Source organism: Theobroma cacao, chromosome 7 (assembly GCF_053813885.1).
Source record: "Theobroma cacao isolate CCN51 chromosome 7, ASM5381388v1, whole genome shotgun sequence".
Lineage (NCBI taxonomy): Eukaryota > Viridiplantae > Streptophyta > Magnoliopsida > Malvales > Malvaceae > Theobroma > Theobroma cacao.
Window position 1 is genome coordinate 35635127 of NC_142645.1, and position 60311 is coordinate 35695437.

The 60311-nt window shown below is 34.7% G+C and overlaps 3 protein-coding genes, 1 long non-coding RNA gene and 1 pseudogene across 4 annotated transcripts; 3 read left to right on the plus strand and 2 right to left on the minus strand.

Moving 5' to 3' along the window:
- The first annotated feature begins 14881 nt into the window (after positions 1-14881).
- LOC18594923 (small ribosomal subunit protein eS19x-like) lies at positions 14882-16512 on the plus strand. Its single transcript, XM_007022626.3, has 4 exons — positions 14882-15060; positions 15247-15337; positions 15429-15612; positions 16230-16512. Exons 1-4 carry the CDS (start codon positions 14977-14979, stop codon positions 16300-16302), a joined length of 432 nt encoding a protein of 143 aa, XP_007022688.1. The 5' UTR covers positions 14882-14976; the 3' UTR covers positions 16303-16512.
- Positions 16513-17899: 1387 nt separating this feature from the next.
- LOC148761834 (uncharacterized) lies at positions 17900-19972 on the plus strand. The gene is made up of 2 exons (XR_016027539.1): positions 17900-18605; positions 19719-19972. It is a non-coding gene; the product is annotated as an uncharacterized LOC148761834 (long non-coding RNA).
- A 968-nt stretch (positions 19973-20940) lies between these two features.
- On the plus strand, positions 20941-23961 carry LOC18594926 (proton pump-interactor 1-like). Its single transcript, XM_018124373.2, has 8 exons — positions 20941-20991; positions 21109-21395; positions 21654-21839; positions 21940-22071; positions 22217-22381; positions 22473-22667; positions 23456-23554; positions 23668-23961. Exons 2-8 carry the CDS (start codon positions 21111-21113, stop codon positions 23920-23922), a joined length of 1317 nt encoding a protein of 438 aa, XP_017979862.2. The 5' UTR covers positions 20941-20991; positions 21109-21110; the 3' UTR covers positions 23923-23961.
- Positions 23962-37599: 13638 nt separating this feature from the next.
- On the minus strand, positions 37600-39917 carry LOC18594927 (uncharacterized; annotated as a pseudogene).
- Positions 39918-42271: 2354 nt separating this feature from the next.
- On the minus strand, positions 42272-45372 carry LOC148761835 (uncharacterized). Its single transcript, XM_088808729.1, has 6 exons — positions 45186-45372; positions 45008-45095; positions 44437-44716; positions 43638-44047; positions 42730-42868; positions 42272-42646 (listed from the first exon to the last, which is right to left on the minus strand). Exons 1-6 carry the CDS (start codon positions 45370-45372, stop codon positions 42272-42274), a joined length of 1479 nt encoding a protein of 492 aa, XP_088664855.1.
- Positions 45373-60311: the final 14939 nt, after the last annotated feature.

The following is a 60311-nucleotide window of genomic DNA, read 5'->3' on the forward strand; positions in this document are numbered from 1 at the left end:
CAATTACTTACATCAATTCGCACAATGATCTATTAACATGTCACGTAATGCTAAGAACAACTAAACCAATTACGCACACACTAATTAATGCCATGCCTGAACCATATTCACGTAATGACTTATCAACCACTCTCGCAATGACCTATCAACCATTCATGCAATGACATATTAACCATTCACGTAATGTTAAACCTTAAAAGCAACGCCTAACGCAATCACGCACACCCTAAGTGACACCATGCCAAAATCCAATCATGTATAAAGTGTCAACCACATACGCAAGCCCTCAGATACACAATACCTTAACCCTAAACCTAATTCCTATCAAAGGGTGAAAATGCATACATATCACTTAAGTGATGTGAACATGTACTATTCAAATCTTAGTCAAACATAAAATCTCTCTGTCGAGTTTCAATTAGATTCACAAATCAATTAATTGTTGATCAAGCAATTTAAAGTATGAAGAATAGATTTGAGTAAGTAAAATAATACCCATTCATTATAAATAACAAAAAAACTAATATTTAGACTACATGTTGAAATCCACCATAATCCTAGATAAGCAAATTAGTTCATAATATCTAAATAAAGCATTATTCAAAGAAATTTAGCCATGAATTAAAAACAAGAAAATAATAATAACATAAAACATGAGAAATAAACTAATGTCAAAGTCTTGTTGATCGCGAATCTCTCTAAATTGCTCTTTAATTCTTGATTGATTCGTAACTCCAATTCTCCAAAAAAATTGGTGTTGTCTCTCCCCCTAAATGCTCTCAAAAAGTCCTTTAAATATGTGCAAGATGCCCTACTTTCCAATTTTTCGTCAAGAGTTTATTTTTGGAAATAAGAATGGCATCACAGCCTTGGTTTCTTGGAGTAGCAACTGTGACAACCTTTAATAGTGCCGCAGCATTCCTTTTCTGGTGCTGCGGTGCCGTGCTCTCAACCTTTCGTATGATGCACCCATTCAGCCCAGTGACCGTGGCCACAAGCTTCCATCGCTATGGTAGTGGTTCTTTCAGTGCCACTACCTCAATCACCGTGTTACCTTATGTGCAGTTTAAATCTATCTATCCTTTTTGGTCATGACTTTCACCTCGATCTAGTTTGAGCTTGTAACAACCCCTTCTCGGTCGCTATCGGTGTCCGAGACCTCCGAGAAACCCGCCAAGTCCCAAACAAGCCTTTCTCGCAATGCCCATTAGTTCACTATATACAATCACCATTCCATGTTGGTATTTAAAACATTATTCTATCATATCATAATTTGAATTGTAAACATAATAGTCAATTCAATCTTTAAATCATTTATTCACAAGTATATACATTGAAATCCATAATTTCTAATTATTTACTTATATCAACATCAATATCTGTTTACAACTTAATAAATAAGGTACTACGATTCGACCTCTAATAACGGAGCGACTCGGGATAAAATGCTATGAGATGCCTTTACCTATTTACGGTGGACCGTACACACCGATGATTACACACTATGCTGATCCCTATCTGCAAAAAAGGAAAAAGAGGGGTGTGAGTCTCACAAACTCAGTGATCATCGGCTCTGTGAGTAGGGCGTAGATGGGAAACAAGCAAACAGCAGATCAGTTGAATATTAAAATGCAGGATTATAAAAAAAAATCTATTTCAAACAAGAGTTTGTGCCTGATATGAAAAATCGAGGATTTCTTACTTATTGTAAACACTTCAATTGGTAAATCAACCAAGGTAGATAAAAATTTTTGCTACAAAACATATCAATAACCTTATTCAAGTCAATCATTTAAAATATTGAATTAAAACAATTTTACATAAAGAAAATTTCACCGTCAAGATCAATTGACATTTTACTTAAATCAAATCAATATATTCGGCAAGCTCCCATGAAATTGAATGTTAATCAAACTCATACGTAAATCACAAATTACCTCACACTCGAGGAGTAAAAATTCATTTCACCGTAAAAATAGGAGAGTTGCAGAAAAACTGTTAAATTTCGTTTTCACCATGCAAAGAAATATGAGTTTGAAAACCTAGAGATGTTACTCTCGAGTAGGGAATGAAAATAAACCCGTGGTCCCACTACCACGTAATAACATCCGGGAGCCTCGCTCCACCGGATCCTACATGCCATGGCAATCTCACGATGTTGGCCGACATCAGAGAATCAAGCGGTCACAATCGCGTAATCATTAGTGGCCTAGCCACACATACATATATCATAGGTCGTGGTCTCCACCACGCCTGACCGCCCATCGATGACCCGAAGGTTCTCTAGCTAGAGCTCACTCGTGCACGAGGGTCACACTTAACCAATGTGACATCTGGCCTACTCTCGACGTTCTCGATTTATAAAACCATTTTGAAATTTTGTTATGTCCTTAAAAGCTCGTCTCAAAAATATTTCCATAGCATTCAACATAGGGTATGATAAAATCTATCATTTTCTCAAAATATATTTATGCATAGATTTTTAAACAATAATTTGCATGGTGAATAAGCAATATAATCGTGAATGCACACTGGACAAATATAAGGCACAAATTTCGATGTAAAACAATGTGAAAGGCTTGTTTCTCAATTTTCAAAACACTTTTCATATAATTTATACATATATATATTCAAGACAATTTTTGAAAATAATTTGCATTCACAATTCTCTAAAATGTCTACTAGCACATGTTATCCACAATTTTTGCGTTTAAAATAAATCATACTTATAAGTATATATTTACGAAAATTTTAAAATTTGCACCCCCCTACTCACCTCACAATAGCGAGATTACTACATCGCTATTGATTCGTACGCGGGTATAATTATTCATATTTGCCATTCACATACTTCGTTTGGCACGCTTCCACAACAAACTTTCCTAGCAACAATTTAAACCCAATATGCTTAGTGCATCAATTCCATTTCTCTTTCTCACTCTATCATAAATCCACATTCACCTAACTCACATCTTAATACATTTTTACTAAAATTAATTACATCCTTTGCTCACGTAATTCTTTAGATTATAAACACCGGTAACCTATTTATGATATTAAGTGCCTATTTTAACTTTTCTAAGCAACTTAAATTTATTTCATATCATCAAATAACCAAAGTATAGTTAAATAAGATGGGCTAGCCTCCAAATAGTCCAATTTCACAATAAGCCATAGAGAAGGGTAAAACAATTTTACCAAATTAGGCTAGGTTGGCCCAAGCTCAAGTCTCCACTTTTCTTTTCTTTTGGACTTTTCTTTCTTTGTTGCTGTTGGGCCTTTTTTATGGGCTCTTCCCATTTCTTCCTAATTGGGCCATGCCCATTCTTTTCTTATTGGGCCATGCCCATTTATATGCATATATATATTTTATTTATTTATTTATTTTTCTTTTCTTTTCTTTCTCTTTCTCCTCTCTTTCGCCGATCAGCAGCACCTTGCTTGTCTTTCTTTTTCCTTTCTTATGTGCACAAGCTGGCCACAACTTCCTCCTCTCTCTCCCTCTCAACGCTAGCAACAATTTCTTGCTTCTTTCAACCAATAATTTTCAGCAGCAAAGCTATTCTATTTCTCCTTAAAAATCAGCAGCTAAGCTGCTCTATTCTCCCTCCAAAAATCAACAGCCAAGCTGCTCCTTTCTCCCTCAAAACTCAACAGCCAAAACTTCAAAGATCAGCAGCCAAACCGCACCTTTCAGCCTTCAAAATCAGCAACCAAGATCGCACCTTTCAGCCTTCAAAATTAGCAGCTAAAGCTGCTCCTCTCACCCTTAAATTGACAAAAAAATAGCTCTCTTTTCCTCCCTAAATGGTAGCAAAACTGCCCCCTCAACTCAGCTCATTCTCCTCTCCCTTTCTTTCTCACCGCTCGGCTTTCTCTTCTTTTCTTTTTGCTCTCCTTTTGCTCTCTTATGCCCAACGCCTTCTTCTTGTTTCTTTTTTTTCTCTTCCACTAACCAACTTCTCTCTTTCTTCTTCTTTACTTTATATATATATATTTCCATTTGTTTTTCAATTTGACCGACCCCCTCATCTTTCTTTCCTTCTTCACCTTGTTCCACATGGCCGGCCCCCCTTCCGTCATATCAAATAAAGAGTTTTTGACCCTTTTTATTGACCACATGGGCGGCTGCCCATGTTGGTCTTTATTTATTTTTATATATATACTTGTATTATTATTTTACTATTTGTCTATTTTATTTCTTTCATTTAATTCCACTACATAATCCTTCAACCTTTATATTTTAAATTCGATCCTTTTGATATGTCTAAAAATTTCAATTTTCATCTATCTTCCTTCCTCTGTACGTGTACTACCAAAATATCCAAATTGCACTTCAACACGGTATTACCATAATATTTAAATATTTACTTATCCGCATTGGCTCAACTTAGCAAAACACGCATATTTCACTTTCATCGCTCATCTCCAAAAGTTTATTTGTATTTCTTCAATCTCCCCCACTTGGATCAACCATATGATCCTTCTTCATGACTAATTTCGACATTTGGTTAAATATTAATATTTTAATATTATTTTATAAATAAAATATTATTTTATTTCAAAAAATTTTTCTTGTCTCCTTGGTACTTAAAATACCTTATTATACCTCAATTGACTTCCGATAAGTTTTATTAGTCACCATATCAAAGTATGGGGTATTACAAAGCTGGGCATAGTGGCAAACATAAAAGTTGTAGGCCATTCTCTTAACTTTCCAATGAATCAAAAGTCACATCAATTGAACTTTTACAGCTGAAGTTATCTTTAAAATACCACAGCATGTACGATTGACACTTGCACCATACTTATGCTGTCATAACTCAATTTCACCTTGCTCATCACATATCCTACAAATAACCATGAGGAAAATCAACATTAACTCTTTTTAAAGTAAATTAAACCAAAATAAAGCAAAATTAAACTAAGACAACTTAATTTAACTATTCAACATGTAATCTAACTTAACTTAGAAAAGCAACTAAAATGCTCAAATTTGAACCTAAAACTCAAGGGTTTAGCTACTAAAGTCCCCAAAATGTGTTAAAAATAACTCTATATAATAGAGTTATTAGTAACTAAGGTCTTTTTTGCCATACTTTGTTATCTAACAAATACCTCTATGTAAAAAATGATGTTAATGCATAATCATGAAACTATAAACAACCATAAAACAAAATTCAATAAGTATTTACATGGCAAAAGGCATCCCTTCATGTGTACCTAACATGGGTGTTCTTTTATGGGTTTGGCAGGGCTCTGCTTAGGCTTGGCTTTTTATGGTTTTTTATATGCTGGGCATAGTCTCATGCAAAGCTAAAGGTTCTCAAATTGCTCCTCACTATCATCCACTGGACTAGTGTGGCACCCCAATCCTCACTCATTATAGGCTTCCAACGAAAAAGGTTCAATTTAAATGGAAGTATTATTATGCCCACATAAAGGTTATCACCTCAAGAAAGTAGTGTTTCACTAACTATTGAAATGACGTCGTTTCACTATGGTATAAAATCTTATCTTAAAAAAACCCTAGGCCATTTTCAATTTTTTCTCTCCCTAGTGTTGATGCTATCCTGTTCTCTCTAAAAACCTCTCTTTTACCTTGTTTTTCCAAATACTGATCGTTGGAATCACACTGAGAGTCGCTAGTGCCGGAATCTCACCAAAATTCACCCTCAAAATCTTTTCAAGCCTATTAGCCTTAAGTTACATCATATTTTGATTTGACAAAAATTACATGTTATCTTGAACTTAATATCAAGCATTTAAAATTGTCTCAAATATATTTTTAATCCCTAAGGTCACATAATCGTTTGAAAAGCCATGCATCATTAAAAAAATCATAAAAGCTTTCAAACAATGCATATTCGACTAACAAAACAAAAAACAAAAATGCCTTGAATTATTATTTGATTGTAGGAATAAGGCAAGGAACAAATACTTGAAGAAAGGCACCAAAAAGTTAAGAAAACCTTAAGACACAAGTCAAAAGTCAACCCTAGAGAAGCTTAAGTTGATCTAAAGCAAGAAAGAGTGGAAAACTTGAAGCATACAAAGTCATAGTCGACTTTGGAGTGACTACAGTCAACCTTAAAGCAGAAAGCTAAAAAAATTGGAGAACAATATAACCATAGTTGACCTTGGCCTTTACGTAGTCAACCTTGGCAACTTTGATGTAAGAAAAAGAGGGAAAATGAAAGACATAGTCGACCATAGCAAAGCCATAGTCGACTATATCAGCCCTGACTTGCAAAAATCATGCTCTCAGGAATTAGATTGAGTAGAGAAAGGTTATACTTGACTATGGAACCCTAATTTGAAAGTTTTGAAGAACATTGTCGACTCTAAGAGCATTATAGTTGACCCTCAAGTTTCAACAATGATCATATTTGATTTAAATGTGTGTCTAACAACTCCAAACTTCACACCAGCTATAAAAAGCGACCTTTAAGTCATTTGGAAACTAGAGAAGAATAGAGAAAAAGTTTCTAACCCTAAAAAGACCTCTAAAAGCTTATCGTCACTCTCTAGCTTCATTTTAGTCTTTTACCAAGCTTAGAAAAATTCTACACTTGCTTCACTTGAGTTGATATTTCTTTCACTATACTCAAGATTAAACATTTAGCACCTAGCCTTTGTAGAGGCATTGTTTTGCTTTTCTTTGTACGCCTCTAGTAAAGGTTCTAGCTAAATCTAGAAAGGCTATTTATGGATTGTGGTTAAGTCCATTAAAAACCATTATAGATGGGTTTTAGTTGATCCCATGAAAAAGCATTGTGAGGGTTATTGCTTGATCTCATTAAAAAGCCGTTGTAAAGGTTATTGCTTGATCCCATGAAAAAGCCATTGTGAGGGTTATCACTTGATCCCCGTTAAAAAGCAAGAATTCTTTTAATGGATTGGAAAGTCCTTGGCGAGTTGAGAGAGTGGATATAGGCACTTAAAAAAGATGAACCACTATAAATCTTTGTGTCTTGATTTATTTTTATGTTTTGTGGTTTATTTTTTATATTTGTCTTAGGAAAATTATTTACATTGTTTTACACATAAGTAGAAATATTGTTTTTCAAAAGGTTGGATTTTTACTTTGGGTTTCGCAAAGAAATTTTTTTAATTACCAATTCACCCCCTCTTGGTAATCATTGCTTTGAGTTTACTACACTAATAATTAGTATCAAAATCAAGGCTCAAATTTTTGTAGGTTTAAGAACCTTGAGTGATCCACTGTAGAAGCTCAAATCATAAAAAATAAAGGTTATGACAATCATGCTTCGTGAAAGACAATCAATCCAAAGGCCACCTCTCTTTGTAGGTACTAACTATGTACTAACTACCCTTATTGGAAAAAGCGCATGGAAATATTTATACAATCTATGGACTTAAATGTTTGGAATGTTATATTAGATGGTCCACATCTAAGGAGAATAAATTAATTCAAATTAATTGCAAAACCTATAATACTCCACTTTGCTCCCTCAGTGCTAATGAGTTTAACACAATGTCAATGTATGGAAATGCAAAAGAAATTTGGGAAACTCTAAAGACAACCTATGAAGGAACAAACCAATTAATGAGATGTTTGAGAGATTTACAAACATTATTATAGGTTTAAAGGCTCTAAGGAAAGACTTTTCCAATGCCCAACATGTGAAGAAAATCCTTTAAAGCGTACCAAAATCATGAACACCTAAAATAAAAGCCATAAAGGAAGCTGGGAACCTTAACAACTTTAAGTTAGAAGAGCTAGTGGGATCCCTACTCACTTATGAGATGACATTGAATCTTGAAAGTGAGTTACAAGAGTCTAAGAAAGAGGACACAAAAAAAAAAAGGAAATAACCTTCATCCATAATAAAAGAAGAGGTGAAAAGTACAAAAAGTGAAAATGAAAGTAATGAGGGCATGGCCTTTCTAGCTAGAAAGTTCAATAGGTTTATGAGGAAAAAATTTAAAAGTTATGGACCTACAAGGAGGGATATGCCTAAGGAAGAACATTCAAAAGCTCATTTAATATGTTTTGATTACAAAAAGCCCAGTCACACCAAATATTAATATCCCAACAATAGAAGCACTTCAAGAAACCTTGAGAAGAAAGGGATGATGACAACTTAAAATGATAGTGATGACTCACAAGATGAGAAAAATGATGAAATAACAAATCTTTACTTCATGGCATGAGATGATTACAAGGTATATCTCATTCTTCATAATCTTGACTCATACATGCATGATGAGAATGATTATACCTTTGATGAATTGCAAGATGTTTATGATGATCTTATGTTTGAATTTAAAGAAAGAATATTGAAATACAAAGACATCATAAGAAAACTTAAGGACGAAAATGAAAACATAATTAAGACTAGGATTGAGCTAGAAAACAACGTGAAAAGCATGCAATGTGCACTAAATGACTTGAAAAAGAAAGATGATAAATTGCATGACACATTCTCTAAGTTTCAAAGTAAGCAACAAAAATTGAATGATATGTTGGAGTTACAAAGGGTTTTCTTTGACAAAGAATGGTTAGGTTATGATTTCACACAAAAAGAAACCCATCTTAAAAATTTCTCGATTAAAGAAAATGAGAAATATGATGGTTTCTCTAAATGCATTTGTTGTTTTAAATTTGGATATTCTACTTTATCTTTCCCTTTGAGAGTTTTCTCACAAAGAGACAAAGTTGTAAAATATGTATGGGTTCCAAAAGGAACTAATCCTCCATATGGTAAGGTGATAAAGATTGATAAGGTTCAAAAGGGAACCAAGGTTACTAACTTTAAAGGATCTAAGAAAATTTGGATACCAAAAACAAAAGTTTGAGTTTCTTTGTTGTAAGAGGAGCCTAAATGCTTAAAGTTAAAAGCACAAGAAAGAGATAAATTCTATCATTTGTGGCTCAAGAAGATTATTGAGGTAAAACATGTGCAATATTAATTCTCAATATTCATACATATTTTTAAATTGAGTTTTTATCCTTGTGAAATTAAGAATGTGCATGATAAAAGTGCTTAATGGTGATATTATATTTAATGATAGTGCTTGAACATGCTTTGAAATTTAGAACTAAATTGAAAAGTTCAAAATGGTTAAACTTGAGCATGACAATATTTGACTACTAAAATTGATTTTTTCAAAGCAAAATGAGATTTATATGAGAAAATTATTTGCCATTATTTGAGTTTATATTGACCTTTAGGTTGAACAAGTTTATCACATGATGAAAATGCTTAAACTTGTTAATCGATTAGAATATTCATGTGCTTGCATTGAAATATCTTTTCTTACAAGTTGAGATGTTCAAATACTTAGTCTAGGAACAATTCTTGAAAAATGCTTTATGTTTGTGTTTAAATGATTATTTCAAGATTGACTCCTTAATTAATTATGCATATGAAATAGATTATGATGAACTTTATGAAAAAATTCTTGGTTCATCTATCATTTTGGTCTAGTCACATGCTTACGTGACATCTTATTTTGCTTGACCTTAAGAATTGAAGTCTATAACTTGACTTGAGTTATGCTTTTAAATGTGAATTTAAATTGTCAAGCTTGATCATGATATATACTATGTTGACATAGTTGAAAAATCTTATGAATGTGCTTTTGAATGTTAGCTATGTCTTTCATGAAGCTTAAATGATTACATGATCTAAAGACTTTGTGTACATCTAACTTAGCTTATAGGTTACTATGAATGACTTGAAATTTTAAAATGAAAAATGGCTTATAACTCGAGTTAGCAATGAATGCTTAAAGAGTTTTGATTGAATACTTATTTCTTGAATCTTGGGAATTAGTATTCATTGATGCTTGGATGTTTACTTTAGGGATACTCATGAGTTGAATGCTTTATTTTCATCATTTCATAACAATTGGTATCACTCACGAATTATGGAATATTGAGAAATAGCATGTACCTTGAACTTCATTTCTCATCCTTTTGTATATGCTCATGTTTTTTATTGGAATCATGCATACATTTCGTGGAACAATTGGAATCATGATTAGTGAAGATAGCCAAAATTCTTTTTATAATCATGCTTGTGCTTGCTTGATCATAATATTTTCTTATGTATGATTACAGCAAGTGCAAAATACCTTATTTAAATGATACTATCTTGATGAGAAAACTTCTCCTTGAATTGATAGTCTTATACACAATTAGGAGAACTCTTATTTAAATGCTTGCTTGAAAATATTGTGGAAAATAGATTACTAAAAAGGGCTAAATAATGATATTTTCATGATGACATGCCATTGTTGAGGAAATTCTCTCTTAAATTATTATTCTCATATAATTTAGAGAATTTATTTAAAATGTTTGATTGATAGTGCCTAGACAATGCATGATGAAAATTGAAAAATGTGCTTAAAGCAAAATGATATCTTTAACATGCATTGGAACTATTGTGCATACATGTCTTGAAATTATGAGTGTTTGAAGCATATATTGAATATTTATTTAAATGTTCATATTTTTCTAGTTCTATGAATGTTTTAGCATTTGATTAACATATTGAATATCCATTGTAATACTTATTTATCATTTGCTCTTGATTCATTCCCATATTTATCTCATGGCCCATTGAAGGAAAGGTAAGATTATACTTTAATGTAATTAACCATTTAATCCCTTCTACTTGTTGGAAAGAAATCTAATGATTGTTTAAGGAGGAGTTGATCGTTGATATTGTCCTATGATTATTGAGCACTAGAAATCTTCAACAATGAGCTTGATGGAATCTTAACAAATGTTGTTCTTTTTTATTTAGTAATATCTCTCAAACACCATATTAAACTTGTGCTTAATAATGTTTCACATTTGTACTTGAATGATGATTGCTATGCTTCTTACTAGACTTGGTTGTATATACATTTGTGAATATATTTGCATAATTGATTGTGCATTCAATGTGTTACTTGATTATCTATTCGAATGAATATGTGAACATACTAGTATATAAGTTGCACACATCTTACTCATACACTTCATGTTCACATTATGTGCATACTTATAAATGCTTTATACTTGATTATGGTTGTTTTTATATATATGCATATCCAATTAGAACTTAAAAGATGAAATGTCCACAGTTTGATTATAAATGCATATCTATATGTGACATTCTTGATGATGACATTATTATGCTTTAATTGCAATAGTTGAATATATTTCCTCATGATTTAATTGAATACCTTGAGTAGAAATATATTATGACTTAGTTATACGTATTGCTCCTTGGATATGTTAAATGAATATATTTCCCTATGCTTACTTGAATACATATTGATTGAAAATGTATTTGTTGTTGCCTCTTGACTATGTTAAATGGATACATATATTTCCCTATGCCTTTATTGTACTTATTGATTGGAAATATATCTTAATTTAATGCTTTCAAACTATGATAAATGAATATATTTCTTGATCTTTTCATTGAATATCTTTGTATGGAAATATATCTTATTGTTTTGATTTGATGGTTAGAGATTATTATTGACCTTAGTGCTTATTTACACTCGTAGATTATCACTAACCATTGTTTTTTGAGTTTAAGTGTTTTAAAGCTCACACTTCTCTAATGGAGACCAAACTTCAGACCATCTAAGGATTTTTTTTTTATATAACAAAAAAGGGGGACAAGGTTTATGAGCACATTGAAATGCTTTTATATTAGCTTAATTTTCCTTGAAAACATTTTTAAATTTTATGCATAAATTGAGGAGGAGAATTTTCAAAGTTCATATTCATTTCTTATATCCTTTTCACTTATACTTAATGTTTTCAACAAGGGCACGGAAACTAATTAAGTTAAGATGAGGTTTCAAGAAATTTCAAATGCAATACGTTCATATTTTTGTCATATCAAAAAGGGGGAGATTGTAAGCCTTGAGTTACATCATGTTTTGATTTGATAAAAATTATAAATTATCTTGAACTTAATGTCTAGTATTTGAAATTATCTCAAATATATTTTTAATCCTCTAAGGTCACATAACTGTTTGAAAAGCCATGCATCATTAAAAAATATCATAAAAGCTTTCAAACAATGCATATTCAACTAAGAAAACAAAGTGTAAACATGCTTTGAATTATTATTTGATTGTAGAAACAATGCAAGGAATAAATAGCTGAAGAGAGTTACTAAAAAGCTAAGGAAACCTCAAGACACAAGTCAAGAGTTGACCTTAGAAAAGCTCAAGTCAATCCAAAGGTAGAAAGCGTGACAAAACTTGAAGTATACAAAGTTATAGTTGACCGTAGAGTGGCTATAGTCAACCCTAAAGCAAAAAGTTCAAAAAATTGGAGAACAACATAGCCATAGTCAACCCTAGCCTTTATGTAGTTCATCTTAACAACTTTCATGCATGGAAAAGAGAGAAAATGAAAGACATAGTCGACTCTAGCAAAGACTATATCAACATAGACTTGCAAAAATCATGCTCTCGGGAGTTGGATCAAGTAGAGAAAGGTTACACTCGACTATGGAATCCTAATTTGAGAAATTTGAAGAACATAATCAACCCTAAGAGCGTTGTAGTCGACCCTTAAGCATTAACAACGGTCAGATTTGATTCAAACTTGTGTTTAATGACTCCAAACTTTACACCAATTACAAAAAACAGCTCTTAAGGCATTTGGAAGTAAGAGAATACCAAAGATAAAGTTTCTAACCCTAAAAAGACCTCCAAAAACTTATCTTCACTCTCTAGCTTCATTTTAGTTTTCCACCAAGCTTAGAAAAGCTCTACACTTGCTTTACTTGAACTGATATTTATTTTCACACTTTACTCAAGCTTAAACATCTAGCACCTAGCATTTGTCAAAGCATTTTCTTGCTATACTGTGCACTCTTCTTGTAAAGGTTCTAGCTTAACCTTGAAAAGCTATTTATGGGTTTGTGGTTAAGCCCATTAAAAACCATTGTTGATGGGTTTTGCTTGATCTTATGAAAAAGCATTGTGAGGGTTATCACTTGATCCCCTTAAAAAGCCGTTGTAAGGATTATTGCTTGATCTCGTGAAAAAAATCTTTATAAGGGTTATCACTTGATACCATTAAAAAACAAGAATCTTTTTAGTGGATTGAAAATTTCTTGGTGATCCAAGGGATTGGATGTAGGCACTTGAAAAAACCAAACCACTATAAATGTTTGTCTTAATTTATTTTTATGTTTTGTAGTTTATTGTTGATATTTGCCTTAGGAAAATTATTTACATTGTTTTAGACACAAGTAGAAATATTGTTTTTCAAAAGGTTGGATTTTTACATTGGATTTTGCAAAGAATATTTTTTTTAATTACCAATTCACTCCCTCTTAGTAATTATTGCATTGAGCTTACTGCATTAACAAAGCTGATCTCTCCTTTAATTGGACTCATTTTCTCTAAAACTACCCAAAATTCGTATATCTAAATCCAAAATTTTGTAACCAAAAAACCAATAACACTCTTTTGCTAATTTCTCTTGTGTGATTTTTCTTTTTTTTTTCTCTATGTCTATTGTTGCGTTTTTTGGGGTTTTTATAAGTGTTATCTTAAAATGTTGATTTAATTGCAGATCCTTGACTTTATTTTTCTTGATTTTATTTTATTTCATGAGAGGATTTTTTTGTATAAAAGCTTCAAATTTGAGGAAGGATTTTGGAGATTCCATTGATTTTTTCCTTTTCTAATTGATCATTTTTCTTGTTTATCATCTTTTCCATTTATTTTTCAATTTTTTTGATTTTGATTTACATTCTTCTTTTTTTTTTAGTTTTGTTTGATCTTTAACTGTGTTTTTTTGCCTTATTCTCATTTTTTGTGGATTTACTAGCCCAACACCATTTCCGCATTGGATTTTGACTCTTTTGGGTTATAAATCCATTTAAATTATAAACTCATCATTCTTAAGGTCTAAAGATCAAATTAAAATAAAAATGAAAAATAAAAATAAACAATTAAAAAATACTAGATTAAGTGTCTATTTGGCCTAGCTTTTTTTCAACCTAAAAATTGTTATAAATCTCTTATGAAAAGTAATAGTTTTTAAAATTAAACTAAATCTGTTTGGTAAATTTACTTTTATAATTTTTTATAAATAAGTTGTTTGACAAAATAATATATATCAGTTCTAATTTTCATTAAATTACCACAAAAAATATTTTAAAAATAATTTTCTACTAATCACAAATTCTTTTTTTTCATAATGGAAAAAAGTTAACTTTATTTTTTTATTTATAAAATGTATAAAAAGTATTTTTATATAATAAAAAATTTATAATTAATACTAAATCATATAATAATGAAAATAGATAATGTTGGAATTATTTTTAATAGATGAGGATATTTTTTAAATAAAAGGAAAAATTCTTCTAAAAAAGAGATGTTTAAAAAAAAAAAGAAAGAAAGCTCATCTTTCTAGAGCTTTTTCTAAAGTTTTATTGTTTTTAAAATTTTATTTTAAAAAAAATACTTATTTTTTTAAATTTTTTTTAAATTCTTGTTTGATTTGATTTTTACTTTTAAGATACGAATAAACTAAAAAAAAGTCAATTCAAACAAGCATTAAGTCTTAGACAAATATGGTGTTTACAACCTTAAATTTTTTTTAAATATCATTTACAGTGATATCAAACTCATTTCACTATTTTGCATTGCATTCTCAGAAACCAACTTTTGTTTTCACCGTCCAAAAGCATTTTCTCCAAACAAATAAAATAAATTCCAAAAAATAAAATTAAAAATGAAAATGGAAAACGTTTTTAAAAACAAAGCAAAGCAAAAGATCTTTGAAACTTTTTTTTTTTAAAAAAGTTCTGGGTGGTTAGCAGGGGTATTTAGGTAATTTAAATAAGGCATGTGAGCAGCTTAAAACCCTAGTCCCCTCTGAATCCTATATAGGTTTCTCGTCCTACGCGGCCGCACAAAAAACATCTCGCGACGCAGCCAAGCAACGATCTCTGCCGAAGCAGATAAAGAGTGAAAATGGAGGCAGCGAGAACAGTGAAGGACGTTTCCCCCCACGACTTCGTCAAGGCCTACGCCGCCCATCTCAAGCGCTCCGGCAAGGTTCTTCTTTTCTTTACTTCCTCCCACTTCTCAATTGTTAACAAATTGCTTTTTTACTCCTAAATATTGATTGTTAGAGATGCAACTACTGTCTAGCTGAACTTGTGGAATCCAACATGTCTTTTTTGGTTTACCTAAATGTCAAGTTGTTAATCTGCTTTTTCTTTCTCACAAAAAATAACCCAGATCGAGCTTCCTCCATGGACTGATATTGTGAAGACTGGTAAACTCAAGGAGCTTCCTCCCTATGACCCTGATTGGTACTTTATCAGAGCTGGTATGTAAATTTATTACCTTATTAATCTGCCGAATGAGCCATTGTTTGCATATTTATGTTCTCATGGACGCCATATTCTGTTACTCTGTAGCTTCCATGGCAAGGAAAATATACCTGAGGGGAGGTCTTGGTGTTGGTGCCTTTCGGAGGATTTACGGAGGGGCTAAGAGAAATGGAAGTCGCCCGCGCCATTTCTGCAAGAGCAGTGGATCTGTTGCTCGTCACATTCTTCAGCAATTGCAGAATGTGAACATCATTGATATTGATCCCAAAGGGTGAGTTTTCTCAAGTAATATTGTTTTCCTTCATAATTTCTGATTGCTGCTGGCATTAGTGATTTGTTGGAAAGTAAATGAGAGAACATCTGGCTAGTGTCATTCAAGAATTTGCCTCTTTGTTCAGAAGGAAAATATACATGTAATATGACTGGGTTCTGCTTATGTAATTACCTTATCTAGTTGGGGGCCTGTTGGACTATTTCTTTGCAAAATAGCAATGCTTCAATTGGGTTGGTATCATGGGGAATCATGCATCATGAATGTGTGTGCATAAATTCCCTGTAACAGTCTTGAGGTTTATAGCAATAAATTGCGGTAAAGTATAATGTTTGAACTGCAGACCTAAAAAAGAAGGAACAAAACCTCTGATATAACTTTATCCTACATGACTTTTAATATACAACCTAAACCCTAATCACTTTAAGAAATTTTATGTTACATTCGTAGGATCATAGCAAGACCATGTCAGAATGATTCCAATGTTAGATATCAATGTTTCGTTTTTTTTTTTTTTTTGAAAGAATTTTTTGTGTTTCTTTTTTTCTTAGTTATTATTATTGAATTTTGAGAATAATCTGTCATCTGTTAACATCAACTTAAACACTGTTGATCAGTGGTAGGAGAATCACATCTAATGGCCAACGTGATCTGGACCAAGTAGCTGGAAGGATTGCAGTTGCCCACTGAGAAGTGTCTGTTCCAGAAATTTAGTTGTTTGAATGAGAGCTGTTATAGGAGGCTGTGTTAATCAATTTTCTGTTTGGTCTTCTGGTACTTAGATATGACTTTTTATTTTAAAATCCAATATGCTGGTTGTTTACTGTGACCATCAATTTTGAATTCTTTTTAAAGCTCGGTTCTATAAATGGCTAATCTGCTTGTTTGTTTGTGTTTTAAGTAACGTTGGAACCATCCTAGTTCCCTATCATGAGATGTTCATTTAGTTCGATTATGGGCTAGAACATTATCAATCCTCTTAATATACTAAAACCGCACGAGTCCTTTTTCCTACTCACGGTGCATGCTAGCACTGCGACCAATGCCTTAAGCCTAAATAGGATCCGAACCACTTGTATAAACACAGCATGCACGAATTTATCTGAGGGCTGATCATAACAGCTGCTCTGCATCAAGAAAAACTTAGAGGATACTCATAACCCAAAAAAAATCCTCAATTGTAGTATTCAACATCATCTTTAGGGGGGTCCAGGTTACTCTTCGGTACGTATCGGCAGTACACTGAAGAGGGCAGGAAACCCAACGAAGGGTCAATGAATAGCCCACTTTGCAATCCAGTAGCTAATTTATTTCCCCCTCGTTTGTAAATGGAAGGATATTGTATCTTTCACCACTGATGAAAGATTTTCTCAAATATGTTTGAAAAATACAGTGAGCATGCCTTTACCAGATTACCAGCCATCTTAACTCCTTCCAACAAAGCTTCCACTTCACTCAAACACACTGCTGGTTGCTGCATTCAACTCTCATCCTCTGCCTTCTCCAACCCTTGGTAATCCCTGCAGACAACCTCGATGCTTGCAGGAGAGAGCGAAGCCTTAAAAGGCACATATGTGAGGGACAATGCACAAACAGTTGGAACAAAAGGGATAGTGAACATTTTCGTTTAATGGATGAATATATTGGTGGGGAGATTTCCAGATGTTCCAGCACTTGAAATCTCTCTTAGGCTTGACCTCTGGATTACTGACTTGCACAGTAGCAGCATGGACTAGAAAAGGTCTGAAATATTGAAGTTTCAAGTTTTAGTGCATGTTTGGCCTAGGTTTTTTTCAGCTTATCTACTTTTTAAAAGCAAAAGTCAGGCCAAACATAATCTGTTGAGAAATTTTATTAAAAAAAAACTATTTTTTAAGAACAAATTTTTTTTTAAAAAAAGCTTAAAACAAAGCTCTAGAGAGGAGTTTTTTCTTCTCTTCTTTTAAAAACACATTATTTTTAATAAATACCTCTCTCTCAATTAATCTCCCTCCCTTCTTATTCTTTTTGCAAATTACCATTTTTCAACGTAAATCACGATTTCTCTTTTCTTTATCTCTCCCTACAAAAACTAATAAAAAAACAGAAAACCCAACAACAGAATATAAAAATTTAGATTTTTTTTTATCTTACGAAGATCAAAAGAAAAAAAAATCTAAAATTCAAAACTGCATTCAGATACTATTTAAAAATTTTCTCTTTTTCACCAAAAAAGATTTTAATATTAAATAATCGTTTTTTCTTTTCTCTTTTTTTTTTTTAGAATTGAAGCATATGGTCTGATTGTGTGATGCCGCACTCATAAAAAGACAAAAGAGAAGAGAAGCGAAAGAAGAAAAGAGAAGAAGAAAAAGGGGGGGCCGGCCAAAAAGGATAAGGGAGAAAGGAGAGAGAAAAAGAAAAGTGAACCTGCCAAAAAGGAAGAAAAAGAAAGAAAAATAGAAGAAGAAAAAAAAGAGGAAAGAGAAGGAAGAAAGTAGGGGGCTCGAGGGAGAGAAAAGAGAGAGGAAAAAGAAAGAGAAAGAGAAAAAGAAAGAGAGAGGGAGCATAGCGACGAGGGAGAAGAAAGAGAGGGAAGAAAGAAGAGAAAGAAAAAGAAAGAGAAGAAGAAAGGGAGCAGCGACAAGGAGAAGAAAGAGAGGGAAGAAAGAAGAGAAAGAAAAAGAAGGAGAAGGAGAGAAGGAGCAGGGACAAGGAGAAGAAGGAGAGGAAGGAGATGGAAGAAAGAAAATAAAGAAAAAGAAGAAAAAGGAGAGAAGGAGCAGCGACGAGGAGAAGAAGGAGAGGGAAGAAAGAAGAAAAAAAAGAAGAAGAAAAAAGAGAGAAGGAGCAGCGATGAGGAGAAGAAGGATAGGGAAGAAAGAAGAAAAAAGAAAAAGAAGAAAAAAGAGAGAAAGAGCAGCGACAGAGGAGAAGAAAAAAAAACGAAAAGGAATAGAGAATATCTAAGTAAAGGGTGAAATAATAGCGAAGCAGCGTCTCACTACTGTGAGGTGAGTGGGTGCTAAATTTCAAAACTATGTCCCTATAATATAATATATATGTCATATTTGATAGTTGATCAAATTATGGACAACATGAGTTGGTAGAAAGCCGTATGTTATTTGTATTTGTGACAAAGATTTTAAATTCGTTTTTTTATATAATATATAAAAATATTTATTTACATGGTTTTAAAGATGGGGAAACAAACCTTTGACTGGCTTTCACTTCAAAATCATACCTTGCAAGTTTGTGAGATATTTAGGGCAATGGCCTTTGTTTGATTCATAGAAGTTGATGATAAATTATTTATTTCAATTAGCATGCTGATTTGGTAAATATATCATGTTTTGAGATAGAATATGTACAACATTGATTTAAAATTATATTGTTTACAAACTATGATGTTTTGCTAATGTATTAAATTATAATAATTTTATTTTAACGTGATCGAGATACTCTGGGTAGGATCTGTTACCACACCAGGTCAAGTGTGGTCTTTGTGCACAAAGTAAAAAGTTTCGAATATCGATATTTGTTTGTAAAAAGGGAGACCTGAAGCCTCGATTTATATTTGGTGACATGGGTAGCTCCTACGAGTAGGTAAAAGGGGACTTGAAGCCTCGATTTATCTGGTGGCGTGGGCAGTTCCCACGAGTACGTAAAAAAGGGGACCTGAAGCCCCGATTCATCTTGTGGTGTGGGCAGTTCCCACGAGTAGGTGATAATATCTGAGAGAGTAAGCCTAAGAGCTATAGTAAACCTACCCAAGGAAGATGCTCACTTGTAGATTTTTATTTCACTATGCATGACATTAATATATGAAAATTTTTATTTTTCACTTGCCGTTGAATTAAATGTTGATTGGATGTCGGAGTTGAAATATTTTCTAGCATCCTAAATACAACTGTTTTCATACATGTTTGCTTGGAAATTATTATTTTTAAGAATTGCAAGGTATAAAATAAAATCTCTCATTTTTATGGAATGTATTTTCTACTCTTACTCCTGAGTTTATAAACATTCCACCTTTATGTTTGTTTCCTCTCTTCGCCTGTTCACGGGGTCGATGATTATCACTGAGTCTATAAGACTCACACCCCTCTTATTTTCCCTTTTTGCAGAGAGAGATCAGTTTAACGTGTAACCATCGATGCATACGATCTACCGCAGAGTAGGAAAGGCATCTCTTGGCCCCGCTCTGAGTCACTCCGTTGATTAGTGTTATGTTAAAACGAAATTTGCTATATGTTGAAAAATGTTGTCAACTCATAAACGTGGATTGTTATTATTTTGAATGGAGTAGATAGTAGTTTAATTTTTATATATTTGCTTTCGCATGTGATTATATGTATTTAATGAATCTAGCGAAAGTTTTAAATGAGGCTTGTTCCGGACTTAGCGAAAATTCTTTAAAAGTCTCGGATGCCCGTAGCCACAAAGGAGGGGGTCGTTACAGATTGCTTGTTAGATCAACAAAAATATAATATTATTACTATTATACAAGTTTGAAAGTTATTCCTTTTTTTTGATTGATTTTTTCGATTTTAATATATGAAATTATATATAAACTTAAAGCATAATATTATAACTTATTAGGTAATTGAAGATGGCATGAATACCCTTTATGGTAATCTTAACCGAAATTATAGCTTATATAATTTATTTTATTAAACAGTTTACCAAACAATTTTAACTTAATTCAAAAAGCTATTATTTTTCATAAGAGCTTAATAATAGCTTTTAAGTTAAAAAAAAGCTAAGCCAAACAGGTTATAAGTCTCATCATGAATGAAATTGATCCAATTTTATGTTGAATTTGTTAACTAAATATCGATTAGTTAATTGATTTATATATTTTGTTGATTTCTTATATTATTTAATACTAATTATGATTATTATTTTGTATTTATAAATGTAAGTTCGATAAAGAAAAACCAGTAAACCAAATTGTTAGGCGAAATAATCGGAGTTTAGGAGCTAAACCCGCCGACAGCAGGAGCTGTATCAAAATTAGACAAAGGGTGGTCTAATTTAGAAGACAGAAAGTATAATCTTGTCTTGATACATTGCTTCGTGGCATTAATATTTCATATTTTAAAACTTTGAGAAGAAAAAATAAAAGTCAACATTGTATTTAATTAAATATATTCTGAAGTGCATAATGCTTCTCCGGGTTTGTTTTTTATGTTGTCTCGGGTTCCTATATAATTTGATTTTATTAGTTTAAAATGTAGTAATGCTGATCCGTTGACCAACTTGGCTTGGGGTGCAAGAACGCTTGAAGCGGACCAGTTTATTAATATGATAGTCATCTTATTTAAAGTTGCATTTCATTGTGTCCATCTCAAGAGAAGCCAGAGCCAGAGGGGAAGCCTCCATATCAGTCCATTGAAGGTAAGATTTTGATTTTTGTTTCTACACTTCCATTTTAATTTCTGCTTGCCTTTCAATTGCTATTCAACGTTCCCCAGTGCAGTTGCGTTTCTGTAGCTAAGCATAGGCAATAATTAGGCATGGCTAAAGAACCTGAGAAAGGCAATTGGAGGCCAATTCCTACAGCAGTTGGAGATGAAGGGAGGGTGGATTGCTTGGAATTGCATGAAGGTGGAATTGAGCCTCATGGCATTGTTTTGAATGAAGATGGTGTCTCTAAAAAGGTCCATCAATTCTATTTTGTCAAGTTTTGGCCCTACAAAGACCCAGAAGAACATTCCAAATTCGAATGGGCCAGGAAGCAGTCTGAAGAACTGGATCAACAGAAGAAAATTCTGATCGATGACAAACGTCAGGAAATCGTGGTACGTATCAAGAGACATGTATGCACCACAGACATGTATACTTTTTTTTATTTGTAATTTTACTTTTTATGAATTTTTTCTCTTTGGCATTACACTTCTGTTAGTTAGACAGGCATTAAACATTTTTAAAATCCATATTATGAAAAAATTTAAATTATAAAATATATTAAAGTCGATATTTTTATCCAAAAAGAGAAAACAACTAATTCATATAAATTTATCCATGCACCATGTTGGACATAATTCTCAACTCAACAGTCACGTGGAGAAGCTGTCAATTCACAACTGCAAAGGCTAAGATATCGCAGTGCTGTACTTGAATGCGGCATCGAATGGAAGACAATGATGGTGGATTTTCTGCAGGCGGCTCTGGAGAAGCTTAATGTCCGCGGAGGAGGAGCCACTAGCTCTAGCTCTAACTCTCCAAGAGACTGTGGTATTCATGTAAGAATAAGCAGCGATTGATGGTTAAATTTGAGCTCTACTATTTCAGTTTATGAATTATGATATACATACATTCACTTTTGGGTTTTCTTTTCTCCAGAGTCCACGCGTCTGGGTGACACATGGAAGCAACAATTTGGCTAATGAAGAGCAGCTCTCAACAGATATCCCTAATGTCCAACAGAAAGATATAAATTCAAGTTTTCTGGGGAGAGAGATTAACAATCGTGCTGTAAGCTAAGAGATATTGGAAACTCAGTTACATAGAAATATATATATATATATATATATATACATTCTTGCCTTAATGCTACTTCGGATGGTTTAATTGATTAAATTTTAATTGTTCTTTTGGCTTTTGGGGACTATTGAGGCAGTATTTCTGGTATAGTATGAGCAGAAACAAAGAACAGTTTGTACAGATACTCGAAGGTGTCATGCAGATTGAAGAAAGACAACAGAAAGCTATGGCTGATGCGGCTTCAAAGGGAAACATTTGGAACCCTTTAAGTTCCAAAAAGGCCATAGACGAGCAAGTTAGAGTAAAATAATCTTGACTTGATCCATCCTTTTTCCACAGTATTCTCCTTCTCCAAGTTGCTAATTACGATATTACCATCATCTCCATTGTAGCTTCTCAATAAGATACCAGAGATTTTGAGACCGGAATGTTGTGAAGTGATGGCTGAAATTAAGTGCTTAGAGGACGAACTTAAAGCTGTGGACAAAGAAATGAATGATTTGTCAAAGACATTCCAGGGCCTAATCCAGAGAAAGCAAGAAGCGTACGAGTTCCTTCTCAGTACGATTAACCAATGCGAAGAAGCGGTATGGTATATGTATCTTTTATATATTCAAATTTATAAAAAATAAATTATAATATATATAATTCTAATTATAGTTATTATTATAGTATGATACGCGATACGAATCGTAAGATACGTCATGATATTAGTAGAAAACAATATCATTAAATATCAAAAGCATATCGTATGATATGTTATACGTTTCTTATAATACAAAGTGGATCGTATGATACAATCGATATAATTTTTTATAAATTTAATTTTAATTAATTATTAAAAATTTTATTTTATTTTTAAATGAAATCTGAAAAATTATATTTTATGCGTTTGAATCTTTATATTTTAAATAAGAAAATATTAAGGAAAACTGAATTCCCTTTTAATTTTAACATGATAAATGTTTTTTTAATTAATAAATTAATATAAAAAAATATTTTATTTAAAAATCTATATTGTTAAGAAATACGTTAAAAGTTTAAATTAAAAAAATAATTATCTTTTCAATTTGCATCTTATAATCTTTAGTTCTATTAAAAATTATAATATTTTTTTAATTTTTTTCTTTATTTTACATGTGTAAATATTGTTTATAATTAATTTAAAATCTTTTACCGTATCTTATGATACAATATGATAATTGATACTTAGATACTAAAAAATATGATTTCGATACACAATATGGCGCTCAATTTAAACAAGTATGACTCAAATTAATATTATTCTTTGTTAAATACATAAGAGTTAGATTTAAATTCCCTCTGTGGAAAACAAAATAATATTATCCTTCCTTTTCCTGTCACTTAAATTCAGAAAGCCAACTACTACGAATATCTTTCCTTGCTAAGCAATGCCAGAGACCTTGCTAGAAAGAAAGATGTGGCAGCCCTTGAGGAACTCTCTCGCAGGCAGGTCTGTCGAATCCAAATTAACTTAATTGTCAGTAAATCTGGTTTGAAACTTTAATTAATTCGTGCAGTTTCCAATTATATATCTTTTTTTTTATTTTCCTAACCTTAAATCAGGTTGATAAGTTCATGTCCCGGTGGAACAGTAGCCAAGCCTTCAGAGTGAGTTATGAGAAAGCAATCTTACCTTCACTTGACAATCGTGAATTGGGTAGGGATGGACGGGTTAGGAACGATGACGAAGGACCGATTCTTTTGAAGGATTCAGCACATGTAAATGGAGATACTGAAGCGAATAAATTATTAATTATTCGTTCAGTTTCCAGTCTTTTAGCTTTGTTTATTGTTTTTGATATCAGAAATAATATGTAACGCTTTGGTGTTCTTCCCTTGTGCTTGTAATTCAATTGTTTCTTGTGTTATAAAATATTATTAAATTTTCATATTATTAAGATATATTTTGTTTAGAAGAAAGTTCGATGGGGAGCCATGCGTAGCAAGAAATTCTGTCGATCGGGACCGTTTACAAGGAATGATGTCTGTAATCGGTTAAGGGTACTTCATCATCCTAAATGAACAAATCAATCACAAAGGAATGATGTTTATTAATAATAATAATATTACATGTGAATATTTATCTCATTTTTGACTTGATGTCGGTAAGATCGGTGGGCTTTCTCCTGTTCCTTATAAGGCAACGCATCAACTTAGTTGTGCCCAACATGTGAACCTCTTTCCCTTGGTAGTTTTCCTCTTATGTTTCCTCACTTCTCCTCAAAGGACTCCATGTACATTTGGCTAAGCTTCGGAGTCATTTTGCTCTAGCTTTTGATTAAGTTGGTATACACACTCCATAGTGCTTCTGTCACTCATGTAGCACATATTCAACTAATTATTTTGAAAGTAGACTTCCGATTGCCAATATTCCATGGACAAGCCCTTTGTGGGTTAGTATGAGTAATGCTATTCATAATAAATGTTACACATTGTTCACCCTTCATATTATTATATGTGACCAAAAGGGAACTTTAAACTTTGTATAAGGGAGGTTACCTCTCAACCTATTGTGAAGGAGATTAGTTCAACCCTTTAAATAAGGAAAGAATAAAAGCTACGACTAATTTGTGAATATCAAGCTATGATAAGAAATGAGTGATAAAGTTTACAGCTAATAGCACAACATCTTTGTAGTCAAAATTAGAGTGAAAAAGCTTACGGCTGAAATATGAATTTCTTTTTCTTTTGAAATGTCAGATTTCAATACATAAACTAATTACGAGTCAAAGTTGTAAAAGTATCATACATGAGTGGGAAGTGATAAGTCCTATTTATATTCATATTTTACCCCATATTTTTATAGGACTTATGGAATAATTCTGTCTATTTAATGTGATTTACATACATATTTGATTAATTTTCCTTGCAAGATTAAAACAAAAACAACCATGGTAACTTAGGGAAAATTTATGTGGGCCTAATAAAAGTAAGAGTTGGGCCACGGTGATTAAGAAGTATTGGGCTCAATTAATCTACCAAGCACTATTTTTCCAAAGGAAAAGTTGGGCCATTTGGCCTTTGTTATAAAGAAAGCCACGCGTGGGTCAAAGAAGGCAAGTTGCTTTGGTGTTATTTTTGGCAAGTTCTTCTCTCAAATTTGTTTTAGTAAGTTGTGCATAACTTTCGCTCTAGGGTCCAAACTATTGAGTCCATAAGTTTTTGATGATAACAAAATATTCTCATTCATTAATTTCTAAATATACTACTTGAGTGTGCATGATAAAAGTGTATGTCAATAATAAATTAATTACTATAAAGCAAACATCAAAACTCATCAAAATAAGAAGTTACAAATAAGGTACAAACAGAAGTCTCTTAGTCCGATAACCAAGAGAGTTACTCAATTAAAATCCAAAAGTGAAATTGGCTGTTTCAAAAACAATAAGCTCTTAATCGGTTAAAGACTTACTTAATCGATTAATAGAGTAAAGCAGATTGCGAGATAAATGGTTAGCCAGCTAAAAGTTCACTTTCAGAGAATTTGATTGCAAGACAGAGAAGACTTAATTGATTAAGAAGTATGGTTAGCTAGCTAAAAACACACAGTCTGAGAATTCTTAAGACAAGTTAATGGCTAGAAAGGATTCTAAACTGTTTTCAACGGTCTAAAGCTGTCAACATCCATCAGAGTTGATTTTTCACGTATAAAAGACATCTCCAATGGCTAAGAAGGCTATGAGATGCTTCTAAGAACAAAAAGAGCACAAAAATAATAAAGGTTCTCTTCATTCTTCTTGCATTTCACTCCAATCTTTGTAATAAAGTTTAGCACTTCATCTTGTACCATTCAGATCAGGTTAGTGATCATAGGTACTTCTTCATATTTGTATTCCTTGATTACTTAGAGTGTGCGAGGCACTCTAAGGGGATTAATCAAGCTTAAGTTAGCTTGGTTGCTATTGTAAGTTCTAACTTAGCGTTAGAAAAGTTGGTATACACACTCCGTAGTGCTTTCGGCACTCATGGAGCACATATTCAACAAATTATTTTGAAAGTAGACTTCTGATTGCCAATATTCCATGGACACGCCCTTTGTGGGTTAGTATGAGTAGTGTTATTCATAACAAATGTTACATATTGTTCACCTTTCATATTATTATATGTGACCAAAAAGGAACTTTAAACTTTATATAAGAGAGGTTACCTCTCAATCTATTGTGAAGGAGATTAGTTCAACTCTTTAAATAAGTAAAGAATAAAAGCTGCGATTAATTTATGAATAACAAGTTATGATCAAGAAATGAGTGATAAAGTTAACAGCTAAGTGCATAACATCATTGTTGTCAAAATTTGAGCGAAAAAGCTTACTACTTAAAAATGAATTTCTTGTTCTTTTGAAATGTCAAATTTAATACATAAAATAACTAAGAGTCAACATTGTAAAAGTATCATACATGAGTGGTAATGATAAGTCCTATTTATATTCATATTTTACACCATATTTAATAGAATTTAGAGAATAATTATATCTATTTAATGCGATTTAGATACTTCATTTTCCTTGCCAGATTAAAACAGAAACAACCATGGCAATTTAGGGAAAATTTATGTGGGCCTAATAAAAGTGGGAGTTCGGCCAAGGTGATGGAAAAGTATTGGGCTCAATTAATTTACAAAGCACTATTTTTCCAAAGGAAAATTCAGGCCATTTGGCCTTTGTTATAGAGAAACCATGTGTGGGTCAAAGAAGGTAAGTTGCTTTGGTGTTATTTTTGGCAAATTCTTCTCTCAGATTTGTTTTAGTAATTTGTGCAAAACTTTTTCTTTGAGGTTCAAACAACGTGATTCTAGAGGCATTGGAAAGCTAAGAAATAAGGCTATAATTCTTATGTTTACCATTTTACCCAATTCAAACGGGATCAAGGGGAAATATTTGTCACAAGTTGCTGGACAATGTGAGCCAAATTTGAGAATTACAAGCCAGCTTTATTTTTTGGTATTTAAATACGGTCAAGTTTGAATTTAAATTTTATTTAAAGAGACTTGGTTGAGCTTTTGCTAATTTGCTTTGAATTGATTTTATCCTCATAAAATTATGAGTTTTAAATCCTATGGATTCTAATGGTGCTAGGATTGTGAAAGTGGAAATGTTTAAACTCCATATTTAATTCAATTTGATGAGTGGATTGGTAATGTGATTTGGTGGAATTCAAGTTGAGGTAGAGGTTTACATGAAGGATTTATCACAAGTCATAAGTTAATTTAATTAATTTAAAACTCTTAGTTGGGATACAGTTCATATGGCAATGAACAACTTGGGCTATCTATTTAAGTCGCTGTTAAGTAGGAGAAAAGGGAAAACCGAAATTTAGAGAATGCCCTAAGAAAAAAATAGAGTTTTGAGTTAGGAGGAGGAGCCCTTGCTGTCACTAGGAATGAAAGAAAGAAAGGTAGTCGAAAGCTTGCAGAATTATTTTATCAAGAAAATTTATTCTTCTTTTTCTTTTTCTCAGTTGTAATCGATTATGGTGATGTCTTCCAAAACTCTTTTATGTTTATTATATTCTATTATGGAGTAAATTTTTATTTGTTAGGGGGAGATGTAGCCAAACCTATGCTTGAGAATTTCATTAGGAATAATTCTTGGATCTTTATTTTTCTTAAAGAGCATGTTCTGTTGATTTTAATATCTTTTATTATTTTGATTGAGATTTTATTAAGCAGTTGTAATCAAATAGAAAAGTTGTGTGTGATGGACTTTTGAATGATAAATTGAACCTTAAAAGTTTTGTACATGCCATAAATTGAATAAAAGTAACGGAATAGGGATCTTAAAAGATTTGTGTGGTCAGTTTAAGCTCTAATTGAATAGAGAAACTTAATCGAAAAGGATTCCACAAAACCTAATGCACCTTAAATTGACTTAATCTAGAATAAACCTGAAATATGGTTTTTTGAAGTTAAGGATATTTTAGGTAGTTAATTAGATATGAAATATGGATAATTAAGACATTAGGGAATTCTACCATATCATTAATTATAAAGTTTGAAAGTTATTTTGTTAATTCTCTTGACTGTATAGCTGTAGGTGAAATTGAACACCTAACATTGCTTTTCATAGGAATTCTCTTTATATTTTTCACCCATATTTAATTTTGTTAGTTGCTGATTTTTGTTTAGTCTTTAAGTAGATTTAATTCACCATATCCTCTCATATTTGATTTCTCAAATAACATTTTTAGTTTGATCGTTTTATTTGCATATTTTTATCAATCCTCGTTGGGAACGATATCTTACTTATCTCTTTATTGCTTGAATGATTAGTACACTTGCTAGTGTCATTTAGTCACATCAAGAAGCAAGTGCTAATTAGTACCTCTATTGTTTGTGCCCTTTTATGGAGTATTCTAGACTCATCTCTATATTTATCAAGTAAATGACCAATCGTTTGATAATAGTCACATTATCTTAGGTTGGGTTTTTCTTTTGCTATTGGTTGTTATGAAACGTAGGGTAATTTCACAAGTGCATCCCTAATCTATTAATGGAGAAGCACTCTCACTCCATTTGGTGGGATTGAGAAAGGTGGGGGAGAGTCAACCTCTTCATTTTTTCTTCTTCTAAAGTTATTGATAACTCTATTATAAAGAGTTATCTTGTCATATTTTGATTAATAAAATGGCTAAGTCATTGAGTTTAGGCAAAGTTTTAAGTAGTTTCTTCGTTTTTCTTTAATTAGTTAACACATGATTGACCTAGTTTACTTCAAGTTATTTTAGTTCATTTGTATAGTAAAAATGCCTATTTTTAGCAATGGATGATTTAGTTCCTATGTTTTTAAGGTCCCCAAAAAAAAAGGGGTCAAGTGGTAAGGAATTATACAAGTTAGTTAGGTGCAGACTTCACCAAATATGCTGAGGTATTTCAAACATAACTCAAGCTACAAAAGTCCATTCAACGTGATTCTTGAAAATATTAAAAGAAGGGCTACAATTTTTATGTTTATCACTTTGCTTAGTGCCGATTGGAACATGGTCAAAATCACATTAAAAGTAGCCTGACTGCCGCAGTTCTGCACTAGGCAGCTTGAAGAGCCAGGAAGACATGTCCCCCACTCAAAATAGAGAGCTAGGCACTGTAGTACTAGCCACCCAGCGTCGCAGTGCCAACACGGGGTTTTTAAAATGTGCAATTCTTGATTTTTGACTCCAAGGCTTTAAAGGAGGCATATAGAAGGCATTTTAAATGGGTTTTCAACAGAGGAGGTCACAACAGCCCTTTAGAGGAAAGAAAATTCATAAACAAAAAAAGAAAAGAGAAGAAAGAAATGAAGATCAAGGCTCAAAAAGCTGTTGAGATTTGTTTCTTTCTCTAAATTTGTTCTTTTCTCACTTTCTTTTCATGTATTTATGGTTTTTTTTCTTGTGGATGATGTTTGTTGAAAATACAATGAACTAAATATCGTTTCCTAGGATTATGGTTGAGCTATTCATGTAGTTTGGATATTTTAACTCTCTTTTACTTATTGTTAATAGGTATTGTGTTGTTCATTTCAAATTTATGCTTATTAATTCTAATTGCTTGATCAACAATTAGATTGAGTTGGATCTCTAAATGTAACTTTTACAAAGGGAGTTTAGAATAGATCAAAAGTTTAAATAGCATGTGTTCACTTCATTTAGAGTTTAGGTGATTTGATTAGTATTTAGGATAGAAATATACTTAACTATCATGTATAACCAAATTTAGAGCATAAGCTTAGTGAACTTACCTTAATTAATTTACAAAGGCATATGGAGAATTAATTATAATAGGTATGTTTACAACATCTCGATAGAGACTTGTAGATGATTTTAGGCTCTAAGCTAGCAACCAACCCATTGATATAAGTATAAAGAGGAAGAGTAAATTCAAATGAAAGAGTAATTCCACAATCCTAGGCCCTATTTCACTAATCGTCTATCAATTTTTAACATTAATTTCTTAGTTTAGCCTTGTTACTTTAATTTAATTTAATTTTATTAATTTTCAAGTTAGATTTACTTGGATAAGATTAGGGTGGCCAATTTTAATATTTAGCAAGAATTTAGATATAATTCCCTATGAAGACGATATTTACTTGCTATTATATTACTTGTGCGACACATGCACTTGCATGTGTGTAAAACCTGTAATAGTTATCTTGTATAAGACCCTTATTAAGTTAAAGCTTTTTCTTTATATGCCTCATCCTTGAATTACATTAATTGTCGAGATATTGTTTCTCTCAAAATTACTAGCTCTCTTTTGCCTAAGAATTGTATTATTGGTGCTATCGAAGTAGCAAAATTAGGAAGAGATAGTTTTCCAAATGCATCCTATACTCCTCAAGCATTCCTTGAATGTAAAACTTTACTAGCTTTTTCTCATCATAGGAATTTTGTATGTCTAACACCTTTTCTCTGAAGCATTAGATATACTTCATGAGATCTTCCTTGAACTTATGATCTTTTCTTCCCAAGTCAACAAGGGTAACTCTTTCTTTGACGGAGAAGAACATTTCTTTGAACATCTGCATATTTAGCTCTAAGGCTTCATAGAACTAAAAGTAAGATTAGCATACCAAGTGTATACCTTTTTGATAAAAGACATGGAAAACTCTTTTAACTTCATATCTGTCACGACCCAAATTCCGGGCCATGATCGACGTATGAGCCCAATGGACGTAATCCACTAAGCCCAAGCAAGCCTATTAATCTGACATGTTTATCATTCCATCATAAACTGCTAAGTCACATTTCATAACTTATAATCAAAATAATATTAAATAATGCCAACTCATACTGGCATACCAATTAAATGTACATTGCCTATAAACATGTATCTCAATATTTTACATCAAGTTTGTCTATACATCTCAAAAAGAAGACTTGACTTCCAACGGAGGGACTCGGAAGAATGTACAGCTACTGAATGCCGAGACACCTACCAAAAGATGGATATAAGTCTATAAGGACACCTCGTCCTAGTTACCGGATGCCTCGTGATCTGAAAATTTGAAGTTGAAAACGGTGAGTATAAACCCAGTGAGTGAACAAGGAAGGGAACAAGTGACAATAACAAAGGAGAATTTAAAATCATGATGCACTTGTTTCAAAACAATGCAATTTAGTTCCCTTCATACTAAAAACCCCTCATCAAGCCCTTAAATGATTAATCATTTGAAAATCATGAACCCATACATAGCGAACCATTTGAAGAATGAAAGCTTCAATATTGCACAAGCAAGTCAAATACAACAACGAATCTTCACTGCAGCGAGAATGAATTTTCGTTGCAACAACGTTGGGATTTAGTTATTAACCAAACGAGGGTTTCTCAACTGGACGAGGGTTTCTCACTAAACCTCCCCATTTTAAACTTAACTCATTTAATCCTTAATGTTGGAAGTCCATGCTCCGATATGGTAGCAAAGAAGTGAAAGATGGGGCAGCAATTGGACAAGATAGGAGACCAAAACAGAAGGTTTTTCGCTGCAGTAAGATTAAATCTCACTGTTGCGAAATTGTAACCCATAAACATAAGGTTTCTCGCTGCAGCGAAATTTCGCTGATGAAACAGAGAGTTTTTCGCTGTAGCGAGATTCCTTTTCGCTGCAGCGAGAAGCTACAGTGACTATCTCGCTGCAGTGAGAGCCAGTTCTGGTTAAGGCTCTCAAACCCGAGAGTTTCTCGCTGCAGTGAGATACAGGGCAACAATGAAAATTTCCCTTTCTCGCAAAGAAAAACCACCCTGCTGAAATGTCCAAACCAACATGAAACACATGACAATTTTCCAAAGTTTAACATGTCAAGTTTCACATGCATTACAATCATATACCATTACTCATAAATTTCCTATAACACACATATTTACATATGTATATATGCATACGTATACCCATCATTATCATGCACATCATCCCATCATCATCATACACACCGTCACATCATTATCATTACCAGCTCATGCGCACTCCCTACTCGCACATGGCTGGGTCATCACCGGGTTATGCGCACTCCCTACTCGCACATAACCGGGTCATCCTCAGCTTATGCGCACTCCCTACTCGCACATAGCCGAGTCAATATAATTACACAACACTATATTCAAACATATATGTATATCAACATAATGCAGCCGCATAGAAATCCATAATAACCACATGTCATAACATAAACCATTTCTCAAGAGCTTGTTCCCAAGGCATTCATTTTTGAGAAAAGTTGTATAAAATCATTCAAACACTTTGTACAAAACAGTCATTTTCCCAAAATAATTTTGATAAGCAGTCCATTCACCGATTTGTTATTGAACCTTTAGTTGACTCTAATTCCCCTAATGATCCAATTGGAAAGATGAGACTTCATTAGAACCTAGGATCGCATTAGCATAAATAATAGGTCAATTCACACACTATGAACCCTAAAAGTTATCTCTTAGCTAACTTTCAATTGCCACATTAAATGGCTAACTATGTTCACTATCTTAATCACTAAAAAAGTAATGAACATACTCAACAATAAAACAGCTCATACTTCCAATTAATAGCCATTATTCACAGCTAAAACTAAGCTTAATTCATCACTTACCCTAGGGTTCCTTTGTAGTTGAATTCTCTTCCAATAGCTTCCAAATCAATGGGGTAATTCTCTTTTTCTCTCTTTAGAACGCCCAACTAGTGAGAGAAAGTATGGAAATAAGATTTATCAAGGGTTTTAAAGTGAGAGAGTGAAAGTATACAAGAGTTCTAGTCAAAAGGGCTCAAAGGTATGAAAACTAAAGCTAGAGAAAGAAAATTATGCAAGCTCCATATCAAGCTTCCATGGAGTTTTGAAGAAACGTGAGAGAGGAGAAGAAGAAGAAGACAAGCTACTGGAAAATGGGAGAAGAAGCTATTGGAAGGAAGATATTTATAGCCAATCTTATCCATTCCCTTAAAATTACCAAATTACCCCTCCACAAATTAACTTACTCTCCTCCAACCCTTTATGAAATATTTTTGCTCTTTTGACACTGGGACAAGATCCATAATGGTCCAGACATGCTTGGGTTCATGAAAACTTAAAATTTTAACTTGAGGTGAAAAATGACCATTTTGCCCCTATCATGAAAATCATCAAAATTTTGGTTTTCTTTCCATTTTACCCCAAATTTCACCATCCAGTTATGCCTTAGGCCTACTTAGGCCATAATATTGTTTAAAATCTTACTTTTATGGGCTTACTAAGGAAATGACGAAATTTCTCTTGATTAGGGATATCGTGTATACTTTCCTTTACGAATCTATAAAGGTCAAGGTCTCACAATATCATCATCCAATCCCTCTACTCCCAAAGTCTTTACAAACTTCATAAAATGTTCTTCAACATCCCAAACTTACCATTAAATTGTTTGAACTCAGGACTATGTGTAGGTATGGCTTAACAACTATACTGGTTGGAAATTGTAGTTTAAGGTCAAACTTTGAAAAGTTCATGTTCATTTTCTTTTGATCAACTAACTTTTGAAGCTTTTCTTTAGTCACAAGGCATTGGGTAGTAATTGGAAAAATTATCGAAGTAAAGTTGCCATTGATAGAGGGATTATTCATATTAGCATTTGCAATAACTAGTGCATTAGTTGTGCTCTTTCTACTTCCTTCATTCTTGTTCATATTATGGGTTCCACTAGTTGCATTTTCACTACCATTAGGTTTCATGGGTTGAGCTTGAGAGGTTATTGCATGTAGGAAACAAGTTAGGTGACGGTCTCCATAATCTGCTTATTGTTGTCCTCTAAGACTTGCATCCTTTTTTGGGAAGCTTGGAGCATCTTCATTATGTCTTGGAGGTAGGTTGGAATAAGGGAGTTTTGGTTGTTAGTGGAAACATCCATTTCCTCCAATTGCTTAAGATTTTTCACTTTCATGAAGATTTACTAAATGCAAACACATATCTTTAATAGAGTTGCCAAAATGTAAAGGGGTCTTCTAGTAATGAGGGGGATAATGTTGCAACAAGTAAAGTGAGATATGCGAGAGGTAGTAGAGAGGAAGATTGAAGCAATCCTTGAAGTGTTGAGTGATTACGGCATGAAGTGAGGGATACAAATTAGGGAGAAGTAGAGAAAATGCAGTGGTAGAGCATGGTGGAGTATAAATTGGAAAAAGCTGAGTAAAAGAGAAAGAGTATATGGAAAGCTTAAAGAGAGTTTTTTAGTGAGAATATCTTCAAAAGGGAGTTTATTGAATTTTTAGTCCCCTTGATGAATTGCCAATACTCCTATATATACCAAGTAAAAGTGGTTTCTTAAAAACAGTCAGCAAGAAAGGGTCTATTGAACATCATGGGAAGAACACGTTTAGGAAAAACATGTTTATTAAAGAAAGAACATGTCCTTTATGGAAAAATATGTTCATCAAGGGAAGAACAAGTCCGTTATGGAAGAACACGTTCATCATGGTAATAATATGTTAGCGCACTATGTATACTAGGTAGTGGATAGATTTTTTAGTTTAATGACATAATGGAGTTTAGTGACATTTAATAATGTGTCATGTGTTTCTTGAGAATGAGAGAAAAGATAAAACACTTATATTTTAAGAAAAGGTTAAGAAAAAGACCTTCATATATAAGGCATTAGACCAAACTCTTTAAAACATCCTAATGATGAAACAAACTCTTGAATCTTACCACTTGTTCTTATTTCCTTTCACTATTATCCACATGCTATATCTATTTTACACATGTTAATGTTCTGTAAAATAACTCTTAAAAAAATAATAAGGTAGACAAAATCAAACATCTACATTATTAATTAGCATTTCATTCTTACTTGTTGAGGACAAAAGAAATGAAATGTTAGATTGAAAGATAATAAAAAGTTAAATATTTATTATTTAATTATTAAGTGCAAATTTATGGATAAAGATTTAACGGTTTTATATCAAATATTGAAAATTTATTATTGGTAGCTATATAACCTTAGTAAAGCAATAAATTAAAATTAAATTTGATGTTTTTCCTTTCAATGTGTATAAATGGATGACAGATTGATGGTTAACTATGCAAAAGTTACAGATTTGGATTCTCTTATCTCTTCAATTAATTGTTTTTATGACATTAAAAATTCACATGTCAATTATTCTGATGTGATATTTTAAAAAATTAGTATTTATTGTTATATGTGCTATGCATGAATAATTTTTGTTAATTTTTAAATGACAACTATATCCTAAATACAAGTGTTGTTAAAGTGTAGAGTTAATTTTTAAAAAATGTATACTTCTGAAGCTTTTCTTTAGTCACAAAGCATTGGGTAGTAATTGGAAAAATTATCAAAGTAAAGTTGCCATTGATGGACGGATTATTCAAATTAGCATTTGTGACAACTAGTGCATTAGTTGTGCTTTCTGTATTTCCTTCATTCTCGTTCATATTATTGGTTCCATTAGTTGCATTTTCACTACCATTAGGTTTCATGGGTTGAGCTTGAGAGGTTATGGCATGTAGGATACAAGTTGGGTGATGGTCTCCACAATCTGCTTATTGTTATCCTTTAAGACTTGCATCCTTTCTTGGGAAGCTTGGAGCATCTTCATTATGTCTTAGATGTAAGTTGGAATAGGTGAGTTTTGGTTGCTAGTGGAAACATCCATTTCTTCCAATAACGCAAGATTTTTCATTTTCCTAGGTTTTAATGAATGCAAACACTTTTCTTCAATGGAATTGCCAAAATGTAAAAAAGTCTTCTAGTAATGATAGGGGTAGTGTTGCAACAAGTAAAGTGAGATGCGCTAGAGGTAGTAGAGAGAAAGATTGGAGCAATCCTTGAAGTCTTGAGTGCTTGTGGCATGAGGTGAGGGATACAAATTAGGTTGAAGTAGAGAAAATGTAGTGGTGGAGCATGGTGCAGTATAAGTTGGAAAGAACTGAGTAAAACAGAGAGAGTATTTGGGAAAGCTTAGATAGAGTTTTTTAGTGAGAATATCTTAAAAAGGGAGTTTATTGAATTTTTAGTTCCCTTAATGAATTGCCAAGATTCCTATATATACCAAGTAAAAGTGGTTTCTCAAAAGGGGTTAGCAAGAAAGGGTTTATTGAACGTCATGGGAAGAACATGTTTAGGAAAAACATGTTTATCAAGGGAAGAATACGTCCATTATGGAAGAACATGTTCATCAAGGGAAGGGAAGAACAAGTCCATTATGGAAGAACGTGCATCATGGTAATAATATGTTAACGCACTACGTATACTGGATAGTGGATAGATATTTTGGTTTAATGACATAGTGGAGTTTAGTGACATTTAATATTATGTCATGTGTTTCTTGAGAATGAGAGAAAAGGTAAAACGCTTCTTCAAAAAAATGTTAAGAAAAAGACTTTCATAGCTAAGGCATTAGGCCAAACTCTATAAATCCCAATGATGAAACAAACTTGTGAATCCTACCACTTATTCCAGTTTCCTTTCACTACTATCCACACATTATATCTATTTTATACATGTTGACATTCTGTAAAATAACTTTTTAAAAAATAATAAGTTAGTCAAAATCAAACATCTACATTATTAATTAGCATTTCATTCTTACTTGTTGAGGACAAAAGAAATGAAATGTTGGATTGATAGATAATAAAAAGTAAAAAATTTATTATTTAATTATTAAGTGCAAATTTATGGATAAAGATTTAACGGTTTTATATTAAATATTGCAAAATTTATAATTGGTAGCTATATAACCTTAGTAAAGCATTAAATTAAAATTAAATTTGATGTTTTTCCTTTCAATGTATATAAATGGATGATACATTGATGGTTAACTATGCAAAAGTTACAGATTTGGATTATCTTATCTCTTCAATTAATTGTTTTTATGATATTAAAAATTCACATGTCAATTATTCTGATGTGATATTTTAAAAGATTAGTATTTATTGTTATATGTGTTGTGCGTGAATAATTTTTGTTAATTTTTAAATAACAACTGTATCCTAAACACAAATGTTGTTAAAGTGTAAAGTTAATTTTCTATAAATAAAAGACAATTGTATATATATAAAAGACTATTAATGTTTCAATTATGTATAATTGAAATTTTGTAATAAAAGTTATTCAATGCAATTAGAATTGTTATTTACAAATTGGACAAATCGTATTAATATTTATGATAAAAAATATTTTTTGGTGAAAATCATTCAATGCAATTAAAATTTTTATATGTTATATATTAAATAAGTCTTAATAATATAAATAATAAAAAATTTTAAAATGACAATTTAAAAATATAACAAACAAATAGAACCATTCTTCATCCATTAAAAAAAGGTTTTTTAACATCCATACTTAATATATATAACTTTGCAATAAATTGAAGATACATCGATAACCCAAAAAAAAAAATTATATTATAACTTTGCAACAAATTGACCCATACAAAACATGTAATTAAGCATTTGTCTCAATAGTATCCCTTACTTAAATAGATTCCAAAGTAAAAGAAAAAGGAAAAGAAAAAGAAAAAGAAAAAGTTATTAATATATACAACACATATATCCTGATGTTCAACATTAATGGTAAATATAGCTAGCTCATTCTCATTGCCATTTAGTTTGGATCTCATTGGTGTGCCTGAAATCACAATTAAGCACCAAAGTCCCATCCATTCTTCTCAAAACAAAGCTCTCCACCAATACATAACAACAAAATCTCCTCCACCCAACTCCACTGGCAGTCTCAACCCATCAACCCACCGTGCTGACTGCTCCAACCATCTCATTCTCTCCACAAAGGCCAAACTCAGCCCTACTTTATTAACTTCTCTTCTATGGTCATAGACTCTGAACCAAATAAGCCCATCATTGTCCATTCCACTATCCTTCTCAGCTTCTGTTCCAAACAAGAAATTCACTTCCCTTTGTACGCTTATATTCACAGCTATAGCATTGCCTTTGCTGCCATGATTCTCACATGAATGTATCTTTTGCCAGCGTTTCTCTAATGTTATTGTGTAGAACAAATATTTCTCCATTTGTACTTTAACTGGACCTTCTCCCTTCACAAACACAAATGGAGTGTACCATTTGCCAATGATTATACGTGTGAAGTCGAGTTCTGGAAGGCTCATTCGGAGCGAGTGATCGAGGCCTTGAGCATCATCCAAGTGATATACCTCTGAAGTTTTGACAAAAAGGATGAAATTTGAACCTGAGGAAACTTGGAGGAAAACTATAAGGAACAATGGGCTTGGCATAGAAGCCAGCATCACTATCACTGCAGATTTCATACTGTTGGTATTCATCCCTGTAATCAAAAGCTGTTGGTTCAACATCCTCTGTGATTCTTCTAGAGCAACAGTAACTCATACCTTCTTCTGTTGAACACCGGCTTGCTAACCTGTAAAATTAATTTTCATAAAACTTTTAGGCTTGCAATGACAGAAGCCAAGCAATGCTCAATTTTAATTGATCTGATACTTCATTTGATATAATTTGTTGATGAACTCCGGCAAAATTATCCGATCATACTCGTGCTAAATATAATTTAGTTTTTTTTTCTACTTTCACGGTGTTTATAAAAATTTTTTTTAGTTTTTGTTGTACTTTATATTAAAATTTTATCTATTTATTAATTTATTTTATAAATTGAGTTGATCATGTTCAATGATTCTTAATGAAAAAAAGTTGAAACAATAATTAAAAATAGCAAAATTATTAAATGTTCAAGAAGAAAAGATAACAAAATTTTCAAATATTAAGAATAAAAAAAATAGAGAAAATGAGATACATAAAGTACAACACAAAGCTTTTGATAGACTGCTTGGGGTTGGGGCTGCAATAGTATTATTCTTTCTCTTTTTATTTTTTTTTTATTTTTGCAATTGTAGATCATGTGTTTATTCTCTACAGCGTTTCTATCTAGATGCATCTTGACATTGATTTTTTCGTCCATAGTTAACTTTACACCTGAACATTTGATTTATTAATTGATATATGATCTCTTATTTAAAAAATAGGATTTGAATCCCCTTCCCCAATTTAAAAAAAATTATCATAACTCGTTATATTCTTCTTGTTATTATCCATATTTGTTCTTCAAGATTCTTTAAGACACAAAGTAAATTTGGATTCATATATGGATACATTTTCAATGGCTAATTAAAAATAAAACTTTAAAAATATTTTAGATAATAGAATTGCATGATTTAATTTTTTATATAATAATAAAATTAAAATTGATGTTTTATTTTGATTAATTGATTCCTCTTTAATCTATTATTATTTTATTTGTTATTATCAATTTTTTACAATATAGCTTTTTTTCTCTTAAAAAATGTAAAGTAACAACCAAATCAGCGTCTTAAAAAGGAAAAGAGAAAAAAAAAAAAGAAAAGAGACAAAGTAGTAACAAGTAACAAAAGATCACAATACCCTTTGTGTATCCCATTAGCATGGATGACATAATAGCGGTTTGAAGACAAGGGTTGATCAAGAAGTGGGATGAAAAGGCAGTCATCTCCTGAATCTGAGTATGTGTTATGAAGGACAGCGTTTTGAGGGCGTGTGATCTTTGGAAAGAAACCTTGTGCATACCCACAGCCACTGCTCAAACATCCTCTCCCCTCTTCTTCATCAGCCTCTTCTCCTCTCATCACCATCAAACCTGAGTGAGGACCTCCTGCTGCTGCAGCTGACAGCTCGATGGGATTCCTTCTGTAACTGGATAGAGCCCTTGTCACATACATATCTCTTTATCTCTCTTTTCTGTACTCAATCACTAACAAATAGGATATCGAACGGCTCTTTACAGCTTGCTTCTATAGATAGTAGACACACACACACAGGCACAGTTTAATTTGCAGCTTCGCTGATTTATATTGTATGCAGTGAAAGATAGAATTGAGGGATTCAAAAGGATGGCACCACATATTTGTTTTCAAGTAATTGGCTTATCCTTTCCATTCTCCAACATTTGCACATCAGACAGCAATAGATAAATAAGTTTATGGTGTTCAATTCACCAGACATGTGCTACAAGACATTTAGAAGATAACAAATTTTTGTTTTCCTAATGAAGATGATAAGAAAGGTAACAAGCATCATTATAAAAAAAATAGGCAAGCAAATCACGATGGAGTGAGGACCAAAGAATTTTCTTTGGTTTCGTTCTCCAAACTGTTCTCGACAAGTTTGTTGCACAAGAGATATGGAATCTAATTTGACTATATATGTTATGAATTTTCAATATTGCAATTCTTTTATGATAGAATAAGTTTCTTTTCCAGACAATAGATGCATTCAATTTTTTCTGTAATCGATCCTGATCCTCTATATAATGGCATCTTTTTGTAGATAATATATAGACGCAAAGTATAATCAATGGTTATTTTTTAAAATGAAATCAAGTTAATTGTTATTATCTATTTTATATTGCTATTATTATCATGTTGTTTTCAATATTAAATCTAACATTATCCCCTTTTTTCAACTTGATTCAACTGAAAATATTTGTATCATCTCAAACGACAATCCAACATAAACAAAATACCTTGTCCATAACCCCACAGCGTAGAGCAGTCTACTTTTAGTTTTTTCCTATGTTCTAATTACATGAGCTTTTGTTTTCTTCATTTCATAGTATTTATTATGTTATATATATTTGACTAAATTCAATTTTAATACTCTCTTTTTTTAAAAAAATTAAATGTTCACTTTTAATTTGACACAAAATTTATGAACAATGCTTTAATTTTGGTGTTTTAATTTCAAAAAGTAAAAATATTATTAAAAAATAAATGGGAATATAGAAGCAGTAAGAGAGTTATAGGTGCTTAGAAAGGAAATGGACATAATTGTTAGAGAGACTAAACAATAAATGTGGATATTCAATTTGAAACAAAAAGAGTATTAAATAATTTTTTTGGCTATAAATATTAAATATCCCTTCACAAAGAAAAAAATTTTATTACAAAGAAAAAGGGATTTATTAATTTTAAGATTATGCTCTATAAATATAAAATATTATGAGATAAATAGAAAATTAAATATTTTATTGCACAATATACATTTCACAGTTTGAAGTGGTAAATTTTTTTTTTTTCAAATCGTTAATGATATAGTTTTAAAGACATTGCAGACATTCATTTCATTTCTCATTTGTCGAGCAATCCACGAGTAGGGTGAATTGGATTGTTTCCAATTTTTTTTTGAAATCAAACTCATATTAAATGTGAAAGTAACAATATATGTATATATATTCAAGCATAAATGAACTCAAAATTAAATAGAGGAAAAGGGATAGAGAATTCAAACATAATGATTTATTGAGGTTCAATCATTCCTATAGACACCAACATCTTTTCCCTTTGCTTTCTTTGCTAAAGATTACAATCTACACATTTCTTCAACCTTTACAAATACCTTTTCAAGGTTCACGAGTAGGTTTTACATTTACTGCTCTTTTAAGATTAAGGTATAACCTCTAATCCCGACTTTACAAGAGACTAAGGTATAAATCTTTAAACCTGAAATCGAGTTTCTACAAAAACTCATAAAAACACTCAGGAAGATATCTTACCCCTTGATCCCAAGTAAGCCCTAAGGCTTTTACAAATGATCTTGTAAACTAAAATAACTCTCAATGGTTAGGTGTTTGTCTAATAAGTACAGGGAAGAATTCCTCAAACATTGAAAACAAGAATATTAGACTTTAAGGCACTAAATTTTCTAATTTCTCTGAATTCTTGAGAGTATTAAGTATTTTTCTTTTCTGATAAGCCAATCATTTTATGAATACGTATGACAAACCGTTATAGTAGAGTAGCATCTCTCCTTCAAAGGAGGAACAAAGCACTTCACCCCAACCATAACAAGCACCTTACAGCACCTGAAGAGAAAACGTCAAAGTTTGAACAATAAGAGTTCTAGCTGTTATAAGCTTGATTCTAGGAAGGAATAGATAAAACCAAGTATACTGAAGGAGAACAGAGCATTAAGGAAGCAGAAAACGATAACTTTAAAGCTCTCTGTATCATTACTGCATAAGCATATTGTATAAATACAAGTAGTGTAAGTTAAACACCTGTTACACATAAAGACAGGTGTTAAAACTAGTTACATGCACCACAACACATCATAAACATATACATTAGTCACTTAATGACCAGTATAATAGAGCAAAATGGACATATGCATGTCCACTTAGTAAGCTGATGCATGCTTGATTCCTAGCACTCCTTCTTAAAGCTTGCATCCTGGACACTCATCATGGTTCTGATAGTTTCGAACTTGAGCTTAGGCAAAGTCTTAGTCATGATATTTGCAATCTGATTCTTAGATGAACAATGCTGCTGAACAATTTCACTGTTCCTCTCAGTTTCCCTGATAGCATGAAACTTCACCTTAATGTGTTTAGTTTTGCCATGAAACACAGGATTCTTTGTAATGGCAATGGCAGATTTTTTTTCAACAAATATACTGGTTGAAGTTTCTTGAACAAAGGTCAAATCATTCAAGACTTTTCTTAACCAGATAGCTTGATTTCTTCCTGCATTAGCTGCTATGTACTCTACTTCAGCTGATGATTGAGCAACTACACATTGCTTATGTGAATTCCAGGAAAATACTCCATTTCAAGAGTAAAAATATACCCAGAAGCACTTTTGGAGTTATCAACACTACCTACCCAGTCACTATCTGAGTAACCAACCAATTTTATATCCTGTAATCTGCCATAAAAGATACTAGATTTGAGATTTCCCTTCAAGTATCTAAGAATGTGTTTGGCTGCAGCAAAATGAGCATTAGTGGGATCTTTCATGAACCTGGACAAGAGACTAATTGAGTACATTAATTTTGGATGTGTAGAGCAGACGTACAATAAGCTTCCAACCAAACTTCTGAAAACTAATGCATTTCTCAATTTACAGCCATCATTAATGGAAAATTTTTTATTTACCACAAGAGGAGTAAACATAGAATTGCAATGGCTCAAGTGAAAAACATAGAATTGCAATGGCTCAAGTGAAAAACATAAAATTACAATGGCTCAAGTGAAATTTATTCAGAATTTCTTGAATGCAATTCCCCTGATATATAAAAATGCCTTTGTTAGTTTGGCAAATTTGTACCCCAAGAAAATAGTTCATTGTACCAAGGTCTGACATATTGAAATTCTTCTTCATATCAGACTTGAATTTTCTGATTTCTTCATCATTGCATCCTGTCACCAGAAGATCATCAACATACAAGGAAATAATTACTTGAGTTGTGCCATTATGTTTGAGAATGTACATGGTTACTTCATTGGGGCTCTTTTCAAACCCAAGATTCACCATATATGAATCAAGTTTGCTGTTCCAGGTTCTTGGAGTCTACTTGAGGCCATACAAAGCTTTCTGTAATCTGTAAACTTTGTCAGATTGAAATTCAATTTTAAATCCCTCTAGTTGTTCAACATAGATCTCCTCCTGCAATATACCCTTTAAGAATTTAAATTTCACATCCAAATGATACACTTTCCATCCAAATGCAGCTGATAATGCAAATAATAATCGAATGGTTTCAAAATGAGCTACAGTAGAAAAAGTTTACAGAAAATCAACACCTGAAAGCTGTGAGTACCCTTTAGCAACAAGTCTTGCTTTGAACTTGTTTAAAGTACCATCTGAGTTGAACTTCTTCCTGAAGATCCACTTAACTCCTTTTAAATGGTGTTTTGCTGGTCTATCAACAAGTGACCAAATATTGTTTTTGTTTATTGTGTTGATCTCTTCTTGCATTGCAGCTCTCCATTCTTTAGATTCTTTTGCTTCTTGATATGTATCGGGTTCAGTTGTAGCAATTAAACGCTTATGATAAATATCATCTAGACTTCGAGTGCCTCTAACTATATAGTTTTCATCATCATCTACATTCTGTTTTGGAATATCTAGCTTAGTCTCAATTGGTTGATTAATCTGAATATTGAATGGTGATGCTGAACTCTCTGGTTCACTTGCAGACTAGTCCCAATTTGAGTCCTCATCAAATACAACATTCTTAGTTTCCACAACCTTATCTGACTTTACCAGGTATACTCTATATCCTTTTGACTGCTCACTATAACCAATGAAAATTCCTTCTTCAGACTTGTGTTCAAGTTTGTCTCTGTAATTCTTAGGAATTTGATGATAGCATAGGCTTCCAAATATCTTGAAATGATCAACTTAGGGCTTACTGCCATGCCAAGCTTCATATGAAGTTTTCCCTATCAAATCTCTTATTGGCAATCTATTTAGCAGGTATACAGCAATATTGCAAGCTTTTGCCTAAAACTTCTTTGGAAGTTTTTTTTTTCAAACAAAAGACATCTTGCCATATCAAGGATTGACTTGTTCTTCCTTTCACTTACCCCATTCTGTTGAGGTGAGTAAGGAACAGTAAGTTGATGATGAATCCCCTCAGCCTCAAGATAATTTTCAAATTTTGATAAAGTGAATTCCCCACCATTGTCTGATCTCAAACTCTTCAGTTTTAAACCAGATTCAGTTTCAACTTTTGCCTTGTATTTAACGGATGTCTCAAACACTTCAGACTTGAATTTGAGGAAATAAATCCAGGTCATTCTGCTGAAATCATCAATAAATACTATGAAGTATTTATTCCCACTTAAATATTCTTGGCTCATAGGTCTGCCACATCAGTGTGAATCAAATTGAGCTTACTTTTGCATCTGGATAAGCTTGTAGTAGGATATGGTTTGCTTGTCTGTTTACCATATTTGCAAACATCACACACTAATGTTGTCTGACTTAGTTTAACAGCTCGTCAACTAAACTTTTTATGTACAATTGATTTAGGTAATTAAAGCTGCAATGCCCAAATCTTTTGTGCCATAATGATGACACATCAGAGTTACTACGACTTGCCTACATGCACACTTCAGTTAAATTGACATGAAAGCATCTATTTTTCATTTGTACATCCATAAAAGCAACTCATCAGATGGATCATAAATAGAGCATTTATCATCTTTAAATATGAGAACATAATTGTTTTCCATCATCTGACCTACACTAAGTAGATTTTGTGCTATGTCAGGTACTAAAAGTACTTCATGAACATACCTTTAACCTGATGATGTATGGATACCAACTGTACCTCTTCCCATGGCATTAAGATAAACTCCATTCCCAATTCTAACTCTAAATCTGTAATGATTGTCCAATTCTGTAAACAATGAAGGATTGGATGTCACATGATTAGAGCTGCCACTGTCAAGAAGCCACTGTGAAATATCTGTTGCATCCAGTTGCCATAAACAGCTGTTTCTCTGAAAACTCAGCATTTTTAGCAGCATTTGAGACATTTTCTTTTGCTTTCGATTTTTTTTTTTTTTGCATACTCTTTCTACATGACCTAACTGTTTGCAAGTATTGCACTTCACCCTAAGTCTGTACCGACAGTATGATTCAACATGGTTTCCTTTCTTGCAGTAGGAGCATACTGAAAATTTACTCCTTTTGCCTTGAACTTTTCCAGAACTTGAACTTCCCTTTTCTTGCTCTTTCACTTCATTTAAACTTTTTTCTGTTTGAAGTGTTTGCATGTCCCTTTCCTTTTACCCGAATAGTCATTGCAAGGTTTGTTTTCTCGTTTCTCCTTGCAACTTTTGTTTGCTTATCAGCTTGCAGAGCACTTACTAGTTCAATAATGGTAACTTGTGTAATGTCCTTGGATTGTTCCAGGGAAGAGACTATGGCAGCAAATCTTTTGGGCAAACTGATTAATACCTTCTCTACCACCTAAGCATCCTTCAAAGTTTCTCCTAACAACTGAATTTGGTTAATCAACTTCATCACCATGTCAATATATTCTATTATTGATTGGTTTTCTTTCATTCTTGGCAACTCAAACTCCCTTTTGAAGTGCAGCAATCAAATTTGTTTTGACCTTGCAAACCCCAAAAACTCCTCTTCAAGCTTATCCCAAGCTTGCTTTGTTGTCTCACTTCCCATAATTCTACTAAAAACTAATTTTGACACAGCAAAGTGAATAAAAGACAAAGCTTTATACCATTTGGCTATGTCTTCTTCATACTTGTTAACTTAAGCTAGCGTAGCATTTTCTCTCAACGGTGCAGGTTCAGTATCAGTTTCAACCACATTCCAAAGATTGCAACCTCTCAAGAATGCTTTCATCTTTACAGCCCACACTGGATATGTGAAGCATCAACCTTTATAGACGTGTGATGGAGGTAAACACGATGATGTGGGTTAGGGGTAGTTTTATCATTTTCTCGGTGAGCTCCTAGAAGTGGGTTTTCTAATATTATTAAGGTCTAAGTAGGCCTAAGGAATAAATGAATGATGTATATAATAATAATAAAATAAATGAAGAAAATAGAAATAATGATAATTTCCATAATAGGGGTAAAATAGTCATTTTAGACCTCGAGTCTAAATTTCTAAGTTTTCATGAACTCGAGTACCTTTAACCTATTGTGGACATTTTCTTAGTGTCAAAAGAGTAAAAAGCCTGAACTAAAGGGAAAAAGGCAAAGTCAACTATGCAATGGCATTTTTGTAAATAAGTGAAACTTTAGTCAACTATAGGATAAATATCTCATTTTTCCAGCACTTTCTTCTCACTTCCAGCAGCTTCTTCTTCTTCTTCCCATTTCTCTTCTCCATTTCATGTTTTCCATCTTCCATGGAAGCCCCCCTTGAAACCTCCATGATTTTCTCATGGTAAATCCAAATCTTATGTTTTTATATTCCTTGTCATAGGATTTTTCATTCTCTTTCACTTCTACTCCTCAAGAACCCTCAAAAGTTTTTCCTTAATACTTTCTCTCACTAGTTGGACATTTTAGAGAGAGAAAGAGGTTTTCCAAATAGCTTGAAGAAAACTCTTGAAAAGGAATTCAACTACAAATTCACCAAGGTGAATATTGAGTTAGGGTTGATTTTTAGGTTGTTGATGATGGTCAATAATTAAATTATAGACTATTTTATTTCTGAAGGCTATTTATTCATTTCTAGTGTGACTAGAGTAGTGTGAACAAATAGCTAATCAAATGGCAATTGGAAGCTAGTTAGGAATAACTAGCAAAACTTGATTTAGGAAAATAACTTTTGGAATAATATTCATGTCAATTGAGTTGGTGCGATGCTATTGTGCATGATAGGTTCCAACGAGACCCCACATCTCCACTTGGAGCATTAATGGAAGTTGGAGTCGATTAAAGAACCAACAAAGACAAGTAAGTGAGCTTGCATTAAAATGTTTTAGAATAAATGATTATATGCTTGATTGAACCACTTGAAATATTTTATTATTTTTCTTTAAAATTTGCATGGGAATAAGCCCTTAATGAAACGTTTTTATACTGTGGAATATGAATGTGATGAATTCATGTGTTTCTACATTATGTTGATGTGTATGTTATGCATTGATTGGCATTATTGGGTGACCATTGTAACCGTGCATGTGCGGTGTGGGAGTGCACATGACGGTGATAATGGTGTGCTACGTGATTGCACACATTGATGATATATGCCATGTGCGGTGTGAGAGTGCACATGATGGTGACAGTGGTGTGTTGTGTAAGTGCACACACTGATGATATATGCCATGTGTGGTGTGGGAGTGCACATGACGGTGATAGTGGTGTGCTGTGTGAGTGCACACACTGATGATATATGCCATGTGCGATGTGGGAGTGCGCATGATGATATTGCCTTTTGCGGTGTGGGAGTGCACATGAGCTGGTGAGATGAGAGTTGTATACATGTATATGTCACGCCTCTTTTATGGATGAGGGTGGGACAGCCCGATGGCAAAGGCTTGGGGCTTTAGAAGAGGCGAGCCAGCTCAATGATGGGCGAGCAACGAGGGCTGGAACCCTGACTTGGCGTCGAGGGACTTAGAGGCATCGACACTCGTAAGCGGATGAGTGCGTAGGCCAGCTAGCAGGCTGGGCGTGCAGGCTAGTAGACAGACAGTGTGCGCAGACCTGGTGTGCAGGCGTGCAGAAAAATGGCGCACAGCAGAGCAGGTAAACTGGCACGCAATTGGGCTGCCCGAACTACCCAGGTAAACTGCCAGAAGCACGGGAAACATTGGCTAGCTCGAGACCTGTGGGGCAGCCATTGCCTGCCATTGGCAATAAGACCAGGGGGGCGTCAGGAGGGCCCAACAGAGTTCAAAATAGCCCCTAGTCGTTGGGAACTGTCTTATAACGGCTCCAAGGGGTTCTAGGCTATATAAACCCCCTGAGCCCCCTCATTTGAGACTAATGACTCTTGTATTGAAATTATTATTAATAAAAGCTCTCTTTTTGTTCTCTCAACTCTCTTGTGCTTGCCATAATCGATCCTAACTAACTAACTAACTTGAGAAGACTGTTGTCTTTCTAACCGACCTTGAGCAAGGCAAAGGCTAGGCCACACGAGTCAAGAGAAAACCCCCGTGACATTTGGTATCAGAGTGACGATGGCAAACATTGGGTTTGGAGTGACAACCGAGGGTGTTGCTTCCACCCCCGATACAAGGGAAACTCGTTCGAGTAAGGTGAAGAGGAAGTTCTTTTCAAGAGACCTCCTCGTCGCGGTAGAGTCCAGGCTGACCCACTAAGAGGAACGTGTGGCAGAGCTGGCTGACCGTTGTGAGGCGGGGGAGGCTCGGACGGATGGGTGCGAGGAGCAAATGGTCGAGCTACGAGAGGAGCTATAAGTCGCGCTCAATGAGACCCTCGAGGTACTAACCCAACGCGATGCTAGGCGAGAGGTTGAGGCTTAGCAACTACGACGCGAGATGAGTGAGCTAAGACGCGAGCTCGAAGCGTGCAAGGCACTTCTTGGTGGAGGATTGCTAGCCATGCAGCCGACTAGCAAGGTGAACATCCCCAAACAGAAGCAGTTCAAGGGCCAGCGGAGAGCCCAAGACATTAACAACTTCTTGTGGGGGATGAAGCAATACTTCCGGGCCACCAACATTGTCGATAATGGTAAGAAAATCAATACCGCTTCGATGTATCTTATTGACTTTGCATGTTTGTGGTGGCCCAAGAGGTGTGATAAGAGGCACAATAGAACTGCCATCTCGACGTGGGCTGACTTTGTGCATGAGCTGAAGGCACAATTCTACCTCGAGCATGCGCAAGATGAGGGGCGTGACAAATTGAGGCGCCTAACGCAGCAAGGAGGAGTTCAGGAATACTTGAGGGAGTTCATCGAGCTCATGCTATAAATCAGCGACCTAGGCGAGCAGGAGGCCTTGTTCTACTTCCTCGATGGACTGAGGCCATGGGCGAGAGTCCCTAATAGAGTTTCGTAAAAGGGATGAGGAGAAGGCCGAGGGTAAGGGCAAGGCCAAGGTGCGGGCCATTACCAAGCCACTGTCGAGGAGCATTACCAACAAGCAAGGAAGTACGCAGGGTGCTGACCAAGGCAGTCGTGCAGAGGACAAGGGCAAGAGGGCCCTAAAGTGTTTTTTATGTGATGGGCCACACTTGGTCCGAGATTGCCCTTAGAGGGCCAAGCTGTCTGCCATCACCCGAGAGGATGAAGACGAGGGGCAGCAATAGCGGGATTCCTTGAGATTGGGCACCATGATGCTGACGGAACTGAAACAGCACAAGCCGAGCCACAGCAAGGGTCTGATGTTTACGGACATCATAGTGGCGGGCAAGAAATTGAATGCGCTGGTTGACACGGGAGTAAGCGACCTGTTTGCCTCTGTCAAGACAACCAAGGTGTTGGAGCTGGACACCAAGGCAGGGGCCGCGTGTATAAAAACTGTCAACAGCAAGGAAGTCCCCACCATTGGCATCGCAAACAATGTGGACGTGCAATTAGGTGAGTGGGTCGATAAGGAAACAATCGAAGTCATTCTCTTTGATGATTATGACTTTGTGATTGGGTTAGATTTCCTTGAACGAATAAATGCTATGGTTGTCCCATTCTTGAGTTGCATTGTGATCCTTGACCCTCGAGGTCAATGTCTGGTGTCGGTGAAGCGTGGGCAGCAACCCACAACCAAGATGCTGAGCGCCATACAGCTAACAGATGGTGTGCACAGAGGCGAGAAGACCTTTGTATCCACGCTATCCTTGAACGAGGGCGAGCAGAGCGAGGCTGCACCCGTGCCGAGTGAGGTAGCGGGCGTGCTGGACGAATATGCGAACGTCATGCTAGCCAAGTTGCAGAGCTGCTTGCCACCAGAGCGTGAGGTGGACCATAAGATCGAGCTTGTGCCAAGCGCGCAACCACCCGCGAGGGTGCCATTCCTGAATGGCACCCCCAAAGCTAGCTAAATTACGCGGACAGCTTACGGAGTTGATAGAGGCAAGCTTCATTTGGCCAAGCAAGGCACCCTATGGTGCGCCTGTCCTCTTCCAACGGAAGCACGATGGGACACTACGATTGTACATCAACTACCGAGCACTCAACAAGCTAACCATCCGGAACTGCTATCCGATCCCCAACATCTCCAAGCTATTCGACCAACTAGGCGAGTCTCGGGTCTTTTTCAAACTTGACTCACAGTCCGGTATTACCAGTTGAGGATTACCGAGGGGGACCAAGAAAAGACTGCCTACGTGACGCGCTACGGCAACTTCGAGTTCCTAGTCATGCCCTTCGACCTAACCAATGCCCCCATGACATTCTACACGCTCATGAACAAGGTATTGTCATCGTTCCTTAACAAGTTTGTGGTCGTATACCTTGATGACATTGTCATTTATAACATGACCATGGCAGAACATATAGGGCACTTGCGAGTTGTGTTTGAGCCCCTAAGACAGCACCAGCTATATGTCAAGTGGGAGAAGTACTGCTTTGCCCAGTCGGAGATCCCATTCCTCAGCCACATCATTGAGGGAGGTCGAATGCGGATGGATGCAGCCAAGGTCCGAGCTATCAACGAGTGGGAGTACCCCACCAAGGTGACCGAGTTTCATGGGGCTTACTAACTACTACCGCAAGTTCATGCAGGGTTGCTCGAGCATCGCGACGCCCTTGACCAACTTGCTGCACAAGGACCGCGCATGGCGATGAGGTCCAGAGTGTGAGCGGGCGTTGCAACTGCTGAAGTAGGAAATGACCGAGGAACCTGTGCTGCGCCTGCCAAACCTAAGTGTGCCCTATGAGGTGCACATTGATGCGTCAGACTATGCCATAGGCGAGGTGCTCATGTAGCAAGGCCACCCAATGGAGTATGAGAGCCAGAAGCTCAATGACACCGAGCAGCGCTACATGGCTCAAGAGAAGGAGATGACAACGGTAGTGCACTGCCTAAGGGTGTGGCGGCACTACTTGTTAGGGGCGCGGTTCGTGGTGAAGACGGACAACATAGTCAACAGCTTCTTCTAAACCCAAAAGAAGCTCACCCCCAAGCAAGTTAGGTGGTAAGTCTACTTGACGGAATTTGACATCACCATGGAGTACAAGCTGGGTGCCACCAATCGAGTTGTTGATACGTTGAGCCGCAAGGTAGAACTGGCAGTCATCAGCCAAGCACAGGATGAGTTGCTAGCTAGAATTCTTGCAGGGCTTGCGGGAGATGCCACTGCCCAGGCCATCATCGAGTGCGCCAAGGAGGGCAAAACGCTACGATTTTGGATGGATGGGGACCTGCTCATGACCGAAGGGGCGCGGATCTATGTGCCAAGATCCGAGGGGCTACTCAAGAAGATTATGCGATAGCACCACGACTTGTTTTGGGAAGGACATCCAGGAGCCGAACGGACGGAGGCATTGATCGCGGAGAGCTACTACTGGCCTAAGTTGTCTGGGGATGTTAGGCTTATGTACGAACATGCTTGGTCTGCCAGCAAGACAAGAGTGAGAAGTAGTAGCCAGCGGGCCTGCTCGAGCCATTAAAGTTGCTTGACCGACCGTGGCAATCTGTATCTTTGGATTTTATCACTAACCTGCCTACAACTAATGGGTTTAGTGCTATAATGGTTGTGGTGGATAGGTTTAGCAAATATGGGATCTTTGTGCCTGTCACACGAGAGTGCCCAGCTGAGAAGGCAGCCCGATCATTCCTGGCACATGTGGTCAAGCTGTGGGGCTTACCGAAAAGCCTAGTGAGCGATAGAGATGGGCGCTTCACAAGCAAATTTTGGATCGAGCTATTCAAGCTGCTGGGGTCCAAACTCCGTTTCTCGACCAGCTTCCACCCGTAGACAGATGGGCAGACGGAGCGAGTAAACCACCTACTAGAAATCTACCTGAGGCACTATGTCTACAACACCTTGTCGGACTGGCCAAAGTTGCTAGACATCGCCCAATTCAGCTACAACTTGCAACAGCAGGAGCTAACGGGGAAGAGTCCCTTTGAGCTGGTAATCGGGCAGCAGCCAGTGACCTCTAGGGCTTAGTCAGTAGCTATATGGGGCCAACACCCGCAACCTTCCGATACAATCGAGATTGGCACGAGTAACGGGACTTGGCAAGGGTGACCCTTAAGCGTGCCACCTAGAAATACAAGAAGTGGGCGGATAGGCAGCGACGGGACGTGAGCTTCAATGTGGGGGACTTGGTGCTAGTGAAGCTTCACTTGGTTCTCCACCACTCGAAGCTACACAAGGGATTGATCAAGCGGTACGATGGGCCCTTCCGTATCGAGAAGAAAGTGGGTCGTGCGACTTACAAGCTGGAGATGCCACCCGAGCATAAGGTGCATCTAGTCTTCCATGTGAGCATGCTCAAACCATACCATGCGGACCCCGATGACCCAAGCAGGAACCGTAACCAACGACATCCCATGGGGAATAAGGCCTCGTATGAGTGGGAGGTCGAGCAAATTTTGGCTTAGAGGGTTCTAAAGAGGAAACACCACCAGCCACAACACCAATACTTGGTCCAGTGAAGGGGACTGCCAGCGAGTAAGACCAACTAGGAGCCGGCCCAGGCACTGTGGCAATTCGAGGACCTGGTGGAGAAGTTCCACAACCAGTAGGCAACATAGACGTTGCCAGAATAGTTGGAAGAGAGTGTCACGCCCCTTTTGTGGAAGAGAGCGAGATAACCCGGTGGTAAGGGTTTGGGGCTCGAGAAGAGGCGAGGTAGCTCGATGATGGGTGATCAACGAGGGCTGGAACCCCGACTTGGCACCGAGGGACTTGGAGGCATCGACACCCACATGCAGATGAATGCGCAGGCTAGAGAGTAAGTTGGGCACGCGGGTCAACAGATAGACAGTGTGTTAACCTTTCTAACCGACTTTGAGCAAGGCAAAGGCTAGGTCGCACGGGTCAAGAGAAAACCTCTGTGACATATACACATTCATAGAGAGGCTAGGGAAAATATTATGTGTTTGCATTGAATATTGAATGTTAAAATTTGACAAATGCTTTCCAATTGATTTTCACTGCAGCAAAAATGGATTTTCATTGTGACAAGAATTCTTTTAATTTCATTGCCATATTTCTTGCTACAGTTAAATTCATTCTTACTGTAGCAAAAAACTCTCGGGTGCTGGAGGCTTGACTAGCACAGATTTTTATTGCAACAAAAATACAATCTCGTTATAGTGCGAAACTCTCGGGTGGTTGGGTAAAATGCTTGCCCAGATTTTCACTGCAGCGAGAAACTCTCGGGTTGTTAGTTCAAAATTTTACCCTGAAGGTCGCTGTAGCTACGCATTGGTACTAAGTCTCCTCATTAGCACACACATTGACCTTGGTGGTCAAGTATCACAATGCAGTTGGAAAATGGGACAACCATGGCATTAATGCAGTTAAGGAAATCGAAGCCAATAATAAAGTCATAATTATAAAAAGGAATAACCTTAATGGACTCCTTACTTACTCACTCACCTAGGCGCATATCCACGTTGGTCACAGTGCTTAAAATGGCGACTTCTTTGTTGTTCATGATTTTAATGTGCGAAGCCTTGACTTGATGTCGAGCCCCAACATATTAGCTGTCTTAGCAGAAGCAAATAGGTTACTCACCTCAGTGTTGACTAATGTAGTTAATTTCTTTCCCACTACCGTGATGTTTGCGAACATTAAGCGTCTTACGTAGTTTGGCTTGTATTGCTTTAATGCTGCTAGCATTATAGTTCCCAACCTCAAAGTTTCACCCCTCGATTGCTCATCATTGTCCTCCCATACGATAGAAGAAAGTTTGCTCCTCTTACGATAGTCTCGAACCTAATGTGACCCATCACATAAAAAACACTTTAAGGGCTTCTTCCCCTTAGCCTTCTCAGCCTTGATGCTTTGGTCAATACACCATGAGTTGGCTTATCCACTAGTATTGCCCCTTAGCACATGTTTGGGAGTGGATTGCACCTTGGCTTTCCCCTTGCCATTGTCCATAACCTCAGGTTTACGAAACTTAATCAGGGACTCTGTCACTATCATTACAACAATGATGTCTTAGACCACATGGCACTAAAGCTCCTACTTTACCCATGACCTCTGCACATCAAGGAAGCAAAACAGGGCCTCTTGCTCACCCATGTCATTAATTTCTAGTATGAGCTCAATGAATTTCTTCACATATTCACGAACCTTGCACAGTGCATTAGGCGTTTCAATTTGCCTCGAGCCTTATCTTAGGCATACTCAGGGTAGAACTGAGCCTTCAGCTCTAGTACAAAATCAGCCCACGTTAAGATGGCAAGTACGTCATGCTTGCCGTCACACCTCTTGCGCCACCCACAAACATGCCAAGTCAATAAGATATATAGAAGTTGTATCAATTTTCTTACCTTCATTGACATTGTTGGTGACCCAAAAGTATTTTTTCATCCCCCACAAAAAGTTGTCAATGACATGGGCACTTCGTTGGCCTTTACACTTTTTAAATTTTGGGAATTTCCACCTTGCTAGTTAGCTGTATGGCTTGTAACCCTCTACCAAGGAGTGCCTTGCACACTTCAAGCTTTCGTCTCTGCTCCCTCATCTCATGCCTCAACTACTTAGCCTTAGCCTCATGTCTAGCATCATGCTAGGTAAGTTTCTCGAGCATCTCGTTAAGGGCAACCTGTAGCTCCTCTCGTAGCTCAGACTCTTGCTCTTTAAACCCATCTATCCGAGCCTCACAAAGCTTGTAATGATCAGCCAACTTTACCACACACTCTTTTTAACGGGTTAGCTTGGTCTCCATCATTATGAGGAGGTCCTTCGAACAATATTTGCTCTTCACCCTACTCGAATGCCTCTTTCTAGCATTAGGGCTGGAAGCAACACCCTCGATTCCCACTTCACTTCTTGTGTTTGCCATTACCGCTCTAATACCAAGTGTCACAAGATTTTCTGTTGACTTGTGAGCCATAAATGTGCCTTACTCAAGAGCTTTAGGAAAGGCAAGCAGCCTTATTGTTTTGGCAAGCACAATAACAGTAAAAAAAGCTTTGGGAACAAATGAGAGAGTTTTCTTAAGTATAAAGAGAGTACATGAGTCGTTAGTTACAATTGAGGGGGTTTAGGGAATTTATATAGGCCAAAGACCCTTTTGATCCATTACAAGGCCATGCCTAACAACTAAGTAGTGTTTTGAACCTAAATGGGCCATTCTGACACGCCTGCAACCTCGTATCCAACGGTTGCCCTACGGGCCTCGGGTTAGCTAGTGTCACCCATGAACCTAGCAAGCTAGCAATCTCACTATGCACCTCAGTTTTGTGCCCATCTGTGCTTATATGCCTTACACTGTCTGCAAGCTAAAAAGCAACCTTGGCAGAAAATCTGAGCTATTGTCTTCCTTGGTTGTCCACTATCGAGCTAGCTTGCCTACCTTAATGTTGTTTTGCCCACCATCAAGCTAGCTTGCCCCCAATCACAAAAAAGGTGTGACACACGCATCGGTGAAGTCTCATATTTACCCAAGTCTTTATCTTCCTAAGTTATATTAATTGTTGCATAGTCTTTCTCAAACATTCCAAGCTTCTCTTCTTCATTACACTAAGCCATATTCCTTCCCTTAATCCAACCAAATGCTATAAAATCATATTCACCCATTGATAATTCTTGAACTTGCAACTCATAGTTTTTATTAACCACCTCTATCTCAACCTTTCGTTCAATATTTTTTAAACTATTGGTTGAAATTAAGATGGATCCATAATTGAGATGGTCACCGTTAAGTGTTATATCATCCACCACTCCTAAACTACCCTAATATGCAACAGTATTGCATACATATCATACATCCATGCATTGATCGAGACACCGTATATCGCCACCCATTTCCTTTTGAGCTTTGTGTCAAAAATTACACTTCATTCTTTTACAAAGGAGAACCATTTGTTTAGCCACCCCCACTTTTCATTTTTCATATCTTTAAACTCTTATGCATCAATGAATGCTATAATGATATGTCTTAGGGATAGACTTTTGATAATCATCCTTATGTGGTCTACTAATCTAAGTTTATCACTAATGACCTCAACCTTAGTTGCCTCTTCGGTCACCATTTCCACAATCCTCTCCAACCAATGGAGGCTTCCAAAATAGATCACCCTTTTACATTTCCTTAACCTTCTACTGGCAACCCCCTTTGCATAGTATTTGGGTCCATACTAGGCTTATTCACTCTTTTGTAGAACTTGAACATTGGTGTTTTTCTTGAACATTGCTTGCTATTTGTATTATTCTCCCTTGTTCTATCTCTCCTTATCGTTGATGGTTGTCTTTTACTATTATTTTCTCTTCTCATTCTCCAATACGTACTTCTCCCTTGAAATCTAGCCATGCTAACACTAAGCCTTTGGTTGAATCGCCATATTCCATTCATCATACATTATTTTCTCACCTTGAACATCTGTTAAAATCTCATGAAAGTATCGACAACATCACCACATTGTTGGAATTTTTCCTACCATCGCCATTAATTAAACCTCCTTTAGTATTATTAACAAAACACATGTTCCTTTAACGTTCTTGCTGATATTTCCTTGCACACCTTAAATGAGCCATGTTTTTTATTGTTACGTATACGATGGCTTGATGACCAACTAAGAAAAAGAATTTTCTCATTAATTTCTCCCTGTATTAAGTATATGATCTTGAAGTTTGATCTCACCTTCTAAATGTCTTGGGAGCATCCTTATTATAGTTGAAGTTAGCTTCTAGTTGTTAGGTTGTTTTTGGATAAAAAGTAGCCGATACTTCTTGAGATGACTATTGCAAGCTAAAAACCATATAAGGGATCAATCCCCTAAGTGGGAGATTAATCCCTTCTTTTAAAAATCGAAATATTTTTTATTCAACCTTGAAAATTTTGTTTTGATTCTTTGTTTCAAGTTTCTTTTCATTAACCAACATTTTTCAAAGTCAAAAGTCAATTTTTTTAAAGTTATTTTAGATCAAATTATGCAATCAATCCTTATATTTTAACAAAGTGGTGGGTTTAGTCCTATACATTAATTTGTAAAAATTTAATTCATATACTTTTCAAAATTGACAAGGTCAATTCAATCGTTAACAGTGTTAAAAAATTTCCATTATTTATGCTAATGTGGCATTTTCTTACTGATGTGGCATTGAATTTGATAATTTGTCAATGATGATAGGTCACTTTTGATCAATTCCACAACACTTTTTTCACTGCTTTAAATTATGAGCACAAATATTCAATTTTTCTCTAACTTACAACACTCTTTCATTAAATCCTAAAAACCTTTTTGTATTTGTAGTTTGTTTCTTTTTTCATCTTGCCTAAAACCATTAGCTTTCCATCAACAACACCAGAGCCCCAAATAATATCACAAATAAATTTTATGTTTTGGACTTGTTTTGGTAGTTTAGGCTTTTTTTTTTATTTGGCAATAATAAATTTCACATGGCAACTTCGCATTAGACAATTCCATGTCAGTGCTTAGTTATGCCATGTCAGCACTATCATTGCATTATTTGTGAAATCCTACATCATCATTGTCATGTCATTAGATTCAATGTCGCATCAACAAAAAAATGCCATGTCAACATAGCCAAATACTATATCAGCATAGATAATATAAAAATTTTAACACTATATTAGGCTGACATTGTCAATTTTAGAAAGTACAAAGACTTAATTTTTACAAATTATTATACAAGGATTAAATCCACCACTTTGACAGGGATTAGTTGTAAAATTTTATCATTATTTCAATGCCAAAAACTTGAGATAAATTCCCTATCTTGCCCTCCCCCTCCCCCTCCCCTTTTTGAGCAGCCTTAAACCTACTCGCTTTGGGATGAGAAATCAAGTCATCCACTACATTTGGGTGAGATTGACATCCTAAAGATTTTAAATTTCATAAGTAGGATTAAAAGGCCATATGTCATATTAGAGAATATTTGAAAAAATCCTTAGTTGTAAAGGTATAACTATTGAATTTATTTAATATAATATCGGACAAATACTCTAGGATAGAGTAAGTAAATATATAGCTTAAAGTTTGAACTTTACCATTCTACTAATTCCAATTAAGTAGTATTAGTCCATTTACCCTCAATTGGAATGAATTTAATTTTACACATTCAGTAAAAATTGATTTAAGAACAACTTATTATAACGATATTAAAATTCTGCTATTAATTTCTACCACTTAATCATTTTATGACAATGAGTAAGCCAACTTGATTTTTTTTGGGCACATGGCACATATTGGCATAAAAGTCTTAATTTTTAATCAAAATACTGAAACAATTTTATTTATAATATAAAAATAATTAATTATGATTTAATTAAAATAAAATATATTTTTATATTGATATGTATGTGCCGTATGATAAAAAAATTAAAGGTAAAATACTCTTAGCCCCTATCTTTTGACTATAATTCACTCTTGATCCATTAGTAATGGAAATGGAAATTCCACCCAAAATAATATATTTCACAAGACATGTAAATCTTGCCGTTACTTTATCATTTCAATTTTCATTAATTTTATGACGAGACATAATTTTATACCCATGTTTTACCATCATATTATAAATTAAAAGGATAACTTTTGTGGAACCCATCACTAATCCAAAAATCAATGTAATGACCCAAACCCTAGACAGTTACCGACGTAAGGGTGTAGTAGGTGAAGCCCATGAGGTCTGAGCAAGCCTCAAAAATTGGATATCAGATCGACAAATATTAACGTATTGGAATCTAGTTATATATGTGTAACAAGCTTGAAATTTAAATATTATACTTATATGGACAACTATATTTGCATCCTTTGCACATTAGCACGTAAGTTAAGGTGCTCGTGCCTAACTAAAAACAGAATTGTTAAAACATTTTATAAACAAAATGCCCACTTTTTGGTCAACAAACGGGCCTTAACCCTTACCAAACAACTATACAACACACATGCAACATAGTTGCCTTCAAAACCAAGAACTGACTTAGACTGAGACCAATATAATGGACACAACGGATCAAGGTGTCGCCTACTGTATGCCAAAATCAACCTACTAAACAAACAAAAGCTACTCACTTCCAAGCGAAAGCCCCCAAAAGATAAATATCTATACAAGGCAACAAGTAATTGGGGTAAATCTCACAAACTCAGTGAGTATGTATTGAAGGAAGCAAGCTAAGTAACAAAAAGGATTTTTAATTTAAAACATATTCAAAAATATACAAGAATACTGTGTATCTGATTAGAATTCAAAGTAATTTTTAGTCTACTGCATTAGACAATAAAGACTAAATTGTAACTCAATAATTTCTCAAAGTTGTTGGAATAAGGGTCCAGGATCAACCCTTGTAGAATTAGTGGTCGGTTCCCCTAGAAACAAAACCTGTATAAGTTTTTATTGAACCAAGGATTAACCTCTCTAAGGCTGGGGGTCGATCTTGATGCTTATAGCACATAGATTTAGTCTCTGGATAAGTTAATAAATGACCTTCCCTTTGGTGGGGGTTGATCCTCATGTTGCAGAATGCCTTATTTAATGTTGAACAGATGCTAAAATATCATATTAACACTTAAGGATTTGCCCACAACTTAAATACATAACTCTCAATTAGGGTTTTTCCAAAACTAACATTTGTAACTTATTTTTTTCCTTGGATAATAAATTTTATAGGGTTTAAGGTTTAGGGTTTAGGCAAAAAAATTGAATCTCCAAGATTGCATGGGTGTCATCTTTAAACCTAATTGTAGAAGAACCGACACCTCAAAATAAAAGAATCGATTCTCCAAAGACAAAAAGCTACACACTTTGCGATGAACTGACAACTCAACAACAAAGAACTAATTCTAAAGATACGATAGAATTTTCAAGCTAGTTGAAACATACAAAAAATGATTGAAAATTCATTCCAATAGGTAGAA

Excerpts from the sequence above, each read along its gene's own strand:
- LOC18594926 (XM_018124373.2), top strand. The coding sequence starts at position 21,111 with ATGGCTAAAGAACCTGAGAAAGGCAATTGGAGGCCAATTCCTACAGCA. Across the intron at positions 22,382-22,472 it reads CCATAGACGAGCAAGTTAGA|CTTCTCAATAAGATACCAGA; the intron begins GTAAAATAATCT and ends TCTCCATTGTAG. Across the intron at positions 22,668-23,455 it reads TTAACCAATGCGAAGAAGCG|AAAGCCAACTACTACGAATA; the intron begins GTATGGTATATG and ends ACTTAAATTCAG.
- LOC148761835 (XM_088808729.1), bottom strand. The coding sequence starts at position 45,372 with ATGCTGAGTTTTCAGAGAAACAGCTGTTTATGGCAACTGGATGCAACA. Across the intron at positions 44,717-45,007 it reads GATGAGTTGCTTTTATGGAT|ACCTATGAGCCAAGAATATT; the intron begins GTACAAATGAAA and ends CTGATGTGGCAG. Across the intron at positions 42,647-42,729 it reads GTTACTCAGATAGTGACTGG|CAATGTGTAGTTGCTCAATC; the intron begins GTAGGTAGTGTT and ends AATTCACATAAG.
- LOC18594923 (XM_007022626.3), top strand. The coding sequence starts at position 14,977 with ATGGAGGCAGCGAGAACAGTGAAGGACGTTTCCCCCCACGACTTCGTC. Across the intron at positions 15,061-15,246 it reads ATCTCAAGCGCTCCGGCAAG|ATCGAGCTTCCTCCATGGAC; the intron begins GTTCTTCTTTTC and ends AAAATAACCCAG. Across the intron at positions 15,338-15,428 it reads TTGGTACTTTATCAGAGCTG|CTTCCATGGCAAGGAAAATA; the intron begins GTATGTAAATTT and ends GTTACTCTGTAG.